Source organism: Lactuca virosa, chromosome 5 (assembly GCF_052849685.1).
Source record: "Lactuca virosa cultivar CGN04683 chromosome 5, Lactuca_virosa_CGN04683_v6, whole genome shotgun sequence".
Classification (NCBI taxonomy): Eukaryota; Viridiplantae; Streptophyta; class Magnoliopsida; order Asterales; family Asteraceae; genus Lactuca; species Lactuca virosa.
In genome coordinates, this window is record NC_136430.1 from 136,812,920 (window position 1) to 136,885,008 (window position 72,089).

General features: G+C 36.9%; 3 protein-coding genes across 9 annotated transcripts; 2 read left to right on the top strand and 1 right to left on the bottom strand.

Annotated features, from left to right (window-relative positions):
- The first annotated feature begins 31,951 nt into the window (after positions 1-31,951).
- Positions 31,952-39,012, top strand: LOC145117034 (O-fucosyltransferase family protein). Of its 5 annotated transcripts, none has more exons than XR_013712466.1 (12): positions 31,952-32,271; positions 32,371-32,449; positions 32,550-32,623; positions 32,771-32,859; positions 32,952-33,129; positions 33,245-33,373; positions 34,447-34,589; positions 35,708-35,921; positions 35,989-36,173; positions 36,289-36,384; positions 36,758-36,956; positions 38,932-39,012. XR_013712466.1 is itself a non-coding variant. In XM_079053339.1 (11 exons), exons 1-11 carry the CDS (start codon positions 32,044-32,046, stop codon positions 36,882-36,884), a joined length of 1,542 nt encoding a protein of 513 aa, XP_078909465.1. In that variant the 5' UTR covers positions 31,952-32,043; the 3' UTR covers positions 36,885-37,074. The 5 variants fall into 5 exon arrangements, 2 of the variants coding, with proteins under 2 accessions (XP_078909465.1, XP_078909466.1); XR_013712465.1 differs by lacking the exon at positions 38,932-39,012 and adding an exon at positions 37,118-37,236; XR_013712464.1 differs by lacking the exon at positions 38,932-39,012 and adding an exon at positions 37,100-37,230.
- A 2,184-nt stretch (positions 39,013-41,196) lies between these two features.
- Positions 41,197-44,122, top strand: LOC145114984 ((E)-beta-farnesene synthase-like). Its single transcript, XM_079051116.1, has 7 exons — positions 41,197-41,349; positions 41,437-41,728; positions 42,064-42,445; positions 42,632-42,850; positions 43,202-43,340; positions 43,463-43,711; positions 43,818-44,122. Exons 1-7 carry the CDS (start codon positions 41,218-41,220, stop codon positions 44,109-44,111), a joined length of 1,707 nt encoding a protein of 568 aa, XP_078907242.1. The 5' UTR covers positions 41,197-41,217; the 3' UTR covers positions 44,112-44,122.
- Positions 44,123-44,969: 847 nt separating this feature from the next.
- On the bottom strand, positions 44,970-54,035 carry LOC145116037 (DUF3754 family protein, putative (DUF3754)). 3 transcript variants are annotated; one of them, XM_079052402.1, is made up of 14 exons: positions 53,696-54,034; positions 52,820-53,020; positions 52,551-52,730; positions 50,133-50,268; positions 49,275-49,621; positions 48,482-48,611; positions 48,154-48,276; positions 48,035-48,079; positions 47,280-47,359; positions 46,687-46,783; positions 46,511-46,600; positions 46,203-46,256; positions 45,782-45,847; positions 44,970-45,426 (listed from the first exon to the last, which is right to left on the bottom strand). In XM_079052402.1, the coding sequence occupies exons 1-14, from the start codon at positions 53,965-53,967 to the stop codon at positions 45,274-45,276; spliced, it is 1,974 nt and encodes a 657-aa protein (XP_078908528.1). In that variant the 5' UTR covers positions 53,968-54,034; the 3' UTR covers positions 44,970-45,273. The 3 variants fall into 3 exon arrangements, with proteins under 3 accessions (XP_078908528.1, XP_078908529.1, XP_078908530.1); XM_079052403.1 differs by lacking the exon at positions 46,203-46,256 and having other exon boundaries at positions 53,696-54,035; XM_079052404.1 differs by lacking the exons at positions 52,820-53,020; positions 53,696-54,034 and having other exon boundaries at positions 50,133-50,308; positions 52,551-52,722.
- Between the last annotated feature and the right edge of the window lie 18,054 nt (positions 54,036-72,089).

The window sequence follows — 72,089 nt, forward strand, 5'->3', positions numbered from 1 at the left end:
CATTAGATAAGCATTTCTAGTTAATACCCCACTCTTTATCAAATACACAAAAAAATTTCTCTTACTCTCTCTCTCTCTCTCTCTAACTCTTGGAGTGGGTAAAAGACCATTTTAACCCTCCATGGTCTCCATTACTTATATTCACCAAACCCTAAAGTCAATAGAAGTCAAACTCAAGTCAACAGTTCTAGTTTGACCTGACTCGTCGAGTGCACTCATGTGACTCGTCGAGTCCAGTCATTACCCAGAGGTCTTCGCGAGGGTCCAGCTCGTCGAGTTAACCCCTAACTCGCCGAGCAACAGCATAGCCAGCTCATCGGGACAAACCATAACCGACTCGTCGAGTCATCTCCCTGACTCGTCGAGTCGGCTCCTCGACTCGGCGAGTCCGTTCAGACTCATTTCCCATTCAGATGATTTTAAGGCAGAAACCCTTACCAAACTCTAGATCTACACTCACAAGACTCATTTATAACGTAAAGTCACAGGCTTTAGGTCCATGCATGGCACTTAGGGCTAGAAATGCCAAAACACACCTTAAAAAGGGTTTTTCACTCAATAGCCTTATTAGGGCTGATTAAAGCAGAAGCTTTTGGACTCTAGGGACCTCACATGGTCCAAATCTGAAGTTCAAACCTCAATATGAACTCACAACACTCTAGATCCTCATATTAGATAGAAAAAGCCCTAAACTCCCAAAATCATGAGATCTACTTTAACAAATGTGAAAGATGCAAGCTTTATACCCTTCCTAGAAGATCTGAGATGAAATAGCCACAGATCTAGCAGTTCCTTCTCGAGTCTTGGCTTGGAGTCCCTCTCTTCACTTCAAAAGATGCACCAAATGCTCAAATTTAGCTAAAAACTCTCTCTCTAAGCACACAGGCCAAATAGGGTTTACTCTCAGGGAAGTATAGCCGCAAATGAGGCTATAAGTGCCTTTAAATAGGCTCCAAACCCGGGGATTTAGGGTTTCCCTACACAGCGTCTACTCGGCAAGTCGGCTCCTGGACTCGTCGAGTAGGTCATTAATCCCATGTGGCTCATCGCGACTCTACTCGACGAGTTGTAGTACCGACTCGTCGAGTAGCTCAATAGTCCTCAAAATAATTAAATAAATAAACAATATACCTGGAAGTCCGGATGTTACAATTCTCCCCCACTAGAATCAGACTTCTCCCTCGAAGTCATGATCTGGAAATAACTCTGGATACTGCTCTCGCATCTCGGACTCCGGTTCCCAAGTCAACTCGGACCCTCTCCGATGTTGCCATTGGACCTGAACCAGGGGTACCTCTTTGTTCCTCAGAACCTTCACTTTTCTATACATGATCGCAATCGGCCTCTCAATGTAATTCAGGCTTGCATCCACCTGAATGTCCTCTAATGGCACCACTGCCGTCTCATCAGCTACACACTTCCTCAGCTGAGACACGTGGAAGGTGTTATGAATCTGACTCAACACCGCAGGTAGCTCCAAACGGTACGCTACCTTACCCACTCTGGCGGTCACCCTGAAAGGACCTATGTATCGGGGCCCCAACTTTCCCCTCTTCCTGAATCGGATCACCCCTTTCCATGGGGATACCCTCAGGAGGACAAAATCTCCAACCTGAAACTCAAGCTCGGATCGTCGCCTGTCTGCGTAGCTCTTCTGGCGACTCTGGGCCGTCAGTAACCTCTGTCTGACCAGCTAAATTTGTTCAGTCGTCTTAAGCACTATCTCAGTGCTACCCATCACTCGCTGCCCCACCTCTCCCCAACATATAGGAGTCTGACACCTCCTCCCATAAAGAAACTCAAAAGGAGGCATATCGGTACTGGAATGGTGGCTGTTGTTGTAAGAAAACTCAGCTAAGGGCAGATATGTCTCCCAAATTCCACCGACGTCCATAACACATGCTCGGAGCATGTCCTCGAGCGTCTGAATCGTCCGCTCACTCTGCCCATCTGTCTGTGGGTGGTAGGCCGTACTTGTCACAACTAGGAAATTCTATATCCTTGTAACTATAACAATGATAGCCATTGCAACCAAAATTTTGAAAGCATGCTTGATGTTTATTCAATGACAACATAACTCCATCAAAAACTCTATACAAACACTTCAATTTGTCAACGAAAGATTGGAAACACTAAGAATCCCAGCATAAGTCCGTTTTGGACAAGGATTTCCTTATTGGGCCTAATGGACCAATAAGTTTCAATTTGACTATTTTAGGCTTAGAACCCTTAAGTGGGCACTAATTGGACCCACTTTCATGAAACCTAACATGTTGAGCCATAATGGATCCAAAATGAATTGAATTATCCTTAATGGGCCTTGTTGGGCCATAACAAAACAAATTAACCCTAATGGACCATAAAACCCATTCTTTTATACTAATTGGGCCGTGAACTATCCAAAGGAGCCCAATGGGTCGAAAACCTTCTCTATGAACCTCATAGTTTCGAACCAAGGCCAGAAGTGGGCCAAGTTAATCCATATCTTCTTTCATTAGGCCCATTTCGGCCCAAGATAAAAAAAGAGAGAAATGAGATTAAGGGGGGTGGCACCTCAAAATTATATGTAGGATAACAATGCACCATTCTCACATCCCCATGCATCTATCACTTCACTCTCTCTCTTCTTCCCTCTTCTTTTCTACCCTCGGCCGAACACATACACCCTCACCACCTTTAACTTTCATTTCAAACTCTCTCAAACCTTTCAAGAACATCTTCTTACCTCCCACAAAATCTCGAAAATTAATGTGGCTCCAAGAAGATCTTTCACTTATATCACCATCATTGGTAAGTTATTGTTATACATAAGTCTTGGTTTCCATTCTTAAGCTAATAACAACTCCTTATATGACTTCATTTGGTGATCATACTTCCTAGAAAACCTCTAAGTTCGAAAGTTCTCTTCAAGGAAGTGTCTAAGGCCAAAAACCACACCATCTTCTTCCATTCTTCTTCAAAACCGAAACCACAAACCCAAGGTGAGTTCATACCCCCTTGTTTTTGGTTTTTACTTGTTTTTGGGGGGAGAATACAAGTGTTATGTGTTGATCTATGTGTGTTTGCATGTTATATGTGATTTTCTTTGGTTTGTGTTGTGAAAATGTGATATTATTTGTTATATCTCGAGATCTATGGATAAAGTGTTAAGGATACATAAACAAAAACATAATAAACAACATACTTCAAAGATCTAAGAGTCTTTATGTTCAAGAAGTGAAAAACAAGGCCAAAGATTTCCATAAGTGTCATTTTTGCAAAATAACAAGGATTTGGTTAAAAGATGACATTTTCGGTTTTTACAAGGATAATATGGTATATATTTATATAAAATATGATTTCTATGGAAATAATGTTTCTCAAGGGACCAAAAACATAAATTTTTGCTTATTGGGCTTATATTTGGGCCCCAACGGTTTTTGGGCCCAAATTTGCGAAAAGGATGAAACTTAGGGCTGAAATTGTAAATTTATCAAAGTATAAATCAAAAACGTGAATAAATTAAATTCAGTGTTAAAATGACCCTTTTTGCTAAATTGGACTAATAATGCAGAGTTTTTAGATTTTGGGCCAAAATTGTAAAACTTACGGCAAATGGGCCAAAAATGTAAATTTTTTGCAAATAAGGGCTGAAAATGTCAAAAGTTATATTTTGGGCTGAAATTATAATTTAAGACTTTATATAGGCCGAAAATGCCAAGTTAAATAATCTAATGGACTAAAATGTCATTTTTCATCAAAAATGATTAAAAGTGTCATTTTGCACCATTAAGGGCTGAAAATGTAAATTTTGTATGAAAAAGGGACTGAAATGGTCAAATAAACATTTTGGGCCAAATATGTAAATTCCCAAACAATTGAGTCAAAGATATAAATTTTTACAACATGAAGGTTTAAAATTGGTATTTTTATAAAAACTAAGAATATCGTTATAAACCAACATTGAGCATTTTAACATCGAAAGTAAACACTAAGTGTAAACGAAATCCCATACTACAACTTATAACGACAAACAGATAAACGATTCAATGGTTGGGCCCAATATTTCCTATTCGTGCTTATTGGGCCTTCGTGACCCAATTATACGATTATTGGGCCCAATATAATCAAAACATGTTTATTGGGCCTTGGTGACCCAATTACATGCCCAATGGGCCTTCATCAGCTTAAACATGCTATTGAGCCTTAGTGGCCCATTTGCATCGCTAACATGGCCCTAAACTTTTATCATATGCTTAATGGGCTATAACGTGTCCGTAGCATACTCGATAGTCTATAATAACATACATGATTAGTGGGCCACCGTTGTCCTCTTTCGTGTCCGTTAGGCTTACTTCATATTCACGTAAACATAAATCGGGTTGTAAAATAATGTTATTCAATTTCATTGGGATTTAGTGAGAAATAACGGGTGGCACCAATAAGTGTCGGCCGTAGCCTGTAGTTATAATCAGAGTCTCCTGGAGGGAGAGCGAGAGTTTGTGTATAGATCTATACGGGGGTGACTCCCCCACACCTGAGTTGTTCGCTACAGTTAGACTCGGCCAGTCTAGGGTGACAAAATCTTGATCAAAACCGGTGTTAGGAAAAATGCCAAGACAGGCGAATTAGTCACTATTATGCATGGTTATAACGACTCACATAGAGATCCATTACTATCTAAGTACTCATGGGAAATCACATTCATACATCGTGACGATACAAAGTGATTTATACAATAATACAAAACTATCATACTATTTAAATTGGAAAACATCGGGTTTTCCGGGGAACGACATTAATCACTTCTACATACAACAACTACAATACAAGGAACAATTATGAAAGGCATTCACTTTTACATGTTTTGAAATCACATACATATACACTTATGGGATCATCACATCTTTTTTTGTAAACAGTTTTGTTACAGAAAATATCGGATTTTCTGGGTTTTACAAACAATACAAACTATTTTTTATATATATCAAACATGCTTATGAACTCAACAACATTATATATGTTGATCATTTTCAAAATAACTTGTATTCTCAGGTAACCGTTAGAATGAAGAATCATCAGGCGTGTTCTGAAATTTCTTTTGTGATGTTTAAGTTATGTTTCATGTATATTCATTGTGATGATATTTCAATTTAAGTCACACGAGCCCTCAGACGTTTCCGTCGTCTGGTTCGGGGGTGTGACAGTACTGAAGTGCAATCGCGTACCCAACTCCTCATGAAACTTCTTCCAGAACCTGGAAGTAAAGCACACATCCCGATCTGACACTATCAATGTCGGCACTCCATGCCGAGCTACCACCTATTATATATATATATATATATATATATATATATATATATATATATATATATATATATATATATATATATATATATATATATATATATATATATATATATCGGCCAGTCTCTCTGCAGAAGAACTCTCACTAATAGCAAGGAAGTGAGCACTCTTCGTCAACCGGTCCACAATCACCCAAATCGCGTCCACACCTCGCACGGTCCTCGGCAATTTGGTGATAAAATCCATGGAAATTTGTTCCCACTTCCACTAGGGAACCTCTAGTGGCTGCAACTTGCCATGAGGACGGTGGTGCTCGGCCTTAACCCGACGACAGGTCAAGCACCTCTCGACTACCCAAACCACATCCCCCTTCATACAGGGCCACCAATAATCTCTCTTCAGGTCCAAGTACATCTTAGTGGCTCATGGATGGATCGATAATCTCGATCTATACGCCCCCTCCATCAGAGTACGGCGAGCTCCGCCAGTATAGGGCACCCAAATCCGCCCTCGGAAAGTCATAAGCCCTCGACTATCTGTCACAAACTCGGACACCTGCCCAATAACCCGCTCCCTCTTGCGGTTCTCCGGTCTCATGGCCTCCACCTGGGCCTCTCGAATGGTATCTAAGACTGGAGTCATCACTATCATCCTCATGCACACATCTCGGATCGGAGCACTCTCTTCTCTACAGCTCAGGGCGTCAGCTACCACAGTAGCCTTGCCCGGATGGTACAAGATCTCGTAGTCATAGTCTTTCACCACATCCAACCACCTCCTCTGTCTCATCTTTAGGTTGGGCTGATCCATGAGATACTTCAGGCTCTTGTGGTCCGTGTATATGGTACACCGAACACCATAAAGATATTGGCGCCAAATCTTGAGGGCGAACACTACCGCCCCTAACTCCAAATCATGGGTGGGATACCTTGTCTCGTGAGGCTTCAGCTGCCTCGACGTATATGCTATCACGTGACCCATCTGCATCAACACTGCACCCATCCCTGAGATAGACACATCGCAATAGACCACAAAGTCCTCCATTCCCTCCGTAAGGGCTAACACCGGAGCTTCGCACAATCTCTGGCGAAGAGTCTCAAATGATGCCTGCTGCTTAGGCCCCCAAACAAAAGTAACGCCCTTCCGGGTCAACTAGGTGAGAGGAACGACAATCTTGGAGAAATCTCTGATAAATCTCTGATAGTAGCCGACCAATCCCAGAAAACTCCTGATCTCGGATGGGGATCTCGGTACCTCCCATCGCATAATCGCCTCAATATTGGCCGGATCGACCAATATCCCATTCTGATTGACGAGATGTCCCAGGAACTGGACCTCTCGTAACCAGAAATCACACTTGGAGAATTTGGCATACAACCTCTCCGACCTCAAAACCCCAAGAACCTCCCGTAGATGCTCCTCATGCTACTATCTGGATCTCAAATATACTAAGATATCGTCGATGAACATGGTCACCGACCGGTCCAACATAGGCCTGCACACCCGGTTCATGAGATCCATGAATGTCGTCGGTGCGTTGGTGAGCCCGAAAGGCATCACCACGAACTCATAATGCCCATAACGAGTTCTAAAGGTCGTCTTCTGAATATCCTCCTCGCATACTCTCATCTGGTGATATCCGAATCTTAAATCAATCTTGGAAAACCAAGATTCCCCCTATAGCTGATCGAATAAATCATCAATCCTCGGAAGTGGATAACGGTTCTTGACCGTCAACTTGTTCAACTCCCGGTAATCAATGCACATCTGGTGTGAACCATCCTTTTTCTTGAAAAAAAGGATCGGCGCTCCCCACGGCGAGCTACTCGGTCGAATAAATCCCTTCCCCAGCAGCTCCTGAAGCTGTGAGGATAAATCTTGCATCTCTGGCGGCGCAAGGCGATAAGGTGCCTTGGCAATAGGCGCCGCTCCCAGAACCAAATCAATCCGGAACTCCACTTGCCTCTCGGGAGGCACACCCGGTAACTCCTCGGGAAATACATCAGGAAATTCGCACATTATCGGAACCTCGAAGATAGAACTCGGTCTCTCTGACACAGTCTGCGAATCCATCACATACGCCAGGAATCCCATACAACCCTGCTGTAAACTATACCTTGCCCTGGCATCAGAGCATAAAGCTGACCCAGATATGGTACCCTCGTCATTCACTGTAAGCACTCCCCTACTAGGGTCTCGTATAGTCACCAACTGACGCTCGCAGTCGATCACTGCTCCAAAGCGGCTCAACCAATCCATACCCACGATGACATAGACATCACCCATCACGATCGGTACTAGGTCAATTGGAAACTCGACACCAAAAATCTCCAGTACACATCCTCGGAATACATCGGTAGCAAAAACCGCATGCTCATTTGCTATAGAAATCCTCAGAGGTCGACTCAACGCCTCACACCGGATACCGATGTGACGACTAAAAGCTAAACACACAAAGGATCGACTCGCACCTGAGTCAAATAACACTAATGCAGGTACAGAACTCACAAGAAATGTACCTATATATAGCACAGAATAAGCACAATAAATCTCAGAATAAATAAATAAGGAAATATGTACCAGCCACGATATCAGGTGCTGCGCGGACCTCCTCCGCTGTCAGCTGGAAAGCTCTCCCACAGCAGCGCGCAATGCAGCAGGAGCGGAACCCTGGGCTGATCCCTGAACAACCTGAGGGCACTCGGCCTTCTGATGGCCGGTCTGATTGCAGTGGAAACAGACTGCAAATCCCTTGGGGCAATCCTTCGCCATATGCCCCTCCTTGCCACATTTGTAGCAAATCCCCGCCCGGCAAGATCCCTCATGACTCTTGCCGCACTTGCCACAAGCGAGGCCCTTCTGGCCTCCTGATCTCGAATCAGCGGGCTTAGCCCACTTGGCTGTCGGCTGCAACTGCGTCGGCCGCTGGTCTCTCCCCTGAGACTCCGCGTCCTCCTTCGCCTGAGTCTCCAGCTCGATCTCCCTCCTCCTGGCATTTGCCTGAAGCTCAGCAAATATCCAATAAGAAGAGTTCGCCACGAACTCCCGAATATCCCTCCTCAGAATGCTCAAGTCTCGGCTCATGCGTGCCTGCTCAGTCGCCACATGCTCAGGGCAAAACAACGCCCTCTCGTGAAACATTTGCGTAATCACAGTCACCGACTCTGTCTTCCGTCTAAGAGACAGAAACTCCTGGGCCAACCGTTCCCTCTCCACCGGGGGAACATACTTATCTCGGAACATCACAACAAACCTCTCCCAATTCACCGCAACATGCTCTGTAGGAGTAAAACTGGCCGTCACAAACTTCCACTAGTCCTTCGCTCCCAAGCGAAGCTGATTTAGCGCAAACCGTACTCTCAAATGCTCTAGGCATGAACAAGTATAGAAACACCCCTCGATATCGGAGATTCATCTCATCGCAACAATCAGATCCTGAGTCCCATCAAACTCCGGTGGCTTTGTGTTGCTGAACTCCCGGTATAGCAACGAGTCACCTCCCTACGGTCTGGCAGCAGCGACAGCTGCGGTGGCTGCAGCAGCAGCCGCCTCAGAAACTGCAACATATTTCTCATCAAACGTCTGTTGGGTTTTGAGCATTCTAACACTTCCTAAGTGTACATGCAACCCTAATAAACCTTGGATCTATGTTTGTCTAAAATACATGCAAAATTTGTTTTCCAAGGTTTATAACTTATCTAGCATGACATGGGGAACTTTTAAACATAAAAGAACTAGATGAATTACATACCTTTGTTTGTGAATTGATTCCTTAGGAGTTTGAGAGCCAAGCACCAATAATGTGAATGCCTCAAATGGAAATCACAAATCACCACAAACTTGGAAAACTTATGAGAGAGTATATATATGCTCTAGAAATCGGCCACCTTTCTTCACACACACTAGGGTGTCATTTCATGCATCACAAGCTTGTTTATATAGTGCACATGATTAGGGTAAACCCTAATAACCCATGTCTTTTCCTTTCCAAGGATCCATGGGTTAAGAGCTCCTTGGATCGTCCATGGACTCCCATATAAGCTTAGCCCATTACCATAATGAGTGTTAGCCCACACTATATAAATATAATAGCCCATGTTTAATTAGTCACCATTTGATCACTAAATTAATTCATAATTAATTTAAGACGAATACTAATTAAATAATACAATTTCATATTAATATATTATAACTTATAATATATTAATAAGCAGCAAATATACTCTTCTCATAATGTTATCCATATAAATAGTTCGGGTGAAGTGCAACCCAAATGGACCATGCCGGGTCGGGTCAAGTATATACCAAATAAGTTATGGACTTAGACACCTTATCCAACAGTCTCCCACTTGGATAAGTCCAATAACTATATTTGCCTATATGACTTCAGGAACCAACCGGCAATCGTAGCTCTCGAAAACTCTGTTGAACTATGAAGCGCCATTTTAGATAAGTGATCACATAATCCTCTGCTCTCATGATATCAGCCAGACAAATACATGGAACAATGTCTTACTTATTGTCCAGCAGTTTGTTTCCCAATTTCCGATTTGTTTGACAAAGAACTTAATCGAACACATCAATTTAGTTCTAAACGGGCTCGGTACATAGGTCAAAACAAAATCATCGAGGGGCCCAGATATCGCTTCTATTTCTAGAAGGAACAGATAAACTTCGACTCATATGCTTATTCTACTACTTATTGAATTGCACACAAAGGCACGTTTTATAACATCAAGTTACTAATGCGTTTACGTGCAATCAATGCACAACCAACTCATAGGCAACAACTCATATCTCTAGGTTTGAAGACTTATATGATATTACCGTCTCACGATCACTCGAGATAAATTCCATGAAGTGATGCAAGTGAGCGTGGGTTGAATCCAATACTCATAACTTATGAGCACTCATGAGTGTTGTAGCCATGTCCAACATCTTAGACCTCTACAACTAACTCATGACAGTCTTGATTCATATCTACTTCCAACATATGACCGACTGTGGATGGTTTGAATAACTTAAACATTCGGAAAGAATAACCTAGTTATTATGGAAGTCAAAACATACAAAGTGAAACACAATAATAATCGAATCCAATATGGTCTCAGAACCCTTTTGAATATAAATAAAACCACCTTTTATTTATCACCATATTGATTACATATTATTCATTGTATAATGTTTCAAATAATCAACTTAATACTTGAATAAAAACAACAGTTGTCCCATGCTCCTAGCATGTACACTTTGTTTTTCTAAACAATAGTTATGCCATACTCCAAGTATGCACACTATGTTTGTCTATGATCTTTACTTTGTGAAATAGATCAATTGAACATGATTCCAATGATGCTCATTTCACAATCCCAAATCCTTATTGTAAATGTGAGAATTCCTAATTCCTACCATTTACCAAAAATCTGTTAGATTTTAAACTTATATGCACTGATCCTCTCGTAATGATTATGCACAAGGTCACCAAAACCTTGTCATCAGTCATTACAGAGGATTCCAAAGGAGATCAATTTCATGGAAACGAAGTCTCATATTCAAAGTACATTGCTTTGAACATCCTTCTTGCATAAAAGTTTCTAACTTTCTCATAGATTCTTAATATCCAACTCCCAATATGGAAAATTTCCATATTCCCATTTTGATTATCATATCTGAACAAGAGCTACCTCTTTTCAGAATATATCCATATGGTCCTTCCAAAATTTAACACTATACTTCCAACTGTCCCTTAGCAACCAATCTTTGGTGAACCTTAGATTGTCCTCGACAATTGCTTAATCATTTTAGTTATATCCGGTTCTATTCCTTTTTCCCTCTTAATGCTCTAAGCATTTTGAAAAATTTAGAACGGATAAATATTATAGCACATGTGACCGATCCTATATCCGAAGCATATGGGACACGATTCATGATGTCTCACATAAAGACCTGATACTAGATCAGTCTTTTGCTACAATATTTTTTATTTACCATGTTTTCAAAAATCGACTATGAAGAGGGATGCCGTAATCATAATCGAATTTGAGAACGCAATATATATAGAATCTCCTTATGTTGAACCATTCCAACATAAAATTCATATATATATCCTTGACTAAAGATGATTGAAATCTCAATCTAAACTTTTTAAGATTGAAATGAAGTATAATCTCCTCTCCCTTAATTATAGCAAAACAACCTTTTCCAAGTGAAACTCTTGTTTTCTATAATTAACAATACTCATCATAATTGATTATGCTCCCACTAGCATAATAATTATTTAGCACAACAATTATGCTCCCACTAGCTTTGACATGTGCTCAGAAATCGACTTCTAGAAATCAATACTTTATTGACTTTCATCACCAAAGTTCTGACTTCTAATACGAGATGCTTCGACAAAACTTTATGTAAGCTTCCCAGACTCTTACATCTTTCTTTAGATAGCTCACATGTGTGTCTAAACAATTATGAAGAGGGATGCCGTAATCATAATGTTTAGACCTGTTTGCCATTTCTCACAAGTCCATGTTAGTGTGCCGGTTAACCACACACGCTCCACTAATGGCTTTGAGAATGCAAACAACACAATTGCTATCTACTTAAAATCTACTTAGTGAAAGCGTTTCCTCACCATCATTTTCATGAATCGGAAAGAAACCTTATGACACTTAGATTTTATGATGTATGTGTTCCTATCCATGTGAATTTCTCAAAACCTTAATCACAAGACAAGGTTAGTGACAAACTCAAAATCATATGGAGTGAACTTGTTCAATCTTGATTTCTTGCCTCTTGGTCGCCCAAGGGCCCACCATTTCTTCCAAGTTGTTATGCATACAATTGAGAACTCACAGAACTCACAAACATAGTCAACTTTACCGGAATAGGCACAGAAACAAGTGTCAACACGATAGGTTACAAACCTCAAGCCGTGTGCTAGTGATAAACTATAGGTTTTATCCTTGATTAGCTCTTGAAACTTTCAAGACCTTTAAGACTCCCACTGTCCTCTTGACATATAAGTTTCTCTTTGTCAAGAACCATTCCTTGACAACCAAACAAATATTCAAGAGTCAGTGCGGATCCTTATCAAGATAAACACTTCACACAATTGGTGTCAATTGGTCTTTGTTTTATCCAAAACATCACAACTTACCAATTTCAAATGTGCAAGAGTAGAAAACATTTTACTCTTACATTTGACAAGTGTTATAAACCTTCTTTAAGATGTGTCACTCAAGTTACAATCTTGGAGTATGACTCTAAGACTTGTTTTTGGAACGAAGTATGATTCATCTTCTTGATTTTAACCATTCCAACAATTCATGAATCCTCTTCTTAGCCATAAAATTCACTAAGATGTCCTTAGAGGATGAATTGTGACATGGTTTCTTAATCATTAAGATGATCATAAAACAAGATACTAAAGTACTCTCCCATCTTTTCAGATTTGAGAAACTTTTATCTTTCTGCCCAATTTGATTATTCCCATTCGTCCTGTCATACATTGAAACTTTTCCAATGTTTCAGAATTGTACTTCAACTTGTAGGTACAACCATATTTACTAAACTTTAGTAAATCATGACGACTAGTCTTATCGATCTTTGTGGTGGACTTTGACCTGCACACACCCAGTGTACCCGATCCTTTAGTCTTTCACCTGTCTCACATATACATGTGGTCAGGGAATTAGTCTTAACTTTCCAAAAATGAAAATTCTCATTCATCATGCAATACAACCTGCATGATTCCAAGTTTCAGTCCAATTGAAACCTTGGGTGATGAGAATCTTTCCTTATTTGATAAATTTAGACACTACCACTAATGAAAGAATCAAATACACATTTCCATTATTGCTAGAACCATACAAACATCAATTTTTCATAAAATGCCATTGCAGGAAATATAATAAAATAAAACAAAATTTTATTTATTTATAAATGCGGAAAAACTTTTTCCTTACAATGCAACTTTAAATGAAAACTATGCTATTACATATCTTTTAGCAATCTATCATAACTCTTATGTAGCAGCTCAAGAATCCGATCTTCGAACCATCCATATTCGCTATCAGATTCAGCATACTCCTTTTATTAACTGTCCTTCCCTTTTCTTGATCCTGCCAGACACCAAAATGTAACCGAGTCACATTTTGTATTAAGAATCATCAATAAGGAACTTAACAGAGTTAGATAGTGGACTTACCTGAAGCAGAGTCAAACCTTTTGTTTCTACTTGCTTTCAGATCTTTTAGGTATTCAGGGCAGCTTCGCTTCCAATGACCCTTCTCATGACAATAAAAACATATAGACTCTTTGGGAATGGTACACGAGATTATCACAGACTTAGCCTTTCCCTTTGCCTTTTGGTCAACAGGGTCGACCAAGGCCGATCCCTTTCCATTGGGAAGAAAAGGCTTTTCTGGACTTCCAATGTTACCAATGTCCATGTCCATGGAAGTTTGAGAAATAGACCTTCCACCCATATTTGCTTGACCATTGCGCCACATCATTTCTGACTCAGCAGCAACAAGCAAATAAGATAGATCTATTAGGGTCATGTCGTGATTTATCACATAGTAGTTCTGAATGAACTCACTATATGACTCTGGAAGTGACTGAAGAACCCAGTCAATATCCAACTTCCTTGGGACAACGACACCCAACATTCTCAACCTGTCAAAGTGTGACTTCATTCCTAAAACATGAGTGCACACATGTCTTCCATCTTTATGTTTCACTACTAGTAGGGCTTGAGTGACCTTGAATTTTTCAAGTCTTCGAGCTTGTGGGTCAGGGAGAATAAATGGAGGAGGTGGAGGTAGAAAAGTATGATTTCCATGAGATTTGGGAAGATCACAGTTGTCTAAACCAGACATCTACAATGGGAGATATTCAAGTTAGTTGATTTTAAGTCCTTAATATAACACCCAATATGAAATATTAAGGCTAGGACCCAACACAATATTTTATAACTTAGAAGAGGGATGTCGTAATCCAAGGTATAAAATATTTGAAGGTAGGTGAATGACGATTCACCAATTTCCACCATGAAAAACGAAAGAAATTATTAAGTTTTAATTGGATTTGAAACTCCTAGATCTTTTGAGATTCATTGAACTTTCAATGGCATGTTTCAATCTCGATTGTGCCCTTCAGGTTTTGTGACTGGGATGCCGAGGATCACAAAACAAGGTGTGAATAACCATGCAAACTCACTTGGTACCCTTAATATTATCACGTAATCGATGTGCCGGTTAACCACACACGCTCCACCGATCTATGATAAACATTAAGTCACCCTTCGTGATCCTTACTAGTCCAAGTTAGTGTGTCGGTTAACCACACACGCTCCACCAACGACTTGGTAAGGTACAAAGTGTGAATTTCATGGGTTAGCACCAAATTCACATTTTCCTAAAGTAACTAAAATTGGGAATTATAAAAATATTTAGTTACTTTATAATCATTATACTTTTAATGAGAATTAAAGTCATTGTCCTACCCGTTCGGCTAACGACCCTCCACCGATCAAGGAAGCGGTGGGTGAGAATGGACACCCATTAAGTTGCCATTTTATAGGCAACAACCTTATACCCCCCCCCCCTTATAGACCGGCTTCGTGAATGAGGCCTACTAACGGTAAAACAACTTGATCTTATACATATATATAATAATTAACCATTAATGTTATAAATAGTATAAGGGTTGAATTTTAACTTTTAAAACTCTAAGGGTTGGAATTAAAGTATATTAAAGTGTGTGTAACTTTACAAATTTCAAAACTTGAGGGCAAGTTTTGAAACTTTTCAAAACTTTTCATTTCATAACTTATGAGTTAATGGTTCATAAAAATGAAGACTCTTCATTTTTATGTAACTTATGTGTTTAAATGTGTGTTTAAAAGAAAGTGACCTTTGGATATCCATAACTTGAGGACAAATTATGGACTCCATTAAAACACATAAATGATCAAGAATTAATGATAAACAATTCAGCAAATAATTCCTATCATTTTTCTAAACTCATAAGAACATGAACATGATCATCAAGATTTCAAGAATTATATGAGCACATAAAATCATGGAATTTTGATATAAGTCATTGTAAATGGATTAGCATAAACATTACACCATCTAAAACAGGTTTTAAAACACCAAAACAGTTTAGGGTAATGTATCTAGTCCATTTCCAGCAACAAAAGTCGAAAATCTGCTGTCAGTTCATTCTACTCATCGAGTGCACGAACCTACTCGACGAGTAGGATGAATTTTCACTTGGACTCGTCGAGTCCCCCCATGGACTCGGCGAGTCCACTGTTCAGACAGCAAACAATTTCGATTTTTAACACAATTTTGCATCAAGTATCAACAAACAAGCCTAGGCTCTGATACCACTGTTGGATTTTGAGCATTCTAACACTTCCTAAGTGTACATGCAACCCTAATAAACCTTGGATCTATGTTTGTCTAAAATACATGCAAAATTTGTTTTCCAAGGTTTATAACATATCTAGCATGGCATTGGGAACTTTTAAACATAAAAGAACTAGATGAATTACATACCTTTGTTTGTGAATTGATTCCTTAGGAGTTTGAGAGCCAAGCACCAATAATGTGAATGCCTCAAATGGAAATCACAAATCACCACAAACTTGGAAAACTTATGAGAGAGTATATCTATGCTCTAGAAATCGGCCACCTTTCTTCACACACACTAGGGTGTCATTTCATGCATCACAAGCTTGTTTATATAGTGCACATGATTAGGGTAAACCCTAATAACTCATGTCTTTTCCTTTCCAAGGATCCATGGGTTAAGAGCTCCATGGATCGTCCATGGACTCCCATATAAGCTTAGCCCATTACCATAATGAGTGTTAGCCCACACTATATAAATATAATAGCCCATGTTTAATTAGTCACCATTTGATAACTAAATTAATTCATAATTAATTTAAGACGAATACTAATTAAATAATACAATTTCATATTAATATATTATAACTTATAATATATTAATAAGCCGCAAATATACTCTTCTCATAATGTTATCCATATAAATAGTTCGGGTGAAGTGCAACCCAAATGGACCATGTCGGGTCGGGTCAAGTATATACCAAATAAGTTATGGACTTAGACACCTTATCCAACAACGTCTCGATCAAAGTGTTCTTAATAGACCCAAACATCTCCGGAGTAGCCTCCCGTATGGCTACGGCCACCTCGTCGTGAATCATCCTACGAATCTCATCATCGCTGACTCCACTGCTCTCTGGGGTGTGGCGTGTACCTGCCATGATGTCTCTGAAATACAACACAAAAACATTAGATACTCACCCGAGCATACTCACACTCGACTACTCATCCCTACTTACTCCTTAGCATCCTAAAGATTCTTACTTGGATTTCACACAGACGGGTGCTTTTGGTAGTACGGGCCCAATACTACCTTCCACACCCCACCTGTAGTCACCCTAAGTCCTTCTCCTAGGATTCTAATTCACAAATACTCTATATCTCAAGAATCACAAGCTAGTCTCTCAGTAGACCCCTCTCTTAAGCTCATCTAAGTATCTCTTCCCAGATCATCTCCCGACTCAGAACTCAGCACATACTCAAGCAAATAACAAATACCACTGATCAAAATATCTTCTAGGCTAAGGCATCAAAAATTAGGAAACTCTAGCCCTAGAATATGAAATACCTAGCCTATCCTCTTGCATGCAATCTTATCAAAATATCTCACAAATATCTTACAACACAAAAGTAAGGGTATTTTGGGAAATCACCGATCGGGCTCTGGCTGATTGTACACACCTCTTCAACTTGTTTTCTCTTAAAACTCTTTCTTGTTTTGGAAAAAAAATTCTTTTCTTTTGAAAATTCTTCTCAAATCCTAAGTTTGAGTCCAAACACACCCGGAGGTGCATCCGAATCCCTCAAACCAAGGCTCTGATACCAACTTGTAACACCGTAAAGTTTCAAACCAAAATTTTCTTTTTAAAGCATGTAAAACTCATATATTATATTTCATAAAACCATAAGTATCTCAAATGTCAACATAAATCCCCAACAAAAGTCAAAATCCCATAATCCTCCACAAAATCATGAACAGGTGTGTACAATCACGCCGGCGCCTTCCCGTGATCCTGAGAAGTACCTGAAACACATAACACATAACATGGTAAGCACAAAGATTAGTGAGTTCCCCAAAATACCACACACGGCTCATTAGCTACTCTAGGCCATAACTCAATAAGACTGTCCGGTCGATGTGCCTCAGTGGGACCCTCCGGTCCTAACTCAGTAAACTCATAATAACAATATTCAACATAAATCACAAAGACATAATGCTGAACATTACAATACACAAATAAGCACATAAGACAACTCAATCACATAAAGATACCACTCTTGGTAAGTATAGTGAGAAGACTCACCTCGTAAGCTAGCAAGTAAAATTCACGTACTCGGAAATCCCGAACTAGCCTCCGCCTAACACATTAGATAAGCATTTCTAGTCAATAGCCCACTCTTTCTCAAATACACCAAAAGTTTTCTCTTACTCTCTCTCTCTTTCTCTAACTCTTGGAGTGGGTAAAATACCATTTTACCCCTCAATGGTCTCCATTACTTATATTGACCAAACCCTAAAGTCAACAAAAGTCAAACTCAAGTCAACAGTCCCAGTTTGACCTGACTCATCGAGTGCACTCATATGACTCGTCGAGTCCAGTCGTTACCCAGAGGTCTCCGTGAGGGTCCAGCTCGTCGAGTTAACCCCTAACTCGCCGAGCAACAGCATAACCAGCTCATCGGGACGAACCCTAACCGACTCGTCGAGTCGGCTCCTCGAATCGGTGAGTCCGTTCAGACTCATTTCCCATTCGGACGATTTTAAGGCAGAAAACCTTCCTAAACTCTAGATCTACACTCATAAGACTCATTTATCACGTAAAGTCACATGCATTACGTCCATGCATGACACTTAGGGCTAGAAATGCTAAAACACGCCTTAAAAAGGGTTTTTCACTCAATGGCCTTATTAGGGCTGAATAAAGCAGAAGCTTTTGGACACTAGGGACCTCACATGGTCCAAATCTGAAGTTCAAACCTCAATATGAACTCACAACACTCTAGATCCTCATATTAGATAGAAAAAGCCTTAAACTCCCAAAATCATGAGATCTACTTTAAAAAATGTGAAAGGTGCAAGCTTTATACCTTTCCTAGAAGCTCTGAGATGAAATAGCCACAGATCTAGCAGTTCCTTCTCGATTCTTGCCTTGGAGTCCCTCTCTTCACTTCAAAAGATGCACCAAATGCTCAAAGTTAGCTCAAAACTCTCTCTCTAAGCACATAAGCCAAATAGGGTTTACTCTCAGGGAAGTATAGTCGCAAATGAGGCTATAAGTGCATTTAAATAGGCTCTAAACCCTAGGATTTAGGGTTTCCCTACACAGCGTCTACTCGGCGAGTCGGCTCCTAGACTCGTCGAGTAGGTCATTAATCCCATGTGGCTCATCGCGACTCTACTCGACGAGTTGTAGCACCGACTCGTCGAGTAGCTCAATAGTCCTCAAAATAATTAAATAAATAAACAATATACCTAGAAGTCCGGATGTTACACACCTCCCTGTGGCCTAGCAGCGGCGACAGTTGCAGTGGCGGTAGCAACAACAGCCTCAGTGATAGCAGCGTATCGCTCATCAAACGTCTCAATCAGGGTGGTCTTAATAGACCCAAACATCTCGGGAATCTCTGCTCGGATAGCTGCGGCCACCTCCTCGTGAATCATCCTCCGAATCTCATTATCACTAGTCCCACTACCTCCAGGGTTGTGGCGTGTACCCACCATGATGCCTCTGAAACACAACACAAAAATCATCAGAGACTCGCTCGAGCATACTCACACTCGATTACTCATCCCTACTTGTTCCTTAGTTTCCTAAGGATTCTTACATGGGTTGAATACAGATCTGGTGTTTTCAGTAGTACGGGCCCAATACTACCTTCCACACCCGGCCTGTAGTCACCCCAAGTCCTCCTCCTAGGATTCTAATTCTCAAGTACTCTATCGCTCTCGAATATCAGACTACTCTCTTAGCAGACTCCTCACCACTCATCTAGATATCTCCTCTAGACTATATCTCGTCTCAGAATTCTCTCTCTAAGTGATCCTGCTCATTACTCTCATTTGGCACATACTCATAGCAATGACTCCTAAGCTAAGGCATCACAAATCAGGCAACACTAGCCCTAATACCTAGCTCATTCTCTAGCATGCATCACTATCATTTCATAAATATCTCATAACACACTAAGTAAGGGTATTTTGGGAAATCACCGTTCAAGCTCTGGCTGATTGTACACACTGCTCCATCTCGATTTCTCTTTAAACCCTTTCTCTTTTTAGAAAAAATTCATTTCTTTTGAAAATCTTTCTCAAATCCTCAGTTTGAGTCCAGACATGCCCAAAGGTGCATCCGAATCCCTCAAACCAAGGCTCTAATACCAACTTGTAACAACGTAAATTTTCAAACCAAAATTTTTCAAATTTAAAACACATTTTTCTCAATTGAAAACATTTCAAAGTGTCATAATATCAAATCATCAAAACACGTATCCCAAAAACTATATATATATATATATATATATATATATATATATCAAATCCAGGATCCTCTCAAAACATGACTCAAATCCCTGATGTGTGTATAATCAAGCCGACGCCTTCCCATGATCCTGAGAAGTACCTGAAACACATAACACATAACACGGTAAGCACAAAGCTTAGTGAGTTCCCCAAAATACCACTCATATCTCATCAGCCTGTCATGGCTATACTATAATAAGACCCTCTGGTTAAATGTGTCTCAGTGTGACCCACGGGTCCCACAACTCAGTTGGACCCTCCGGTCCCTCAGCTCAGCAACTCAATATAATACACAACATACATATCACAAAAACAAATAGCAGGATATCTCAATACACAGTATATGCACATAAGATCCTCTGGTCACACATAGGTTACTACTCAAGGTAAGTATAGTGAGAAGACTCACCTCGTAAGAACTCGGATAATATCGAACTCGAATCACCGGTCTAGCCTCTGCCTAACACAACGATAATTATCCCTAATTAATAAAGGCTCTCACTGAAGCTAAACTAACCATTCTACAAACTTATAGAAGGGCAAAAGACCATTTTACCCATCTATGGGCTTAATAGTCCACAAATTGACCAAACCCTAAAACTCAACCAAAAATCAACGACAGGGAGTACGCTGCGCGTACCAACTCTCTACGCTGGGCATACTTGGCTGCCATGCAAGCATCGGGGATGCTCGACCCCTACGCTGCGCGTACTGGGATTACGCCCAACGTACATCCCAGTTTCACCCCTCTCACTCATTTGGTCTTAATCAGTTAAGACATTGGCTCATATCACATATCTGGACTCCCTAATAGCTCTTACTCCATAAAGTCAGTGACTTTAAGCCTTTGCATGGCTGGAATGGTCACAAACACACAAAACACTCACTCTCTTTTCTCAACAAGCTCATAGATCTTGCATGGCTTGATACTAACGACCAAGATTGGATTTTTATGGCATTACACCACAAAATACACTCAAAGGGGGTGGATCATAGTCTCTGGAGTACAATATCACATAAAGTCTCCACCTTTTGGGACAAAACCCTAAAATACCCTAATATGATGCAAAAACCAAAAGAGTGAAAAAGCTTTGAGCTTTATACCTCAAAATGAAGCTCCACACTCAGATAAGCTCAGATCCAAGGCCTGAAATCTCACTCCTTCTTCTTCAAGACTCCTTCTTCACTCCAAAGGAACTCAAGAATACTCTCAAGGCTCTCAAATGCACTCACAAGCTCTAAGAACGAAAACTAGGGTTTAGGAGGGTTGGTGTCTGGGAATGGTGGCCAGGAATGAGGCCATCATATCCTTTAAATAGGGGACTCACCCTAAATTAGGGTTTTCACTTTGGGCCTAATACGCCCAGCTTACCCTCTGGTACGCTGTACTAGGTGGCTTCTGCGTCAAATGCACGCATATGAGTATGCTGAGCGTACACTCGCGTACGTCCCGCGTAATCATTCACCACCTTTTCTCATAAAGAGATTAAAATGGCCAATTACTCAAATGATCAAGGGTTACGAGGTATACCTAGACTCGGGATGTTACAATTTTCCAAAGATCAAGATTCTCATACATCACACAATTCAAATCACATGATTCCAAGTGTCTGTCCAATCGAAACTTGGGCGATGACAATCCTTCCTTATTTGGTAAATTATGACACTACCACAAATGATATAACCAAGAATCAAATCCATTTTCAACATTGTTAATATATATATATATATATATATATATATATATATATATATATATATAAACACGAATTTCACAAATGCTATTGCAAGGAAACATAAAATAAGACAAAATCAAAATTTATTTCATTTCATAAAATGCGGAAAAAATTGTCCTTACAATGCAAATTCAAATGAAAACTATGCTTCTAATATTCCTAAGAAATCTATCATAACTCCTAAGCAGCAACTCATAAATCTGATCATCGAACCATGCGATCGAAATCCATTTATTCGTGACCAGACTCAACTCACTCTTCCTTTAAGCTTTCTTTCTTTTCTTCAGTCCTACAAAACATCAAAATGCAATCTTATCACATAATGTATTAAGAATCTATAAATAGGAACTTAATAGAGTTAGATAGTGGATTTACCTGAAGTAGAGCCATACAGTTTGACTTTACTATCCTTGCGATCTTTCAGGTAGATACGACAGCTTCGCATCCAATGCCCCTTCTCTTGTCAATAGAAACATATGGACTCTTTGGGAATGACACATGGAACAATCTCAGATTTGGCCTTTCTCTTATGATCAAACTTTTCGACCATGGCCAATTTCCCTCACTTAGGAGAAGAAATCTTTTCTGGATCATTATCGTCATTGCCTATGTCCAAGGAAGTTTGGGAGGTAGATCTTCCAATCAAATTTGCTTTACCAGTGTGCCAAATCATTTCTGATTCAGCAGCAATTAGCAAATATATCAGATCAATAAGGGTCATGTTGTGATCTGTCACGTAGTAGTCTTTATCAAACTGACTATATGACTCGGGAAGTGACTGAAGAACCAAGTCAACAGCTAGCTTCCTTGGGAAAACGACACCCAACATCCCTGGTTTATCAATATGTAACTTCATCTCCAAGACGTGAGCACATACAAACTTTCCATCTTCGTGTTTACTTGCCAATAGGGCTTAAGTGATCTTGAACTTTTCAATCGACGAACACGTGGGTCAGGGAGAACTATTGGAGGTGGTGGAAGAAGTGAAACATGATTTCTAGTTCCTCGATCGAAACGTGGAACATCATCTTCATGAGGAAAGCTTTTTCCAAAAGATTCGGGAAGACCATAATTGTCAGAATTAGACATCTACAAGGGAGAAATTCAACTTAGTTGATATAATCCTTAATATAACACCCAAATGAAATATCAATGCTAGGACCCAACACAATAATTCACAATTCGGAAGAGGGATGTCGTAATCCAATTGTAAACTATTTGTCGGTAGGTAAATGACGATTCACCAATTCCACCACGAAAACAAAATTTTAAACGGATTAGGTTTTAAATGAAACTCCTAGATCTTTTGAGATTCATTGAACTTTTCAATGACATGTTTAATCTCAATTATGCCATTTAATTTTGTGACTAGGATACTGAGGATCACAAACAAGGTGTGAATAACCATGCAAATTAGTTTTGTACTCTCGATGTTATTTACCACCAAATCAATGTGCCAGTTAACCACACACGCTCCATTGATCAATGATAATCACGAGAAACCCATTGTCATCCTTCATTAGTCCCATATTAGTGTGCCGGTTAACCACACATGCTCCACTAACGACCAATAAGGTGCAATGTGCAATTTCATGGGTTAGCATCAAATTCACATTTTTCCTAAGTAACTAAGGTTGGAAATTTATAAAAGGTTTAGTTACTTTGTACTTTTCATTATACTTTTAATGAGGATGTCCTATCATACCCGTTCGGCTAACGACCCTCCACTAGTCAATGGTGTGGTGGGTAAGAGTAGATACCCAATGACGGTCAATTTACAGGCCGCTTCCTTAAACACCCCTTAGAGACCAGCTTCGTGAATGAGGCCTACTAACGGTAAGACTAACTTTTTACTTATACATATATAATATATTAGACTTTTAATTTTATATAGTATAATGGTGTACTTTACACATTTAAAACACTAGGTGGTTTAATCTATTAATAAATTAGACTTTTAATTTAATTAAATTTAAACCATATTATTATTGATTTATTAATTCTCTCTTTTAATTAAACACTTAATTAATTTAATAAAATCCATAAGGGGGGTAAATTAAACTATTCAAAATACCAAAGTTCTAAATTTATGATTTCAAAATTAAAACTATTTAATCAAATTTTAAATTATAAAACCATGAGGAGCACTTTTGAAACTTTTCAAAATACTTGGGTTTAACCATTTAAATTTCCAAAAATTAAAACTTTTAATTTCAAATTTAAACTATAAAAACAAAGGGTGTAATTTAAAACTTTTCCAAAATTACTAGGTTAAATATTTGAATCAAAATAATCTTATATTATCCATATTTAACAAAATCCTCTAATTTTGATAAGGATATCACATACCAATCATAAAAATCGAATTTACGCATTAAAAACGAGTTATGGTAATTATTCAAATCAAAATCTAACCAAAAAAAATCGAAAAATCCGGCACCAGACGAGTCAACTCGTCGAGTTCTCTATGAAACTCGTCGAGTTCATGCAACTCGCCGAGTCCATACATTGACTCGTCGAGTTCAGCAGTCAGACAACACAAATTTTCGATTTCTTGTTCTTTTTGACAGTCTACTCTTGCACCAATTCAATTGAAAAACATTCTAGGCTCTGATACCATTGATGGGTTATGAGCACAACATCAATCCTATGGTGTACATGCAACCCTAATGCTTTGGATCTAAGTTTTTCTCTATTGAAAATGCAAATACAAACTCCAAAGCAATAACCCTATGGACTAGCATACAATTTTCAAAAATCATACATAAACTAGTGTTAGAACATTACCTTACTTGTTATGTAGCAATAATAAGAACTCCTTCACTATTGAAAGCTTAGTGCCTCAAATGTTGCACCTCTAATGGAGTCACAAAACACCACTAGAAACAAGGAAGAACAAGAGAGAGAGAGAGAGAGAGAGAGAGAGGAGGCTTCAAAATCGGCTAGGGTTCATTTATCAAGCATAGGGCCAATTTCAAGAGCCTTCGGGTTCTTTATATAGTTGAGCTATTTAGGGTTTTCAAGTGGAAACCCTAATTTCCCTTGCTTAGGCCCTAAGTAACACATGGACCCCCATATGGTAAGCCTTGGATGAAAACTCTATGGGCTCCCCATAGATTTTCGTCCATCCTATACCAATAGGATCCATTAGCCCAAACTATAACTATTACTGATTTACATAATCAGTCCCCGTTCTTTTAATCAGTCTCTTTTGATCACCAAATTAATTCCAAATTAATTTCTGATCACTACTAATTAAATAATATGATTTCTCAATTAATATATTATTCTTATAATTTATAAATAAATCATTTATTAACCTCTTTCTCCATAATTCATCCTATCAGTTCCTATGGTGAAGGCAATCCAAAAGGACCATGCTCATAATCAAATCAAGTACATACCAAAAATAGTTATGGGCTTAGACACCTAATCCAAACTTTACGCCGTCTGGAATCGTCTCTCCTTTCGAATTTGAGGGTATCTGGTCTTTATATAGTAGTCTTGGCAGAAAATAAGGGTTCTGGCAGTAAGCACGGCCCGTGCTTAGGGGGGCACGCCTGTGCCAGGTCATCACAACTTTTAAATCCAAAACAAATCAGAAAAACGCAAAATCAGTAGAAGCACGGCCCGTGCTTGGGCTTCACAGGCTAAAATAGCCAAAATAAAGGCAGCAAGAGGTAGGCACGGCCCGTGCTTCAGGGCCGGAATTTTAAAATGCCCCAGAAAAATTCAAAAATCCTCCGGTTATGTTTCGGAAGTGAAGAACGACCCGTTTTTGGTGAGAAATAGCTCGTATTTGGTCTTTTTTTAGCGTTTTGGCTCCAAATAAGCTCCAGATGTGCTCCAAATGTGCTCCAAAGACTTTCAAACTCCCACACCACTTCAAATTACCTGAAAATAAACACCAAAACATGAGCAATACAAGAATTATTACGAAATACATGAGTTGAACATTATTTAAACTAATGCAGATGAAAAAGCATAAAAAATGATTCAAAATGCTAATAAAAACTACCCTAAAAGATGCATAAAATGGCATCTATCAGTGTGTTTGAACTAAAACTGAGGATTTATAAAATATTTTAAAAGAAAATGATTTTCTAAAAAGGTTTTCTAAGAAAAAGGGGTGTGATGCATGCAATCAGTCGAGCTCAAGTAAGTATTTCCCAAAATACCCATACATGTGTTACGCTTATTGTTTTGGTATGAGTATATGAGAATTGCATGCTAGATTAGGGATAATGATCTGCTCATGATTACATGATAGAATGCTAGAAGAGATGTTTGTATATGGTTGTTAATTGGGCTTTTGGAACTGCATGCTAGTATGAATTTCAGATGTTGGATAGAATGACCTGCTTTGTGATACCTTGTAGCTTAGGAGGAATTGGATGTTATATCAGATTTGGATTCTACATTAGTGGAATTGATTGCTAAGTGTATGCTTTAAAAATTGTATACGATTAGGACCATATAGCCATAGAAGGACTGATTTGGCCTTATATCCTATTCATTGTCTGGTTGTTGGCTAAGGGTAGAATCATTCATTCGACTGTCTACGTGATCCCGTTTTGTGTATAATTTGCATGCATAAGGCAATCGACAGTGTTGGTAGAAGTTCCTAGCATTGCAGAAGCAAGTTAGTTGGAGGATGTCTTTTTATGTTTTGTGGCTTATAGAGTGTTATTGCCCAAATGCTGCTTGCTTTGTTCTTTGTGGGACCCATATTGATATGAGCTAACTATTAAATGAATATGTTAAGTTACATGCTACAAGGGTTAAATAATTCTAGAATGATTGATTTGGCCCTATTACGCAGCTCTCGTTTGATTCTAACCGTTGTAGGGTTGTACCTTTTATTTGAAAGATTATTTAAGTTTTGTTGCATATAATTGTATTCATGAAGTAGTTAGCTGATATTAGTAGGGGTTCTTCAGTAGTTGATGGCAGGATGAGGTGGGAATCCTAGGAGAGCCTAGGAAGTGCCTTAGAGGAATTGGTGCGTTGTTTAGCGGTGTGTATTTCTTGAGAGCAGGTATATGTGATTGGATCGGACGGTAGTAGACACGAGTAGTCACTTAGAGGAACCATAATGATTCTTGAGGAAAGTACGGATAGGTGTGGAAGGTAGTATTGGGCCTGTACTACTGAAAGAACATGATCCATTATCGAATCAAGGAGGATTTCAGTGATTCTAAGGACCAAATGGAGGGTAGATTATATGGTTTGGCACCATTATTCACTACATCGTGTTTCCGTTCTTATCAGTTTATCGATTATGGGTGTTCAGACTGAGGATGGGTATGGTGAATTGTTAGGGCCTTAGTGGCCATGTCAGTTTAGGTATGAATGGTGCAGACCCAGATGAGTTAGTTGATTTTGAGGTCTTGAGGGCCTTGCTCGAGGTAGTGCTAGTTGAGTCGCGAGACTCAAGAATGAAGCGATGGTGATGATCGGATCGAGGATTGCAGCCGGAGGCTGAGTGATTGGCTGACAGATTGGGATGTCACTATCTTCGACGGGGATTATGTACATCTAGCTTTCCGCATTCGGAGGAAAGAGAGAGTAGACATGTGATTTTTAGAGTTAGAAAACAATACGTCCATAGATTGGTTTTGATAATTTACAACCCCTCGTATATTGCCTAAATAAGCACCAAACCGGATTTTAAATGGGTAGATGGGGACAACTCCCTCAGCTTTTTGTTGAGGTTGACCCCACTCTCCTCTTCCTCGTAGATTTCTTCGCCATCGTGGCAGTGGTTGCTCCTCGGGTTACTCCTATGGTACTTCTTCATCCTCCGAGGGTATGCCATATCAAAACTATCAAAGCCAATTGTGACTTGTGGTAAAGTCATCTATTGGATCAGTTATCTAATCTAGAGCTATGCGGCTGAAATCAACATTAGAATATTTTATCTACACGTTGAATTTCGGGACGGAATTCCTTTCAACGGGGGATAATGTGACAATTGGTAAAAATTGGTCAGAGTTCGGCGGTCAAACCACCGCGGACCGCTATGTGTTAAGGACCAATTGTGTGTAATTTTATTTTTATAATGTATATTAAAGATATTATATTCATAATTAGTTTTAGAACATCTTAAACTGCTCAAATCATCTATCGTTGAAGATCGAATCGAGAATCGCCGAAAATTAAATTTATTTGGTGATGTTAAAAATAAATTTTTACATTAAGTTTATTTGAGAGTTATGAATAAGAAATTTATATAAATTACGTTCTCCTGATTCCGTGGATATAAAGAATGTCCAAAACGGAGAACGTATGAGAAAGTTACGTCTCTTTAAAATTATAAAGATCAGTATTTATCTGATTTTCCTAAAACGAACTATGCACTGCTTCGTCGGGAATAGCTACGAATCTCTTAAACTGTTTTTATACATGTTTTTGAATTCAAATTATGGTATATTATTTTATCATATTTTTAATCTCGACCAAAATCAGGGTGATAAAATTTGTCGAATCAGATCCAAATTAATCGTGAAACTTTAAACGTTAATTCACAAAGTTCGTTATATCGGAATTGAATTCCATTTGAGTTTTTGGAATCACAACGATCGAGACTTTAAGCAAGCACTTTTCGAAAAATTTCATGAAACGATATGAGAATTGAGAAACGAGATTTACGATTTGATTACTAAAGTTTGAAGATATAATGCACATGTTATATTACTCAAAATATCCCCCAATGAGTCATTAAGTCAATTTGACTTTTGGAGGTACAAGAAAAAGCTTCAAATTGAAGCTACATTCTCATTCTCTAGTACTCCCGATCATCTCTCTATCCTCTCAAAACTTTCTTTCTTCGTTTTTTTCTTTCTTTTCTTGTTCTTCTCCGATGGACTGCCAAGAAGCACACCAGAGGTGTGTTGGTCCTCCGATCATAGGAAAGAAGGTTGCAGCCCCTCCTCCTTATTTTTTTCCCGTAGACTTTGAACAATCAAACACCTCCACTCCCTGGTGCTGCTACTACTCTTCCTCCTATTGATTTGAAGTTACCAACGACGAGAAAGAAACCCACAAAGGGGCTCGCTAGAGAGAACTGCCGCCTCCAATCTAACCTCCCCTCTCCACCCTTTCCGTCGAAGCTCAACCTTAAAACACCCCACACCGATCGGCGACTGTAGTTGCGTCCCCCACTCCTTCGAGTTTCACTGCCGACAGAAGAGGAGCAGTTGAGAGCTGCGTCCCGGGGCTTATTTTAGTTCAAAAAGATGTCAAGATTCGGTTTCTCACATGAAGCTTCATACGAATGAACCAACTGCAGACAAATCGAACTTACGCTTCAAGGGTGAGTTTCTACGGCCCCTTTTACGGTTTTTCATATTTGGGGGAGAATATATGAATGCTTATCAAGTTTGATGATTTTCAAGTGTTTATACACAAAATGGCAATCTATTTTTCCAATATTATAAAATTTGTGAAATAACCACAAAAATAGTAATAATCATTTATAAGGTTAATAAATTATGTAGAATACTATTTATGACATATTTGATCTTATTATCAAAAATGGTTATATAAACATAAGAAAAATCATAAACAAAAGTAGAATGTTATAATGACACAAGCTAAGATTAAAAGTCACGGAAACGATAATTTTATATGTATAAGTTAAAGTATGTCATGGAGGCATGAAAAGATATAAAAATGACCAAAAATATTATTTGCGCTTAAAATAACGGTACATTATCATATTTGGTGGAAAAGTTAAATTTATGAAATTGTATAATTAATAGTTAAGGTTATCGAAAATTAACTCTTAATATATATAAGTTATGCAAAAATGAATATAAAAATTGATTAATATATTTTTATATTAATTATAAAAGTATAACTCATTTTACTAAATTATGGATTTTTTTCGAAATAAATAACATGATCGACTTCAAGACTTAAGAGTCGTTATTTGCGAAATATTGTATTGTATTGGTCATGTTAATTATAATTATCATGGACATTGTTGGTTTCACATTTGTTGAAACCTGTAAATAGTTATAAAAATAGCCGTTAGGCTGCTAGAATTTCGTCATGACAGACAATAAAATGTATGAATATATTAAGTCTTACGAATCTCAAATACTAAGAGAATTACATCAATAAATATTCCTAAACATTGAAGACCTATAAGTGTTCAAAGAACTTATAACGAAAAGTTTAGGATTAGGATGTCTAGACACATTGTTAGGATCCATCACACCCACGGGACGTTCTATATGAGCTACGTTTGTTTTTAAAAGCTTTATGAGTTAGGATAATTTCCTAAGCTGCATGGGCTATGTTTGTAACCATACTAAGACTGTGTGTCTTAATCCCCACTCCTCTGCATTATAACCGTTAATTCGTATGGAGCGTGGAACGTTAGGTATAGATTGACGACACTGGTCTATACGGGCTGACATCCCGCCCACATGTTGTTAGCTACAACCATCGCCTGACGAGACAAGTTTGGCGTTGACGTTTCGACACTATTTACTCAACGACATTGATAAAGCGTTGATGTGGAACATTATTTACTCCACTGCGTTGATAAAGCGTTGATGTGGAACTTTTAGCACGCCCTTTTAGTGCTAGTGCAGAGGTGTCGCGTCGCAGTTCGGTTTTGAGCTCATTATAGACGCAATTCGGTTTGTCCTGTTACCGTATAGAATTGATATCAAAATTATATAGGGTTTTTGTTCACTTACACTAGTTGAAAGAGACTGTACGTAGTAGAATAGTTGTGACTCAAAACGATAAGTGTCAATACCATAAATTAAGTCATATAACACTTAATTAATATCATGACACAACTGATTTAGGTTTAATAACTTACAGTTAATAAGTTATTTATAAAAACCATTTGTTTTTATACGAAAACACAATATTTATGTGGGAGGAGTTTGCCCTACTAGTTAAGTATCGGTTTCCAAATTAAGTAAGGTAACACCTGATTAATACTACGACACGAATCTACAAAGTTTATAAATCTGAAACTTATGAGTTTTACATATAAACTATACAAATGCTTGTACAAGGTTTCAAGAGTAAATTTGGCTATTTTATGTTTTCACAAAGTGTGATATGATTTTGTTTTATACAAATTGGTATTCAATATCCTTATATAAAAAACATTTTGGTCATGGGAACCGTAAAAATTTGTTATAAGTTTGATTTACTTATATATTTAATAGATGGTGTATTTTTGAATTTGAGCAAATGATATTTCTAAATGAGTCTAAATCTACTTTTATAACTCTGTTATTTTATATTTTTGATAGAAAAATACGTATTTATAAAAGATGGTCAACTAGATAAATTTTATAAAACATTTTTGAGTATAAAAATATTGTCTCCAAACCTGTAGAACTCACCAACAATTTTGTTGACATATTTTAATGCATGTATTCTCAGGTTATTTAGCAGATCGGAAGTGTTCGCTCAGAAGACTCTCTGTTATTTTTATTATACCTTTGTAAACGCCGGATTGTTAGGCGTGTGTCACGATTTAGCAATAACCATGTTAAATTCTATTTCGGTAATAATAGAAGATTATACTTGTATTGTTCAATGTATGTTCAATAACTATGATTACTGATTTACGTCGCGCACCTCGGGCGTTTCCGCCGATGGCCGGGGGTGTGACAATTTTGGTTTTGGATGGTATCATTTGATTTGGTGTACCGGGGGTTGTTGAGGAAAAAAGACAAGGAAGAGGGTTTCCGGTGGTGGTGCAGATTTTCCAGTGGTAGTGGTGTGTATTGTTCGAGAGAGAGAGAGAGAGAGAGAGAGAGAGAGAGAGAGAGAGAGAGAGAGATTCTCTTGTAAATGATTAAAATAATTTTTAATAGTTAATAATAATAATAACTATAAAAAATAAGCGAAAAGAAATTAAAATGGCATTATAGTCAGGGGCGGACCTAGGGGATCCATGGTGGCACCGACAACCCTTGACTTTTCCGGCCGCAGTGGAAATTTTTTTTTAAAATTTTTATTTTTTGTTCTACCATGCAATCCCTGAATTTCCCGTGCAACCCCTACCATGAAATCTTGCGTCCGTCCTTGATTATAGTCATTTTATCTTCCGAAAGGGATAAAGTGTGCAAATTTAAACTAACGAAGGATGAAACGCGGTATAAAAAACGGCCGGAGTTAATTTTTTAAAACAGGGACTAAACATGATTTTTATACATTACCACGGACGATAAGTGTAATTTACTAAAAAATATATCCCAAAATTATATCACCGACCTGTGGGAACACGCCCTTTTGCTAAAACAAATGCCTTGGAGCGTCGCAGAGCATAAACTTGGAGTTGGACGAGAGAATGGAGATCTGATTCAGTGAGCAGGCACTGCAAATGGTTACCAGTCGAGGAGGGAGTTCATCGTCGTCTTCTTTCGGGATATCTTCATCCTGTTGTAAAATCTTTCCAGTGAAACCATCATCTCCATCGTCATTCACAATTCTTCGCTTGTTCGTACTCTTGATCGTGTTCATTTTCATATTCAATTTCTATAGTAGAAGCATTTTAGAGGATGAAGAAAATCTAAATCTGCGATTGCCAGACTTTGTATCTCAACAACAGGTATCATTTTCGTTTTCTGCACTGCTCAATATCAAAATTTCATAGCTGAGATTGAAATATACACTAAAAAATTGTTCGTATGTTTTTTTGTGTAAGCAGCTGTCTAGTGAAAAACTTTGGGAAACCCCTTTTAGTGATGGTTTACATCCGTGTGTACATCCTACATCTAGATATCAAGGTATCATTGTTCATTGGTTTTCATTTGATTACTAGCGATGTTGCTTCCTTACCTGAGATTAATTACTTATAATCAGACCTTTTTATTTTTACATTTTCAGCTATTCAAGGAGGAGATAATAATCATTATATCACCGTAAGAAGCAATGGCGGACTGAATCAAATGCGTACTGGTGTGAGTATTTGATATCTCTTTTTTGAGTTTTTCCACTACAATTGATTTAAAACTCAGCATGAAATCCTTCATTTGCTGAATGTTTAATGATTATCCTCTACCTATAAATAACATGAACAAAACATACTACTTTTTTTTTTTTAACAGATTGCTGATATGGTAGCAGTGTCACGGATGATGAATGCAACCCTAGTTATCCCTGAACTTGATAAACGCTCATTCTGGCAAGACAAAAGGTAACCTTAAGTTGTACAATATTTCTCCCTACCTCCTTCCTTCTCTTTCTCTCTCTCTCACACACACACATTCCTAATTTGTTGTTGTGCAGTGTATTTTCAGATATCTTTGATGAGGACCATTTCATTGATAGCTTAAAAGGGGATGTGAGAATCATAAAGAAGCTTCCTACTGAGTTGGTTTCTGTTCCTCGAGCAAGGAAGCACTTCACATCTTGGGGTGGTTTAGGTTACTATGAGGAGATGACCAAATTATGGATGGATTATCAGGTATGTAGTTTTCATTGCTTTCTACAGTTCATTCAGACAAAAAAAGAAACAGACTTTGTGAATGTATACAACACTTTATTCAGTTTTTATAGCATTAATAGTTTACTTTTTGCAGGTGATTCATGTTGCAAAATCAGATTCTAGACTTGCAAACAATGATCTACCTATTGATATTCAGAGATTGCGTTGTCGTGCTCTTTATCATGCTCTTCGATTTTATCCCTCTATCGAAACCCTTGGAAAGGTATGGTAGATCTACCTCAGTAAATGATTATCATGCATATTTTTGGCACAAAATTATATTTGTAATTTTGGTAACAGTTTGTGTGATGAAAATTTAAAAAAAAAACTAAACTAGGAGTTTGGATGATACAATGTGTAGTTGTGTACAATTTCTTATATATCAAGTTTGAAAACTTGCATATGCTGGTTAATTTGAAAAAGTTATCTGTGGGGATCTATTTTATAGGATTAAATGCGAGAAATAGCAATGTACATTATATAATTATTGTTATTATAGCATCCTATTTTCATTTCTTCTTATTAAAGCATCCTACTTTAGAAAATCTACCCAATTATAAATAGATTTTCACTGCCATAATTGGATAGACTTTGCAAAGTTAAATGCCTTAACAATGAAAAAAAAAATATAAGTTTAATGCTATAATTTTGTAGACTTTTCAAAGGGCAATGCCTCAATAAAAAAAAATTTGGAAGTATTGTGCTATAGTAGAGTGACAGGATGCTATAGTACACACATAAATGAAAGTGCATTTGTTGTTTCTTGCATTTAGCCCTATTTAAATTTTAAGCATACCCTTCATAGACCCACTTCTATAAACATATTTTCCAGCAATCTTATCCAAATACAAAGCAATTGTCACTATTTTTTTTAAACTATAATGTCCCTATAAGAAAAAAATTGAAAGTATAATGCTATAAATTGGGTAGAGTCTTCAAAATACAATGCCTTTATAAGGAAAAAGTAAATCTTCAGAAAAGTCCCCATATTGTGGGCTCATTAATGATAAAGCCATGGTTTTTCATTTTTTGAACAGAAAAGGACAAAAATGGCAATTTTTTACAAACAGAGAGAATACATTGGTTTTCATTTTTTGAACAACCCATGAAAAAAAAAACCGCAATTATTTTATATTAAACGAACAAGAAACCGGCAATCATGTTATATAGGGAGTCATTTCCTAAGAAAAAGAATGAAAATGAAAGTAGGATGCTATAAATATAATACAGAAATAAATGAAAATACATTGCTATTTTATATTAGGCCCTGAGCAAACATGATGCTGACAAACGCAGAAGCTAATTGAACGGCTGAGATCGCATGGGGGAGGGGGAAGATATATTTCTCTGCATCTCAGATATGAGAAGGATATGCTGGCTTTTTCTGGTTGTACATATGGCCTTTCTGATGCTGAATCTCAAGAGCTCAGCTTATTGAGGTCAAACATTTATTCTTTTTTTGTTATTATTATTATTATTATTGTTAGCATTTCATATGGGTATATATAAAGATTTGTGCAACGTTTTCGTGTTTTGGAAAGCTAATGTTACCAAATTAAAGTGTTTTTAATGAATTTATGTATGACTACAAGGGAATTTGTTAACTACTATATCCAAAACATATGCTTACTTGAATACTTGGAAGAGTTTAGGGCTAAATGCAAAAAGATAGCAATGTACTTTCATTTATCGGTTAATCTCATAAAAGACCTTATATTTTGTGTTATTTCTTGATTAAACTTTAACTTTATTTTTTTTCCATGAAAATGACGTTGCATTTTTTTCATTTTTTCAGTTCTGGCCGTTTTAGTTACTTTTCTCCGAAAAAAGGTTAATCTGAAAAAAGACCTTATATTTTGTGTTTTTTCCAGATTAAACCTCAAATTTATTTTTTGCCTGAAAAAGACCTTGTATTTTTTCATTTCTTCCGATCTGGCCCTTTTAGTCATTTTTTTCCAAAAAAATTGTAAAATGTGAGGGTTTTTTCGAGAAAAACTAAAAAAGTTGAGGGTTTATTTGGAAGCATTTAGAAGGTTAAGGGTTTTTTTCGCAAAAAAAAAAAAAAAAAGCCAAAGTTGCGGGCTTTTTCAGAAAAAATACAAGGTCTTTTTCAGGCAAAAAATAAATTTGAGGTTTAATCCGGAAAAAAGCACAAAATATAAGGTCCTTTTTGAGATTAACCCCTGAAAAAATGTATAAAATGTGAGGGTTTTTTTGGAACCAGTTTGAAGGTTGAGGGTTTTTTTCCGAAGAAAAAAAAAGAAAAAGTTTTGAGGGTTTTCTCAGAAAAATGAAGGTCTTTTTCAGGAAAATTATAAAGTTGAGGTTTAATCCAGAAAAAACACAAAACATAATGTTTTTTTACGAGATTAACCCTTCATTTACTTGTATATTATCAGCATCCTACTTACATTGATTTCTATTACACCATCATACTTTTCCGTTTTTTTCTTGTGAAGATGCTTTGAAAAATCTACCCAATTATATATCATTTTATTTGTGGTATTATTGGTATGAAATGAAAGTAGATTGTTATTTGTGGTATTATGATTGTCAGGGAGAACACAAATCACTGGAAAGTAAAGAAAATAAATTCAACAGAGCAAAGAATTGCAGGATTATGTCCATTAACTCCCAAAGAGGTTGGGATTTTTCTCAAGGCTCTTGGTTATCCTCCTTCAACAGCTGTATATATTGCTGCTGGAGAAATTTACGGTGGTAAAACTCATCTTTCAGACCTCACTTCTCGTTTCCCAAACCTCTTATTCAAGGTTTGCTCTTCATAATTTAACTTTTTACTCTTAAATAGCAATTGATAAGAAAAACTGAATGTGACAGGAAATGATAGCAAGTGAAGAAGAGCTGAAAATATACGCGAATCATGCATCACAAACAGCAGCACTTGATTATATGATTTCTCTTGAAAGCGATGTCTTTATTCCAACACATTCCGGAAACATGGCAAGAGCTGTTGAAGGCCATCGCAGATTCCTAGGCCACCGTAAGACCATTACTCCTCACAGGTATAACTAATGCAAAAAATAGCAACCTACTTTACTTTTTTTTTTCTTATAATTTATAACATTATCATAAATATAATTAAATCAATGATTGGGATTTTGATTTTGATATTACCAGGAAAGGTCTAGTGGAAATATTTGATAAGTTGGAAAGCGGACAACTTAAGGAAGGACTATCACTGCAACATCGTGTTCAGCACTTGCATCAGATAAGGTCATGTCATGTCATGTATTTTCATCTCTTAATTTATTTTTTCTTAATAATTTATTTTGCAAGAAATAGCAATGTTTTTTTATTTGGTTATTATAGCATCATGCTTTCATTTCTTTTTGTTATAACAATTGTCACTACTATAATTGGGTAGATTTTTCAAAGAATAAGAAGCTGTTTGATACGCATCTTATTACATACCACAATTAGAAGCCTTTGATTTGGTCTGATAGCCTCTTACTGGGTTTGGTAAAAAGTTGGGTTTGACTTGATCATGCCTTGACTCAGTTAGATCTGACTCAATTAGCCACTAAATTGCTTGTGTTTGCATAAAGACGTAAATGCCCTCATAATTGACAAGTGTAAAAACTTTCAGGCAAGGTGGTCCAAGGAAAAGAGAGAGTGCACCCGATGGGATTAAAGGAAGAGCAAGGTACAAAGCCGAAGAATCATTTTACCAAAATCCATATCCCGAATGCATATGCGCTTTACTACAAAAGTAACATAAAAAATGCATTTCATTTCCACATTCTACATCTGTAAAACCAGCCAGTCCCACAACCATCATGAGACAGGTAAATCACACCATATTAAACCTTAAGTATGGATTCTAACATTCTTACTGTTAGGGCTAGCATGTAGGGATTGTTGTAAGGATTTGTATATCATGCAATAATATTTTCATTAACTTTTTTTTTTTTTTTTTTTTTTTTTAAAGATATTCGTTATGTTCTAGGTACACGAGGCATAATATGGATTTATGATGTGTTGGGTATTATTATATAGGGACTGAAGTTGATTTTTATGCCAGCATAAAAAGTTTAATGTAACCAAAATGAGTGTCTTACTATTTTAAATGTCTATTTAATCACATTACAATTTTTTTACCGTGTCTTACAGTCTTACCTTATGCTTTTTTTATATTTATTTATGTTTGATGGCACATCTAGCTGGCATGTTTTCTATTTTCATTTTATTAGCTCAAGTGTTTTATTATTATTATTATTATTATTATTATTACTACTACGCTGCCACATTAGTATTAGAACTAAGATGCTCCGAACCAGTTGAACAGTAGAATTCGAAGACAACACAAAACAATAAACAATGATTTACGTGGCTCACTTGATAATAAAGCTACAACCACGGTCAAGCTAGAGATTCTTTTATTAATTTGAATGCTAATACAATGGCGATTGCTATCACATTCACAATAACTCTTGTTGCACACAATTCAAGTTACAATAGATGAGAAATTTATAGGGGAGTTGACCTAAAAAGTCCTAGGGTTCGGTGCTTATGGGCCCTTTGATAAAAGATTCGGCTACAAGGTCAACTTGTTCTCCAAGATGAGAGTTTTGTAAATTCGACGTGCTCTGAAATGTAATAACAAGCATTTCGGTAAAACTTATCTTTGCTGAGAATTGTTCCGCAAACTGAGTTTTGGGCCCTTCTGCCTTCCGCGTTCTTCTATCTCCTGAAATCACATATCTTCGAAAAGTTTTAGCATCCACATAGTAAACTCTTATGAATCCTTTCGATGTTTTCCGCATTACAAAATTGTCGTAACTTTTTAGACTTTTCATTTAGACTTCTCATCTCAACAATCTCCCCTCTTAGAGGCTAAGTTATAAAGCAACTTCTTCTGCCATCTAGGATGTAACCTAACCCTCTCTAGCTTGTGTCTTCTACCCTAATTCATAATCATTGTTATAGTACTAGATTAGTCACTCTCTCACTGATTCCAGTTAAATATATTGATTTGTCTACTTACGGGAGAGGTGTCTAGGATAGACACGTTGATCTGGTTGTTGGATTTTAGAAAAGTCTTATGCTGAAATGGTCTTGCCTCCTGACTATCTTGACTGGATGATTCTTATTTGATAGCCATGAATGTATATTTTTGGATTAGTGAAGGATCTAAATATTAGATGTTATGCTCAAATAGTCAGTAACCAGTATAGTATATTATAGGTTGTTACACGCTGGTTGAGCCGTCTGCAAACCAATCTACTTAGTTGTTTCGAGGCTGTTCAAGTGAGTTTTCTCACTATACTACATATTACAATATGTATCTTCTGTATGTTAGGATGTAGTGACCTGTAGTGTGTAGTGTGCTAATAGACAAATATAGTAGTTTAGCTAGTTGTTTGTTGTGTTGGACTGATTGTTTGTCGGTCTGTTATATATATATATATATATATATATATATATATATATATATATATATATATATATATATATATATATATATATATATGTGTGTGTGTGTGTGTGTGTGTGTGTGTGTGTGTGTGTGTGTGTGTGTTGACATATCATGTTGTAAGTTGAGGGAGGACCGACTTTATGTTGAAGGCCAAGATACTCGGGTAGACCAATTTTATGTCGAAGGTCAAATAGGCGGACTAACTTTATGCTGAAGGCCAAGGGGCCGGACCAGTTTTGTGCTGAAGGCAATTATTTGCATGCATTGTGTGTATATTGTTGTATGTGGTATTTTGGGGAACTCACTAAAAAGTGACTTACAATTGTTGATAAAATGTTTTTCAGGTAGTTCTTCTGATCGTGGGAAGGCTCCAACGTGACTGTACTCGCATCAAAGAAACAATTACGTTTTTAGACTTCCACTAAACTCTCTTTTATGTTTAATAAAATGTAAGACTATGATATTTTAATGAAAATGATATTTTGAAGTTATTTAGATATGTTTTAAAAATGAAAATTTTTAATTGAAAAATCGGGATGTTACAAAATGCTTATACATTAATATTGCATCACCATGAATGAAAAATGTAAAGCGACAAAGAAAGAATTAAGATTATCAAAACTAGTAGAAGACCCGAATCCTTTCTATTTCATTCATAAAAAATAATGAATTATTCTAAATTCCATTTCCAAATGACATGTTATAAAAAAGTAAATTAAAAAAAATGGATTTGGGATATCCAAAATATCCGAAAATTTATAATATGATTATCCGAATCCGAATCCAAAAAATCAGATATTCGAATTTCGGGTATTTTAGATCGGATATTCACATCTACCGTGCAATGCATGCAGTTATTGATAGACTGAATAATCATGGTATATACTTTCGTGTACTAGCTTCTAGCTAAAGCGTTACGTATGTCTGGTGGAGATCATATTCATTCCAGTACCGTAGTAGGTAAACTTGAGGGGGGAAGAGAAATCACTTTGGGCTTTGTTGATTTACTGTGTGATGATTTTTATTGAAAAACATAGAAGTCGCGGTATTTATTTCACCCAAGATTGGGTCTCTCTACCAGGTGTTCTGCCTGTAGCTTCGGGCGGTATTCACGTTTGACATATGTCTGCTCTGACCGAGATCTTTGGAGATGATTCCGTACTACAATTCGGTGGAGGAACTTTAGGGCACCCTTGGGGAAATGCACCCGGTGCCGTAGCTAATCGAGTAGCTCTAGAAGCATGTGTACAAGCTCGTAATGAGGGACGCGATCACAAGGGACCCATCGCGGTCATCCATATTGATTGTTTTCAAGCTTTTTGCATCGACATCTGTCATATCCACCTTATTCTCACAAAAATCTGACTTCTCATTCCAAATTGTGGTCTGTCCATTTCCTTAAAATCAATATCGGCTAGGCATAAGTGTACCTTATGATAAGTTCTTTTTCCTATTTTTAAAAAACTCTAATCACCTCGAAATGTTTCTCATAGAATTCATATATTTTGACAAGGTTGTGTTTGGGGGTAGGGTGGTAGGATTGTTTGTTGGTTGGTGTCCCGGTAACACGAAAGGGGTGGGATGGGAATATTGACCCTAAAGTCCTTATGTTTTTATCAAGTTTTGTGTTTGGGTGAATTCCAAGAAGGACTGAGGTGGTGGGATTGTTCGTTGGCATTACGATAACAAGTAAGGGGTGATGTGAGGTAGTGGACCTATTTAAAAATAACAGCAATATAAAGATAAATAACTACTTTCTTACAAAAAATCAAATGAAATGTATTACAATCATTTTATTTAGAACACGGACCAAAAATCATATAAAAACTCTAAGTATAAAACTGTAAGACATGATATTTTGGGACCAAACCACAAATTTTCGTTAAAATGGGGACCAAAAATATAATATAACTTACTTTCAAATCCTCTAATAAATGAAGGTTTTTTTTTGCTATTTGTCAAATTCTCAAGAGTTTTGCCACATGTAATTTTGTGGGAGTTTTAGAATTATTATTTTCCACTTGTCATTTTTTTGGAATTTCCATTTCTTTAAAATAATATTCCGTAAATTTCTAACGAGTTTTATAAAGAAAGATAATCATTCTATTAATTTGATAATAAAGTCTCATATATGCTCTAAAGAATACTTTGTTTTTTTATAAATGTTCCAAAAGATTATATTATGTTATGTAAAAGTGTTATTTTATAAAATATTTAATATTTAAATATTGATATTAAATTTTTATTTTTAATAAACTCGGGTCTCACATCTAGTTGTAGTAATAATAGTAAATGATAATGTTTTTTAATTATATAATAATGGAAGTCATGGGACCAAGGCTGCCCTGATGTGTAAAATTATTGTTTTTATGTCAATTAAATATAATTTCTTATTTTAATTAGCAAGATTCAACCAAAGAAACATAAAACATTTGACTTCAACGGTGGAAGAAACCGGAAAGCTGCCGCAGCAGCCATTGATTGGGCAAGGGATGAAGTTGACCGTCTGATATATCTCTTGCCATGGCCTATATAGATATCCCAATCCAGCCTTCCTTCCTATCATTCAAATTTTGTGCTATCACTTGCTTCGGCTCTTAATCTTTACTTTATCAGCTTACATCAACAATATGTCTTCTCCGGTTCTTTGTTCTTACTCTTCTTCAGCCACCGATCTTAATATCAGTAAAGAAGACGTTATACGCAGCACAGTGAACTTCCATCGTAGCATTTGGGGAGATCGGTTTCTTACTTACAATGAGGTCTGTATATTACTAGAATTTAAATCTCTCATCCCAAAAATAATCACTCTATTCGTTTTTTTGTTAATGTTTCATGTTTGCATGCAGAGAGAGGATCAAGCTTGGGAGGAGCAACAAGCTAAAGAACTCAGAGAGGAAGTGAGAAAACAACTAGTAGTCAATACTGCTTCAAACGGACAAATGCAACATGTGAAGCTGATACAACTCATTGATGTGGTACAACGACTCGGTGTAGCATATCATTTCGAGGAGGAAATCGAGGAAACCTTAAACCATATTTTTGTTACATATGGAGATCATTGGATTGATGATAGCAACCTCCAAAGCACCTCCCTTTGGTTCAGACTCCTACGTCAACAAGGCTTTAATGTTTCAAGTGGTAATTAATTATTACTTAATCTAGTTCTCTCTCTCTCTCTCTCTCTCTCTCTCTCTCTCTCTCTCTCTCTCTCTCTCTCTCTCTCTCTCTCTCTCTCTCTCTCTCTCTCTCTCTCTCTCTCTCTCTCTCTCTCTCTCAATAAAAAGTTGGTGTACAAAAATCCGTGGAATATATATTGCAAAAACCTAATCTAGAAAAATCCAAAAACTTTGAACACCAATGAACATCTCACTTTTCTAGTGAACTAATACTAGCTATCTGGAATCAATTATCAATGCAGCTGCAAGAAAACGTACAATACTTAATCACGTACCCTTTTATATATAACGTTGCAGGAATATTCAAGAAGTATATGGACAGCAAGGGAAATTTCATGGAATCTGTAAGAAAAGATGTTCAAGGCATGCTTTCTTTGTATGAAGCTGCATACATGAGGGTGGAAGGCGAAGAAATTTTAGATGAAGCCGTCAGTTTTACGACTTTTCAACTTGAAAACATTGCTAATGATAATCTGTGTAAGGACGCGTCTCTTAAGATTCAGATAGAAGAAGCACTAGAACAACCTCTTCGCAAAAGGTTACCAAGGCTAGAGGCCTTGCGTTACATACCCATCTACCAGAAAGAAGCTTCCCATAATGAGGCCTTACTAAAGTTTTCTATGTTGGATTTCAATTTACTTCAATCCATGCACAAAAAGGAGCTCAGCCAGATCAGCAAGTACGTATGCTAACAACTTCTATAATTTTTTAATGTAAATTAAGATTGATCACCTTGATACTAATGGCTACGTATAACGCACACAAATCATATTGATTAGCTGGAAGGGTCCTTAATCAATCTCCTTAATTTGTTAATCGATTCATTTAATTCTTCTCATGAGCTCACTTTTATGTGTCTAAATAGATGGTGGAAGAATTTGGATTTACAAAACAAGCTACCTTATGTTCGGGACAGATTGGTAGAAGGCTACTTTTGGATATTGGCCGTCTATTTTGAGCCTCAATATTCTGATGCTAGGATCTTTCTAATGAAAACATGCAATCTTGTTATCATATTGGATGACACGTATGATAACTATGGTACCTACGAAGAGCTTGAGATATTTACCCAAGCTGTTCAAAGGTATGTGATATGCATTTATTTATAGTTAACGAAACATGCAATAGATTCCCATGATATTGTAAAACGACATATATATATATATATATATATATATATATATATATATATATATATATATATTGATCATTTTGTCGTATATATAGATGGTCGGCAAGCTGCATATATATATATATATATATATATATATATATATATATATATATATATATATATATTTATAGTTAACGAAACATGCAATAGATTCCCATGATATTGTAAAACGACATATATATATATATATATATATATATATATATATATATATATATATATATATATATATATATATTGATCATTTTGTCGTATATATAGATGGTCGGCAAGCTGCATTGATACACTTCCTGAGTACATGAAAATCATATATCAAGAACTTTTGGATGTTTACAAAGAAACTGAGGAAGTACTAGAACCGAAAGGGAAAGCATATCATAGTTACTATACTAAAGAGATGGTATGTAATTAATATGAATATCAATTATTTTTTATTAAATAATTCTTCTCCTAGTATACAAATTCAAATCATTATGAAAATAATAATCTAATTATCCATCATTTCACTCATTTGGCAACCAGGTGAAAGAGTACACTCGAAATCTCCTAATCGAAGCCAAATGGGCAAAAGAGGGCTACATTCCTACCGTAGAAGAACACATGTCAGTTACAATGGTAACATGTGCTTACGGCATGATAATAGCAAAATGTTATGTGCATGGCAATGATTTGGTCACCGAGGATACATTCAAATGGGTGTCCACCTATCCTCCTCTTGTGAAAGCTTCATGTTTGATTTTAAGGCTCATGGATGATATTGCTACCCACGAGGTGTGTTAATTAAACTTGCATAATGAAAAATAAACTAATTATATATGGATACGTATACATATATACAATATAAGGTTATTTGAAGCAATTTTTTTCAATGCTACAGGAGGAACAAGAAAGGAACCATGTAGCTTCTAGCATTGAATGTTACATGAAGCAATATGGTATCTCGGAGGAACAAACACGTGAAATATTTTCAATACAAGTCGAAGATTCATGGAAAGTTATAAATCAAGAGTCCTTAAGGCCAACTGATATACCGAGACCTCTGCTCATGCCTCCAATCAACCTAGCACGAGTTTGTGATGTTTTGTATAAACGTGGTGACGATTACAATCATGCCGGAAAGGAAATGATCCATATTATTGAATCGCTTCTGGCAAATTCTATGAGTGTTTAGGTTTAAGTTCTTAATGGTCTATTAGCTAGCTATTGTTATTCCAACTTGCATTTGAAATAAATATGTTGGCGATATTTAAAAAGTTTAGTGTAACCAAAATGAGTGCAACTTTTTTTTTAATTTGTGGTTAACGTTGAAAAAACCAAGAAACTATTTTAAATGTTTATTTAATCAATTTACAATTTTTTCCTGCGGTTCAAAGAAAAAGAAGTTTATAAAATTAATCCTAACTAAATGAAGTTTTGAGGATACAATTTGTATACCAAAATTTGATCGTAAACTTTATTAAGAGCATCTCCGATTGACATAGTTTTTGTTAAGTATTGTACCTACTTGATGAGCTTTTGCAAAACATTTTAGCATTGGGGAGGAGTGTTTTTAGATATTAATTTTTCATTAGTTTTTTATTATTTAATCAATTTAATTAAATATACTAAATATATTTGAATAATTTTATCATAAAAAAAAATAAAATTCAATTTTCAAAATGATGCAAATACCAAAGATTAAAAACATTGTTGAAACATACTATTTTATCGTTTTGTTATTTATTAAAAAAATTAATATCAGCTAAATTCATTTTCAAAAAATATTACGTAGAGTTGCAAATAGACAAATTATATAGTAGGAGTTTATATAACATATGAGAAAGTAAATATAAATAAGTTAATTTATAAAATAAATAAATAAATAAATATTTTTCAACCATTGGAGAAGATTTATTACAAAAGTTTTTTGATAGATAAAGGTTACTAGAAAACTAACGTGGCAAAAGTAACAGGTCTTTAAAATGTTAACTATTGGAGATGGCCTTAGTTTTGATTAAGCCTTAGTTTTGATTAAGTGTATAGGATCATATTTGAGATTTATGAAGATTAAATAATTGCATGAAAAGATAAGAAAAGTATTATAACCATAACAAGATCATATTTCTAAACTGTACATATACCTTTGGGAAAAAAAATACAAACACTTTAAATAACATCTCTAACAAACATTATGACATAATTGTACAAAACTATTGATAATCCCGCATGCTTGACCTTGTGATACTCACAAGGAGATGAAAAGTATGTGTACATCAAGGGACATTGTGATTTACCTTTCCCATGTTGGCTGTGGGCCCATATACTTTATCTGTATAACCTAATTATGAACAAACTTAACTAACAAAACTGTTCCAACGTTGTTTGAGGATTATGTAGGCCTCGGAACAAGGAATTGGTAGTAATCCTACTCTTCCACCAACTTCTTTTTCTATAAGAAGATCCAATCTCATTAATGTATTTACAGCTTTATCAATCGGCATTTCAACCTATATAAAAAATACACATATTTTATGACAAGATTTTCTTTCATTTTTGCTCGTAAAATCTAGTGCTAAATGCAAGATATAACTACATTTGTGTATTATAAAACCCTACTATTATTTCTTTTTATTACAGCATTGTATTTTGAAAAATATACCAAACTATAGCGTTGTACTTTCATTTTTTTTCAACTTTGAAAACCCAACTGTATCAATGAATTGCTATAAGTTAATGAAGTTTGATGCTTCCTTTGAAATATTTTAAATCGACCATTCTGTTTTTTTTTTTTTTTTTTTTTTTTTTTATCAACATTTATACCAATTTTACAAATAAAAAAAGTAATGTATTTTGTCTCATTACCTTCTTTCTGAACACATCGTACATAAATCTTTCACACTGATCTCGAGCACTATCTGCAAAAGTGGCCTACAAAAAATATATATAATAACATTACAATCTCAAAACATCTAAACTAGAGTTTACTAACACTATAAAGGACAAATGCAAGAAATAGCAACACACTAATACATTTCTTTTTATTACAGCATTGTACTTTCAATTATTATTATTTTTTTTTATCAAGACATTGTACTTGAAAAATCTACCTAGTTATGGCATTGTACTTTTAATATTTTTTTTCCTTATTAAGGACATTGTGTGCAAAAGACATAAATGCCCTCCTCATCCCCACAACCAAAAAAAGCCCTAGAAAATGCAATATGTGATTAAAAAAAAAAAAAAAACATTGAATTGTCACTTAAATAGAATATAATAATCTAACCTGGGTACTCCCAGATTTGAGTAAAATGGCATATGCCAAAATGGCTTCCTTGTACTGCACATAAAGTTTAATTGGAATGAAGGGTATACTAGTCATTTGGCCAACATACTTATACTTTCAGTACCCAAAATAGCAATATACTTACGTTTCACTACCAATATAAGCAGTGTACTTATCAATAAAGGAATGTAAGTATGTTGCTATTATGAAAAGAAAATAAGTATGTTGCTATGTTGATATTTCAGGTAATTTATCTGTTTTTTTTAAAACAAGTAATGTGTGAGAATTACTGAATTAGAATTCCTCACTTGTTGCTGTTCAGAAGCATCCAGAAGAAAGTGAACAGATCCAAAACCACTGGCTAGAGTCTTTTCATAAAGTGTCCTGTTGACCAAAAGCTAGAAAAAGAAAATTGAAAAATGAGATTGAGAAATTCAAGATTCTTGTTATTATTATTATTATTAAGGAAGAAATAGTGAGATACTTGATATCGATCCCATGTCTGTTTGTATCCCAGAATTATACGTGACAAATATATTACAAGAGCACTTGCTGCAATCACATCTAGAAGTATTGCTGATCTGCATTAATTGAATTACTCAATTTTTTTTTAAACATAAATCATGTTTTAATACGCATGTATAAATACAACTATATCGGCTTTTTATTTAAATACGTAAAATGCAAACAAAAAAAATTATGTTATGGTTACAAAAATAAAATAAAAACATTGAAAATATTATTATAAAATTTATATTTTATAAATGAGATGTCATTAAATATTTAATAGGAATAATTAATTAGTAAAGAAATAAAAATATTAAAAAAATTAAATCATAGTTAAAGGGGTAAAATGAAATATCATTAAAGTAGAAGGGGTTAGATATACAACTTATGAAAATATATTGACCACTCAATATGTTGAAAGTAGAATGGTGAAGGTGAAATAAATGAAAATAGGATGCTACAATACACATATAAATGAAAGTATGTTGCTATTTCTTGCATCCTTCAGAGTCTTTTTAACAAGAGACTTACATAATATAAATAAATAAATAAAAATAAGAGCATACTTACGGGGATGACTTTATGTCCTCAAATTTGTAGTTTATGAAGTAAGCTAATAGCCCCAAGATTGATGCAGCATCCAAACGTACCTTTACAACAAGCAAACAAAGCAATTCAATCATTTAAAAAAGTATCTAAATATACTTTATAAGGACAACTAAATTTCTAGAATTGTTGTTTAAAAGATCAAATATCAATAAATACAAGTTAAGAAATTTGGATCCTCAAATGGGTGTGTAAAAAGATTTGAAATTTTCAAGATTTAGGATATAATTTTATTAATAAAAGCCTAAAACCAAGGAAAGTAACTCAAAGCTTCGAAGAAAAGAAAAGGGTGTTCATAAATTTGCATAAAATTACCAAATATTAACATTTAAGCAACAAAATCACCAAACCAGATCAATTAGCCTACTTTATAAAAAAACAAAAAAAAAGGGTTTATGCAGAAAAGTCCCATTATTTTGAGAAAAAATTTGATAAAGTCCTAATTTTTTTTAACACAAAAGTCCTGATTATTTAATTTTACACGATAATCTGTCATTTCCTGATAAAATAAAAATAAAGACTTTTTCGTTAATTTGGACAAAATATTAAATAATCGGGACTTTTCTGATCAAAAATAAAAATTTAGGACTTTATCAAAAAATTTCCCAAAATAGTGGGACTTTTCTGCATAAAACCCTAAAAAAATGATTGGAAAAGAATGCAAACATAAAGACACACACAGATATAGAAAAAAAATATCATATTCAAATTATATTTACCGTGTCCAAGATGCGAAAAGACAGCTTCTTGTGAGGGAAAATAACCTACAAATGGAAAAAAAAATGTTATATTTTTGAAATTAATTGAAAATTTTCAAAACAAAGGTTTAAAAATTAACTGGCAAATCGGGTATAGGGATCTTTTCATAGATCTTCAACTGTAACACTGGAGTTTGATCTATGCTTTCCTTTTCCTCAATTTCTTTTGTATAAAGCAAAATCAATTCCTGGAATGCAGGTTCCTATCACCACAAAAGCTTCAAATTATTCTTTAAGGTTATATTTTAAAGAAAGATAATAAAAAAAAAACGTTAAAAATACATAAATCCAAACTCTAAACCTCACATACAACATTATGATGTGGATAATAAGGTTAATAGAGCAATAGTGTTTATAGAGTTTATAACAAAGTGGAAAGAAAAAGTGTGATTTGTCATTGTGAAATACCTGAAGGACTGTTCTTGACAAAAAAATTGAAAAAGCAGTCTTCAACATTTTCCATGGATTATTTTCACAGAATTTTCTTGAAGCAGGCTCCCATATGTCACTTAGTGATATCCTTGACAAGAAAATTGGTCTGCATATACAATTTTTATATTACTTTCTTTCTTAACATAAAATTGATGTAGGAATGGAATGAGCTTTTTATATTATTCGTAGAATAAATACAAATGTTATTTTAACTCAATTCTATAACATTATTCTAGTTATTAATTAACAAACTTTTATTTACAAAAATAAAAAAATAAAAACTAGTTAAAACCTAAATAACTTATAATACAAATAATACTCTTTAGTTGTTATAAAGAAAAAGTAGTAATTTATTTAGGGTTAATCTCATAAAAGACCTTATATTTTGTGTTTTTTCCAGATTAAACCTTAACTTTATATTTTTCTTGAAAAAGACCTTGTATTTTTTCCGAAAAAAAAAACCCTCAACTTTGTCTTTTTTCCAAAAAAAACCCTCAACCTTCTAACTGCTTCCAAATAAACCCTCAACTTTTTTAGTTTTTCTCGGAAAAAAAACCTCACATTTTACAAATTGTTTTGGAAAAAAAAAATGACTAAAAGGGCCGGATCGGAAAAAATGAAAAAATACAAGGTCTTTTTCAGGAAAAAATTAAATTTGAGGTATAATCTGGAAAAAAACACAAAATATAAGGTCTTTTATGAGATTAAGCCTATTTCTTAAACATCATTTATCCAAATTAACAAACAGTTATTAAGTAAAAAAACCAACCTCAAATACGATTCAGATGCAGTAATATGAGAGTCAAGGTTGAATATCTTTTCAGGCAAGGAGGGAATAAGTCCTGTCCACGTCAGCAATTTCCTCAAGAGCCTGCCACGGGGCCCAGCTGATGACAAGATTCCTTCATAACGAGCTACAGCCCTTTGAGCAGCAAGCCAAATGGGAAGCTCTTTATCTGACATTTCCTCAACCCCTTTCCCTTTTATTATATCATCATCACCCATTTGTTCATCAAATATGTATGATTTTCTAAAAACAGACACTTCCTTCAACCAAACTTTCACCCTTTTAATCCAAACCTCTAAATCTTGTCCCTTGATGCTATCTTCAAATGCCTACAACAAAAAAAATCAAATTACATTTACAATGATGTATTTTTTATGTAGATATTTTAAACAGAAAAGCTTATAATTGTACAGTGATATGAAAGTACAATGCTATAATTATGTTTTTTTTTTAAATAAGAAAAAAGTTGAAAATACAATGCTATAAGTCGGTAGTTTTTCAAAAGTATAATGTCGTAATAAGAAAAGAGTTGAAAGTAAATGCCATAATTAGGAAGATATTTCAAAACACAATGCCTTAACAAGAAACGAATGAAAATAGGATGCTAATTTACAACATTGTACTTTAAGAATTCTATCCAATTATAGCAATGACATCCAAATACAAAGCATATATTAGGTAGACCTTTCAAAAGATTATATCCTAATAAGAAAAAAAATAAAAAAGTATGATGTATATTTTTCAAAGTATAGTGCCTTAATAAGAAAAATATAATAAAAGTAGATTGGTATTTCTTGCATTTAGGCGAAATTTCAAATATCCCAAAGAATAAGGCATTACCTGAGCAAACCACATGCCAATTTTCCCTAATGGTTTAGAGATACCAAAGAAAAGTGCTTGAAGAAGCTTGGATTGCAAGTAATCCAGTTTTTCACCTATTAAAAGACCATTCTGCCTCTCTGTTGCATATCCTCTCCTGTATGATGAAAGGTCAGTACATATGGGTGAACATAGACCTGCAATACATTGTCCACAAAAATAAACCTGAAACCAAGTTAGATGTAATAACAAAGGACTACTGAAATGAGAAAAAAAAAAATTTGAACTTGTTAGAAATTGGACAAAAGATGATGAATTTTAGTTTTCAGGAAAGATATAAAGCTTCAATAGAACAATAGAAGTGCAGATACATACAAATTCTATATCTATATCTATATCCAAAATTAAATGGCAAAAGAAAATGCATTAAATGTTGACCATGTTAAAGGGTGTTTATGTGTTGAGCACTTCAATACAAAAGATCATGGAGAATGAGACTGATGGATACTGATTAGCTTTGGCCTAGTTAGCCCATGGGCCCATAGGGTTTCTCTCCATTTAGGGGTTTCCTACCTCTATATCTTGTATTTTCTCATTGTAAAATACATGAATAGAATATTTTAGCCTCAATCTATTCCTTGTTTACATGGTATCAGAGCAAGGTTTAGGACTTGCGATTTTTTGTTATTTCCATTGTGTCTCATCCTCCTTAATCAATGGTATTGGAGTGTTCAATGTAATGTAGTCTATAGGAAATGCATTATCTTGATGGATCATGTATTGATGATTTAAGATGATCAATTCTTTGATATCATGTAGTCCACTTTCCTTCAACTTTATTCGACCCAATGCTTGGGCATATCAGTAAATCACAAATAAGTTTGCAGGTTAAGTCTTAGGCATAATATGAAGTAATACAATAGAAATATTGAGTATTGTATTTGTGTTATTGAACTGATACAAGAGTACACATATTTATAAACATGAGACTAAAACCCCTCAAACATGAAGTAGGGAGGGTTGTCGTATTCTAACACTCCACCTCAAGCTGGAGCGTATGTATGATAGAGAATGGGTCTTATAAATTTATATAGGGGCAAAGATGGAGGGACTTATTTGGAATAATTCTTATTTACTGTTTTACACCCCCATTCTAGAAACACCTTAGCTAGGTATAAATAAGAGTCATAGTAGTGGGTTTTGGTTAGAAAGAATCGGCTAGCAATAGCTTGGGCAGGAAGGTTAACTTCTCTGATTTGTTTCATTGTATATGCATTTCCATTTTACTGAAATTGAAGCTTCTTTTTGCTTTTCAAATCCCTCTTTCAATTCCTTGTTTATTGTTCCTATCAATATACCATAAGGTCCAAGGAGCTTGTTACATATGTATTCAACTCATGGACCTCTAAAGATTCTTTGTGAACACATCAGCCAGTTAGTTGATCATTAGAGACAACGAATTTAGTCAACAAAATGACAATCAATTCAATTTCAATGTGTTTTGTCAACAATGTGTGTAGGGCAGCTTGATTGTGACATAGGAGTGTTATGGCTCTGATACAACGTGAAGTAATACAATAGAAATATTGAGTATTGTATTTCTGTTCATAAATAACACATAAAAACCTTAATGGCCTTTACAAAGTAGGGTTGCCGTATAAATTCAAACGCATAAGTATATAAGAATCAAATAACCAAATCCATATTAGGAATGTTCCAAATCTTAGGAGAGCAAAAAAAAAAAGAAAATGGTATATCATTGATATTTATACGTACATTTCCCATAAACAGGATAAGAATGACAAAATGACAGTTTTTGGATTGGGAAGTTGCATGCATACTAGGTAGTTATAATCATTTACAAACCTTTCGGAAATCACTTACACAAGTGTGCACTCCACACCACGTAATAGTCTAAATCCCTTTGGCACTCGTATAAATTCCAATAACACTAAATTGTCAAGTGACACTAAAATCACCAACCAGAATGCATGCCAAAATCTATACAACTTGTTATGTCATGTTGTGTCTTGTGTAACAATGGGGCCTAAAGTTCATCTTGCTTGATAGTTGATAGTAACTCACCTTATACTCACTACAAGCTCCATCTAGAAATCATAAAGGGGCTACTTGATGCACATGAAAAGAATGAATAATGAAACAAGTATGCAAAATAAGCTACAATGTAGAAACAATTACGTACAAGGAATCAAGGTTTAACAAGTAACTTAAATAAATGCTCTATGTTTATTATGAAAATTTTAGGGAACGTATAGTTCAAGAGGATTAATATTAGGACAATAAATATTTTCTTGTATCATTTTGTTTTACAACTATCATTTAGGAGAGTGAAATAATTATCATGTAAATGGTTCAGTAACAGTTTAATATGATGTCAACATAGAACCATAGCATACAGATAAAATCATGAATATTGACCTGAAAATGATTGCTTTAGACTCTGATGCTTTCTTCCAATCAACATAAACTGGGAGAGTGAGTAGATAATCAGTATTTAATGCTGATGTCAGCATCAAATCAGCAGCCGATAATTCTTCAAATTCAGCATTGTATAGTAGTTGAATGAAAGCACGTTGGAAGCGTGTGTCAACTGGAACTCTACATCCAAACATCAAATAAATCAATTTAACTAAATCACACGTTGCTATTTCTTCTACTTTTTAATAGCTCAAATGACATTCACAAACCTGGAAATGTCTTGACAAGTTTCTATATTTTTGGTTGAATATCCTAAAATGTTTGACAGGTCAATGGTCAAATCCTTTCCTTCAGAAGTAGCATCTTCATGATTGGTTAATTTATGATTAGCAGAATGAGTAAGATCATAATCAGTTCGCATTTCCTCTAAAATGCTTTTATGTTCTGCATGTAAGATAGAGTCTAGACACCTGAAATTGAAAATAACCAGTTAATGATATCATAGGGAGAAACTAAAATCTAAATGCTATATTTTTGGAATATTAACAAGTATCAGATTCCTCTGAATAATTCATGCCAGTTGCATGTAAAAAAATTGAAACATTGCTGCATAAATTGGTAGGAAAAAAAACAAAACATTGTTATACAAAATTGGTGAAAAATGTGAAAGTGTTGATTAAATAAACATTTAACCACTGCTATGTCATGTGAAAAAGTAGTTGCATGCTAGAAATAGAATGTTTCATATTCTGGTCAACCACTTTGTTGCATAAATTGGGAAAAACAAAAAGTGATACATTGTTGCATAAACAAGCATTTAACCCCTTTATTCATCACTCTTTGGAGCATAGATAGAACAAACTAAAACTATTTATGATAATTTATCAATTTTAAATTGCAAAAGGCCTAAAATTAGGGATAAGAAATATCGGTTTTTGTTTCCTTCCCACTTTTCTATTCAGTCTACTCTCCCTGTTCTTCCCACTACGTTTTCTGATACATCATACTATCAGTGTTGTGATTCTTAAAATGTACCAAGTATATTGTCGCAACAATTATGTAAAATTTCATTTCGAAATTGATAATCATAACAATCGCAGCAGCAAAAGCTAAAATCAGACTACAAAGTTTCAGAACCAACTTACGAGGACATTAAAAGGAATTCATCTTTCTCTTTCCGTGAATCAAACATCGTAACAATTGCGTCTAAGAGCTCCGATTTCGAAATCGCGATGTACTTCTGTCTCGGCACATGAACTCCACCACCACCATATCCATTTTTCGTGGAATTAACCTTTTCTCCTCCATTTGAAAGACAACAGAAAGTAGAAGAAACAGAGGGAATATACTTGTAGGGTTTTATTGATAATGACAAGGGGTTAAAGGGGGTAGTGGGCAGTTGCCACGAGAGATACATCCTCCTCCTGCTACTGCAGGTGGAAAGGAAAACCGTTGGACAGAAACAGAAGTAGAGATAAGAAGGTGGAGGTGTTCTTGTTATGGAATAATTACAAAACAGATCCCTTTACTATTACATATTTACATAAGTATGGATTGACCTTTAATCACTTAGGTGTTTGTTTATTCCTTCAATAAGAATTTTTTGTTTTTGTCTATGTCAACATTTTTTAAAGTCTACGGGTCTTCTTCTTCGAACAGATACGGACTCATATCTTTTCAAGTCACTTGATAAAATAAAAAAAAACAAAGTTTTATTAATATTCTTAAAAATTTTAAATATATCCAACTAACAGTTAACTATGATTAAACCAATTTAATATTGAAAAATTTATCTAAAATCTAAAATATTATATAATATTACTAAACTACTATTCTCAAATTAAAAAATAAGATTAAATCAATTTAATCTTTAAAAGCCTCAAACCTTCGGCCTCATTTTTTTAAAGCTTTCGACTACATATATTCAAAATTAAAAACATGTAAATAAATAGATAAACATCATAAAACTAAATTATTTCATATAAATATTAACAAAAAATAAGTCTAGAAAAAACAAAATTCTTGTGATGTCAATGTCAAGTTCTCACAAGTTTGCCTTCAACCTCACACCAACCAACTATGGCTACTGGAAGAATATGATTCTTCCTTTTCTTCTTGCACACAAGTTGTTCGATTATGTGGATGGCACAATTCCATGCCCACCCAAACAAATCCCACCTGTTGTTGCCACTGCTGCTGATCCCAAACTAGAACCACGAGACAATCCAAATTACTCGATTTGAATCGGCATTCCCTCATGTAAAAGGTGACACTTCTTATGATCTATGGTCCTCTCTAGAACGTGCCTTTGCACCACATTCATCTTCTAGAGAATACACTTTGAAAACTCAACTCTTGCGGATTGAGATGAAAGGAGATGAAACTCCTGATGCCTACCTTAACCGCGCACAAGATTATGCTGATGCCCTAGCCGCCATTGGTGAACCGTCAAGGATAAAGACCATGCCATGCTTGTTGTTTCTGGTCTTCGCGATGAATACAATGGTCTCAAGTCCACCATCACCGCCCGCCAATGTCCCACTGCCTTCACTGAACTTCACGCATTGTTAAGTGATCATGACTTTATGATTGCAAAATCCTGACGGTCTTCCACTCAAGCCTTTCATGTCACTCAAGAACCCACCAAACACACCAATGATTTGATGGCTTCTCTCGCTGATCAACTAGGACCGATAGCTTCTGCTCTTGGTCTCCAACTTCAACTAATCTCGCCCTCTAGCACACTACCAGCCACCTCTCAAGCTTTATATGGTTCTCGACAACCCCCCACCTACGACCCTGGAAACAACAGAGGGCGACGTGGCTCTTACCGTGGCACCAACAACAGCAACAGTAACAACAATCATGGTGATAGTACTCGCTCCTTCAGTTGGGCCTCCAACCATAATACTGTTTTTGGCACATGCAACTGTTGTGGTATTGGTCACTTACCATCTCAGTGCCCCAACCGTGATCCCTCCACAATCCGCAAAAGGCCTACAACCAACTTTGTTGACAGCTTCGCCTCCATACCATCCACATCAACCACTTGGTATCCCGACACCGGTGCCAACAACCATGTAACGTCGGATCTAGCAAGCATGGATGACAACCGCGCATATCATGGCCATGACAACCTCCATGTCGGTAATGGTAAGGGACTCACTATTCTTCATATTGGTTCATCTCGCTTTCACTTACCATATAAAATGTTTCATCTCTAAAAAATTCTTCACGTACCCAACATCACAAAACATCTACTTTCTGTTCAACAATTTTTCATTGACAATAATGTTTTCTTTGAATTTCACTCTATATTTTTTGTTGTTGAGGACGAGCTTACACGCACTATAATTCTCATGGGCCCCAGTGAGCAAGGTCTCTATTCCCTTTGTCTGCCACAACTTCGATCCACTCATCACCAAGTTTTCTCTGCAACTCGTGCATCTTCCACAACTTGGAATAGACGACTCGGGCATCCACACCAACGTCTTTTTCAATTTATGATTTCTAGTTTTTCGCTTCCTGTTACAAATAAAACTTTACCAAAGTTTCTGTTCTTCATGTCAACTAGGAAAATCATCAAAACTATCTTTATTTGTTTCTTCTTTTCGAAGCAATAATATATTAGATCTTGTTTATTGTGATGTTTGGGGTCCCGCTCCTGTCCTTTCATCAGATGGCCATCGTTACTTTTTTTGTGTGTTGATCATCATACTAGATATATGTGGCTCTTTTCAATGTCTCAAAAATCTGATGTTTACAATCTTTTCAAAACTTTTGTCACCATAGTTGAACGACAGTTTTCCACAAAATTAAAGAAAGTTCAAACTGATTGGGGTGGTGAATTTCGCAACACCTCCTCTTTCCTTGCATCACTTAGCATTGTTCATCAACGATCATGCCCCCATGCTACTGCTCAAAATGGTTTTGTTGAGCGACGACACCGACATGTCGTCGAGACATGTCTTACCTTAATTGCACAATCTAGCACTCCTCAACGCTTTTGGCATTTTGCCTTTGAAACAACCGTTTACCTCATCAATAGGATGCCTTCTCGCACATCCCACAACGAGTCTCCATTCCAACATGTTTTTAAACGCCCACCTGATTACTCGTTCCTTCGAGTGTTCGATTGTTTGTGCTTTCCTTACCTACGACCCTATAATCCTCATAAAATGGATTTTCGCTCTACTCCTTGTCTCTTTCTTGGATACAGCCCATTTCATCATGGCTACAGATGCCTTGACTTATCTTCTGATCGGATTTATATAGCTCGTCATGTCCGCTTCGATGAATCTTCTTTTCCTCTTGCCAAGAATCATATTCAACCTTACCCACCCGACACTCAACCCTCGAGTTCACCCCATCCATCCATGATTCCTATCTCCCAACCTACATCAGCACCTACACCTACACCTAAAAATGGCACTCGGTTGAAAGGGCACTTGCAAAGCCATGGAAGACGAGTAATCTGCATTACAAAAAATGGCACTTGGTCACTGGTACCTCCGGTACCCAATACTAACATTATTGATTGCAAGTGGGTTTACAGGTTAAAGCGAGACAAGGTGATGTCACTCGCTACAAAGCAAGATTTATTGCAAAAGGTTTTCGTCAACAACCGGGCATAGATTATCACGAGACTTTTAGCCCCGTAGTTAAATATACAACCATTAGAGTGGTACTCTCTCTTGCCATTACCCAAAAATGGTCCCTTCGACAGCTTGATGTTCATAACGCCTTTCTGCATGGCACACTCACTGAAACTGTGTACATGAAGCAACCACCAGGCTTCATTGACCCAAAGCATTCGAACCATGTATGTCTACTTCACAAATCGATATATGGTCTTAAGCAGGCTCCTCGAACTTGGTTTCAACGACTTACACAAGCTCTTCATCTTCTCGGATTCAAAGGCTCCAAAACCGATCCTTCTTTGTTCATTTACTCCCACACCAGCATCACTATTTACATGTTAATTTATGTTGATGATATCATCATCACGGGTAAAAACAATGATGTCATCAACAAAATTATTACACAACTCAGTGTCACATTTGCCATTAAAGATCTCGACAATCTCTCATATTTTTTAGACACTGAAATTGTTCCCCAGGGTTCTGACATCATCCTCTCTCAACGGAAATACATTATGGAACTACTACAAAAGGTTGGCCTGTCAAAGTCAAAACCAACTCCATCTCCGATGACTACCTCCATTCCTTTGGCAACTAATGACAATCCTCTCTACTCTGATCATGTACGGTATCACCAGGTCGTCGGAGCCCTTCAATATGTTACATTGTCCAGGCCCGATATCACATTTGCAGTAAACAAGGTGTATCAGTTCATGCATGCTCCAACTGACACTCATTGGTCTGCGGTCAAGCGCATTCTTCGCTATCTTCATGGCACTGTTGCTTATGGCATGTTAATTCGCCAAACCTCCAACACCCAATTATAGGCTTTTACTGACTCTTACTGGCAGGGAACCGACAATTTGACTGCTTTTTTGGATGCTGACTGGGCTGGTGACCCAAATGATCGTCGGTCCATGGGGGGATTTGCTATATATCTTGGTTCCAACCTAATCTCTTAGACCGCACGAAAACAACGTACTGTTTCCCGATCTTCCATAGAATCTGAATATAAAGCCCTAGCTGACACGGTTGTCGAGCTCACCTGGCTTCAAGCTCTTCTTCGTGAACTTAGTGTTGAAAGTCCCTCAACCCCCGTCTTGTGGTGTGACAATCTTGGCGCAGCCTACCTTTCTGCTAATCCAGTCTTTCATGCTCGTATTGTAACAACCAAAAGTTTCAAACATTTTTTTTTTCATTTTTAAATCACCAAAATATAGTTCATAGCATTAAATCTTGTCAAATTCTCATTGTCAAATACAATTATTAGGAAGCATAGTGAAACATCCCAAAAATACAGTCCAAAAATTTCGTTTTTAATTATTCATAAAACCATAAATACCATCCATCATCTCATTAAAACATAAGTAGTGTATCATAAAATCATCATATCAATATGTTGTATCAAAACCATGTGTCAAAATATCAGAGTCTAAAACATCCCAGGCTGAACGAATGGTGTGTGCACTGCAATTATCCCGAGCTCTTCCCTTTGCTACCGGAAGTACCTGAAACCAAAATTGAAAACTGTAAGCACGAAGCTTAGTGAGTCTCCCCAAACTAACATATACCACACATAATCACATAATCGCATATCACATACATTGGGCCCCGCCCTGCTACATTAGGCTCTACCTGGAATCGGGCCCCGTCCGGCATCAGACCGCATCTGGCATCGGGTCCCACCGGACATCGAGCAAAGCTCGGCATACATGTGAGCATAACTACCAAAACACATAACATAGGCATAACTACTTAGCTACAACATATACACATTCCTCATGCCCCGCCCGGCATCAGACCGAAATCCGGAAACATGCAAACATTCCTCGGGAACCGCCCCGGTATCGGACCGTAATCCAGAAACATACAAATACATAAACATGCAAGAATCACAAAGACATCAAGCATACTAACATTCTTTGGGTACCGTCCCGGCATTGGATCGAAATCCGGAAAAACATATAAATCTACATCGGGCCCCGCCCGACATCAGACCTTAATTCGGAACATACTATCATACATAAACGGGCCGACCTTGGTGCCTTAGACCCGTTCCTACTGGAGGAAAACTCACCTCGTAAGCTAGCTATGAAGTCTCTCGTGAGGAATCTCTGACGGTTGCTCTAACGACTCCCCGACTATCATTATCACAATAATCACTTAGTCAAAAACTGGGAATCCTTCTAAGGGCAAAATGACCATTTTACCCCTGGTTAAAGTCAACATTATGGGTTGACCCAACTCGCCGAGTTGCTCCATCAACTCGCCGAGTCCTAGAACCATGAAATCGCGATCTAACTTGTCGAGTCACCCCCTGACTCGCTGAGTTCCATGGCTACTCATAGTCGCGATTTGGCGAATCAACTCGCCGAGTCCCTTCACAGACTCGTCGAGTTCTACCTTAAGTTGAAACGGGACAACACGACCCAACTCGTCGAGTTCCTCTATTGACTCGACGAGTTCCTTTGTCTGTGTGGGCCATCTTAACAGATTAAGCCTCTATTCTCCATATCCAAAGTCCATACTTCATCTACACACTGGAAATGCCCTTTTAAGGGTAAAGTTTCCAACTTTACCCGCTAATAATCCTTTTTAGTGAGTTTAGCTAAAACCCTAGTTCCTTAGGACATAGATCTTTGTCCAAAAGCCTTATTACTCCAGCCCAAAGCATGAAAACCAAGATCTAAGTCCTAGACACCAAATGAACACGTAAAGTCTCAGACTTTACTTCCATGCATGGCCTTTTGGGGGTTAAAAGGCCATAATAACGTCTATAAGCTTGCATGGGGCTTCCATGGTCATAAAGTTTGCACCTTTATGCCATGAAACCCCTTCTAGATCCCAAATCTGAAAGGTAAGCCACTTGGGACGTCCATGTCCCAAATATCAAGATTCTTGAACTAAAACCCTCATAAAATGGAACTAACGAGATCTAATGAACTAATAGCCAAGTTAGAGACTTGATTACCAGAAAGTGATGAGGATGGAAGGAAGTCTTTGGATCTACTATCTTCTCCTTGAACCTTCTAGCTCCTTCTTCTTCTTCAAGCTTCAAGAACACACAAAGATTACTCAAGAATGGCTCACACACTCACAAAATGCTCTAGGGTTTCGTGGATTAGGGTTTGGGACTTGGAGGTTGGAAATGAGGCCATAAGGTGGGGATTAAGATGCTTAAATAGGGTGCAAAACCCCGAAATTAGGGTTTCACTCTGGCATACCTACTCGCCGAGTTGAGGGCTCTCAACTCGTCGAGTAGATTATTTAAAACCCCGTGTCCAATCTCGTTTCTACTCGACGAGTCTGGGGCTCCCAACTCGTCGAGTAGCTCTACAAAAGTAAATAAGTTATAATTAAATGCGTACCATGAAACAAGCGTTACAATTCTCCCCCACTTGACTTAGACTTCTTCCTCGAAGTCTGCTGCATCTGGAAACAACTCCGGGTAGTGCTCCTTCATCTCCTCCTCGGGATCCTAAGTCCACTCTGAACCCCTACGGTGCTGTCACTGCACCTTCACCAGCTCAGCCCTCTTGTTCCTCACCCTTCGTCTTCATATCGAGAATAGATGCTGGTCTCTCGATGTAATTCATGCTGTCATCAACCTGAATGTCCTCTATAGGCACAACCGCTGAGTCATCCACTAAGCACTTCTGTAGCTGGGAAACGTGGAAGGTGTTGTGGATCTGGCTGAGCTCCACTGGATGATCCAATCGGTACGCCACCTTGCCCACCCGGGCTATAACCCTGAAAGGGCCGATATACCTAGGGCCCAACTTGCCCCGCTTTCGGAACCGGATGACACCTTTCCAAGGTGACACCTTCAAGAGGACCATATCGCCCACCTGAAACTCCAAGTCTGAATGCCGCTTGTCGGCGTATCTCTTCTGCCGACTCTGAGCAGTCTGGAGCCTGCTCCGGACCTGCTGGATCCGCTCTGTAGTCTTGAGTACTACCTCAGTACTCCCCATAACTCTCTGATCGACCTCTCCCCAATATATTGGGGTCCTACGCTTCCTCCCGTAGAGCATCTCGAAGGGAGGTCGGTCTATGTTGGCGTGGTAGCTGTTGTTATACGAAAATTCCGCTAACGGAAGATACGTATCCCAACTGCCACCGAAATCCAAAACATATGCATGTAGCATGTCCTCGAGAGTCTGAATCGTCCTCTCGCTCTGTCCGTCCGTCTGGGGGTGGAAAGCGGTGCTGAAGTGGAGACGAGTACCCATCTCGTCGTGAAACCGCTTCCAGTTAGTTTTTGGTCGTAAATTTTGGGATGTTACATAATTAGTTGGAGTGTGATACCAGTTAGTTTGACCCATCATTAGGATTAGATTGGATTTATTGTATCTCCGTACCCCGATTATCGAGAGTGAAGTTCATTTTTTATCTGGTCCATAAATCAAAAAACCGTTGTTGAATAATAATAACTAGTGTAGGATCCCATGCGCTGCATGGGTTAGATGTGTGTTTATTTTTTTGCTGAATGTGTATGTTTCGATGAATCTAAAGGATAAAATGGATGGTAATATTGGAGAAGGCATACAAAAGATGTTAGTAACAGACATAATATTGAAAAGATGGGTTTTCGTTTTAGCTTTCTTTTTTTATGATTTCGTTCATCTCCTCATATGTTTTGATGAGCTTCTTGTTCAGGACGATGGACATTCACAGGCAGCGTAGGGTGCCTATATTAAAAAACAAACAATCAGTACCAATTGCTAAAAAAAGAAAAAAAAAATACAAACAACTATGTAGTCAAAAGTGCTAGTCTTGGGATCTGCCCGGTCTTGGCAAACAATTTCTTTTAAAAGTGAATAATTTTTTTTGTTTAACTAACTATTCAATATATATTCAGTGCATGTAAAAGAAAATTAAATATGTTTACATGTAACATATTTACTTGTAGTTGTATATCTTAATTTGATTAAAAATGGTCATGTGGGCAGAGAAAACATTATAGAAGAAATGGTCCCTTTGACAAAAAATTATTACATAAAAGGTCCTTATAGCAGGAAACTGTTTGAAAGATGGTCCCCGTGATAGGAAAAACTTGACAAAAATGATCCCTTTATGAAATTGTTGCAAAAATGGTCCTATTGGAATGGAAACTATTATAGTGAAGATCAGAAAGAAAATGAAAACTAAAGTATGGTAAAATTGCTTACACATCAATTAAAGCAGGCATCAAAACAGTTTCGCCATAATCGATCATTAGGTTGTCGTTTGTCCACATTCAGAAACCATTGACACATCACTTAATCTGTTTTTCTCAGACTGATAGATATAGTGATAATCAAGTTAGAATTTTCAATTTTGTCACTTGCAACCAATATGTTTTCTGTAATTATCGGTTCTACTCCTATATGTTAGTTTTAGTTTCTAGCTACAGTTATAAAATCATCTTTTGTTCACCAATCTGTTGTGAATAAAAGACATAATGGCAAAATGGTCATTTCAATAAAATTTACAGCAAGGCAATTAAATATAAAGATACACCAAGCTTTCCATCCCAATCTTGGAGGGATTATTTCAGAGGGTAGTTGGATTTTTCTGCTTTCACAAAACCAATACAATTGAAAGCTAATGCACAACAAAAGATATGCATACCTTCTTAATATTTGTAATTGCAAAAAGGTCAAAGTCATTGCTAGAAGTAACAATCCCCTGATCCTTCGCCTTTTAAACACTCCCAAATTCCAATCACCTAAAAAACTTTAAATAAAAATATATATTAAATTCATTCAACTTTTTTCATAAAAAAGAAGTATCCGACTTACATTTCACTTGTATACCTCACAATAGCTGACATAGTAACTTCCATTAAACTTCATATGCCGCCTTAGTTGTATTCTGATAAAGTTCACCTAATTAATTGTTACAAAATTATAAACATATAATGCAAATAAACAAAAAAACCACTTACTTTTACTTTTTTTTTTGTTTGTTTATTATAGCATGTTAGTGTGTTATCCCTTTTGTAGAAAACAAATACACATCAGACTATGAACTTGCTGTCCTCACCAGGAGCTTGACTAGTGCTCCATCCATCATAATTCCATTTTGGCAGCTTCTTGGGATCAGCTACAGGTTTAGGAAGTGTCTAACAGAAGAAAATCAAAGTAAAATCGCTTAGATGATGATAAAAAATACGGATTGAATGAAGAAAACACAAAGAAATCGACGTTTCAAACTACTTACTGTATCTTTGCTTCGAATATCCATACCCAATCCACCGATCATGTAAGAGATTTCAAGAAATTTAGGATGTGTTTGGATATAACAATTTTTTTTCTTATGATGTTGAATCCAAAATTAAACAAAAACTTCAAGATTATCATAGTAAGAATTGTGGAAATTACTTGTCACACCCAAAATTTTACACCAAATTTAAACTTTTCAAGCATAATAAAACCAAATAGTAATTGTTTACAAAAGTGTTTTCAATTCATTATTCAATCAGAGTGTCCCAAAAGCCAGATCATAAGGATGAGGAGCGGTACGGTCACGCCTTCGCCTTGCCATGAACTCCTGAAGTACCTGAAACAATAAACTGAAAATTGTAAGCCTGAGGGCTTAGTGAGCTACCCCCAAAATACCAATACCACACTGATAATACCATATCTATAATAATCAAACAATCATCATGCATACTGGGCCATCGGCCTGACTGGACCGCCCTACAGGGCCTTCAGTTCAACTAAATCTATACCGAGCCTTCGACATGACTGGACCGCCACGTGGGCCTACAGTCTCCCAGGACCGCTCATAGGGTGTGTTGGCCTTCAGCACAAAGCAGGACCGCCTCAACCCAAGCAACAAACAAATAACCATGTGCGCATAACTAACATCTACTGGCATATACAAACAACGAACATATCTATCGCACTGATTACCAACATATCAATTTCTCATAACTAGAGCACTGACCTAACAGGTCACTAACATATCAATCCCTACGGATCATAAAAGCATAACATACTGTCTTTCCTGATTCCGATCTAACAGATCATATCCACATGTAGCATACCATAACGATAACAACTAAAAGGGCCGGCCTTGGTGCCTTAGACCCTATCGATATAGTGAGGATAACTCACCTTGCAGATGCCGACTCGGTAGATAAACTTCAACCCTCGGATAACTTGACACAGGCTCCACCACCTATTACTATAGTACAATATACTCATAAGTCCTTAACCTTATAAGATATTCCATAATCCACTAGTCAACCCCTGGTCAAAGTCAAAGTCCTCAGTCAAGGTCAACAGTCCATGTTGACCTTAACTCGCCGAGTACCCTCGGCTACTCGCCGAGTTCCTTGAAGCACTTTCCAACTCGCCGAGTCATCGAGGTGACTCGTCGAGTTCCTCCGATTCTCGATCAAACTTTAAGGCCACCCATCGAGTTTCCTTCTTGCAACTCGACGGATACACACGCATAAATATCCTGGAGAAAACTCATCTGACTCGTCGAGTTGTTCATACAACTCGCCGAGTCTATGGCAATCTTCATCGGACTCGCCGAGTTGCTCATACAACTCGCCGAGTCTATGGCAATCTTCATACGACTCCCCGAGTCAACCTTGCGACTCGCCGAGTTCCTTCAGCCCTTAAGCCATACAGACTCATTTAAGCCATGCAATGGCTCCAAATTACAGATCCAAGCTTCTAGAGCATGCTTTTCACGTAAAGTTGCAAACTTTACGTGTATGCATGGCTAAAAAGGCTCTTAATGGCAATTCTAAGCTCTTAATGGGGTTTCATGCACAAGGAGGGTCTCAATCACCCCCAAACCCGCAACTTTATGACTCTAGGACTTAGGAAGGGTCCAGATCTGTAGTTACAACTTCAGATCTAGCCCATAGCTCCCCATATCAACTCAAAATCCATAAAACCCTAAAACTCATCCAAAAGAAAAGAGATCTAGAAGGAAAGGGAAGTAAAGATTGCAACTTGATACCTCCAGAAGATGCTAGCTGAGGTAAGTTCTGCTTCCCACACCTTCCTTGCTTTAACTCCTTTGCTCTTCAAGCTTTTCCCTCCTAGCCAACCTTCTTTCCAAGGCTTAAATCACACCAAGAAGAGTACCACACGAATTAGGGTTTTCACTGAGCTCTCAAACACTGTAAAGAGGCCAAAGGAGGCTGAGGCTCCTTTAAATAAGGTGCAAAACCCCAGGATTTAGGGTTTCCTCTGCCAGCTCCTACTCGTCGAGTCCCTTCATGGACTCAGCGAGTAGGTCACTAAACACGCGTATCAAACCTGTTGCTACTCGACGAGTAGGGCAACCAACTCGTCAAGTAGGCCTTGAAACCAATTAAATTCTTATTTAAACAATACCTGGGAATCGGGGCGTTACATTACTAATTTGTGTGCTTTTTGATGGTTGACCAGAAAGTCAACCTTTCAGAGTCAAGATAGTTTATAAGATCAGGCATGAAAAAATAAAAAAACCCATAACCCAAGGTACCAAGGAGGCAGTATGATTCGTGGGAGATTATACTATGATGTTTTGATCCATTCCATAATGGAAAAATAAAAACAACCCCGACTTTGCCTCTTATAACTCAAAACTATACTTTAACATGGAAATATAATGATGAGGCATAAATGACCTTTAATTATGACATAGCTATAGCATAACAATCATCACACAGAGACTTGTCTGAGACCACATCAGGGGCAATTTCGGCATTTAAAAAAGTTGGAGATAAGATGTGGAAGATTTTCCAGTCAATACCAAGAACCGGGTGTTGCAGTTGGAATTTGTTTTGGCAACATGGTAGATGAAGTATCCATAAAGAGAGAAGCTTTCTGATTATAGGCCAGATTTTACCTGAGGCATTCCCAATCACCAAAGCATACATGTCTAATTTTACCTCCATCTTGTATGTGCTCCCTTCTACCCTTTCCTTCCGGTCCACATTCCCAAGCCCATATGAATTAAAATACTTTGATGGGTCCACAATTATTACAGGAACTATTTATTATAAAGATGGGTCGGGGTGTTTGAAAGACTCCTTTCATACTTAACATTATCATAAAGTCAAAAACATGTTACATGCATATTCATAATTATAATTTACATCAGTTGTCTTATTACAAAAGCCTGGATACAAACCGACTAACAAGGTTTTTCAAAGTTTCATAAAATACATAACTACCCAGGAATTTATAACATATATATACATATACATATATGTATAATAAGTACAAATGTAGTAACATCAACTACTCTAAGTTTTCCAACAAAACTTGATTACTCTGGATGCTTATCACCTGAAATAGTTAAACACAGAGAGGGATAAGCGGGGAATGCTTAGTGAGTTCAATAACAATTACAATATAATGCTATGCCATATATATATATATATATATATATATATATATATATATATATATATATATGACAGAAGCAAAGAGGGACAAGAACAACAAAGACATATGTGTATCATATGACAGACTTTCTATATCAACAAATGATTTGATTCAAAGATTTACAATCAATGAGATACAACAATTTCAACATGATATACATCATAAAACTCCAGCCCAAGTGGCATAGAAAATAAACAATTTCTGATTATCATTTTGCTAGAATATACAAGCTTTCAGCCCTACCTAGCTCTATGCCAATACCAAAAGTGATACGAGACATTCTCTACATGGCCAAAGGCACAAAGCCAATACCAGAAGTGATACGAGACATGCTCTACATGGCCAAAGGCATAAATCCAATACCAGAATAATACGAGACATGCTCTACATGGCCAAAGGCTCAAAGCCAATACCAGAAGTGATACGCGACATGCTCTACATGATCAACGGTATAAAACCAATACCAGAATAACATAGGAAAGCATATTGCACATATAACACATAACATACAATTGTTCCTATATTGAACTCACCGTGAAATAATCGAATGTTGCGATGAAATTACCTCTTAAATGCGTTTTGTCGGTAGAATCGAACTCGACACTGTCAGCATTTAACGATCGTCGACTTGGGAAAATGGCTCAAAATCAGCAATATGGAAGAGAGGGTTGAGTTTTCGTGTAAACGGAAACAATAGGGTTGGTCCTCTATTTATAGGTCAAAAATTCGACTCTCACGTCGTGAGCCATATAAGTTTACGTCGTGAGTTTGATCATGTTCAGCTCGTAGGCTTGCCGCGTGTCTTCTAGGCTTGAGAGGTGTCGATCAACTACTTCACGTTGTGAGTTATACTGGCTCATGTCATGCGCTTGGTCAGACCTCGAAGTTTGTGTTTCGAACTTCAGAAATTCATATCTTTCGCATACGAGCTCCAGTTTTGACGTTCTTTATATCCACATGTAGGTGAGACCGTGCTCTACAACTTTCTCTTAAGCTCCATCGACTAATTTGTGACAACCCGAAACTTTTTCTGTTTCTGTTACGCGATTTCCGTTAATAAAATTTGGATTTTTATTAACTTTCCGTCGAACTTTTTCTTTTAAAATATCATCGGATTCTACATAATTAAATTTATATATGCGAGTCGGAAACCAAAACCACGCGAAACTCAATTTTCTCGAAAAACAACATGTTCACGGCCTGACTGGAGTTCACGGCCGTAAACCTGTTTACGGCCGTAAACTCGTTTGCGGCCAGCGTCGGGTGGACCCCACCCACCGACCACAAAATCCCCTATAAATATGAGACCCCCACCCTCATTTGAACACTTCGATCAGAAAGAGTTAAACATGAGACAGCGGCGATGGGTAGAGCTACTCAGCGATTACGAGTGCGAAATACGCTACCATCCCGACAAGGCCAATGTGGTAGCGGATGCCCTCAGTCGAAAGGAGTATTCGGGTCGTAGGGTTAAGGCACTGACCATAACCATCCATTCCCAATTATCCGCGCAGATCAGAGATGCTCAGTTGGAAGCCTTGAAACCAGAGAACATGTCGGATGAATCCTTGAGAGGAATGGAAAAGAACTTAGAGGTCAAGGGAGACGGAATTTACTATTTCATGAACCGGATCTGGACCCCAAAGTACGGCGGGTACAGGGAGGTTGTCATGAACGAAGCTCACAAGAGTAGATACTCCGTCCACCCAGGTTCAGATAAGATGTATCTGGATCTCAAACAACTCTACTGGTGGCCGAACATGAAAGCAAAAATTGCTACCTTTGTGGGCAAGTGTTTGACTTGCGCCAAGGTGAAGGTAGAATATCAAAAGCCCTCAGGTCTCCTTCAGCAGCCAGAGATACCCGAGTGGAAGTGGGAAAGGATTGCAATGGATTTCATCATTAAGTTACCCAAATCTTCGAGTGGGCACGACGCCATCTGGGTAATTGTCGATCGACTAACTAAATCTGCCCACTTCCTGCCGATCAAAGAAAACTTCAAGATGGAGAGACTTACACGGATATACCTTCGAGAAATAGTTCGCCTCCATGGGGTACCTGTATCCATTATCTCCGATCGAGATAGCAGGTTTACCTCAAGATTTTAGCAATCACTACAGAAGGCTCTCGGAACTCAGCTGGATATGAGCACGACTTATCATCCACAGACAGATGGACAGAGTGAGAGAACCATTCAAACATTAGAATATATGTTGAGAGCCTGCTTCATCGACTTTGGCATGTCGTGGGACACTCATTTGCCCTTGGTCGAATTTTCCTACAACAACAGCTACCATACCAGCATCAAGGCTGCGCCGTTCAAAGCTCTTTATGGCCGTAAGTGCAGATCCCCTCCGTGCTGGGCTGAAGTAGGTGACACGCAGCTAGTCAAGGGTCAAGTTCCCGACAACACTCTCACGGGACCTGAAATCATCCGAAAAACGACCGAAAGGATCGTACAAATCCGAGAACGACTAAAAGCATCACGAGATAGACAAAAGAGCTATGCCGATAAAAGACGAAAACCCTTGGAGTTCCAGGTTGGTGACCGTGTTCTCTTGAAGGTCTCGCCCTGGAAAGGCATGATACGCTTCGAAAAGCGTGGAAAGCTAAATCCAAGATACATTGGACCATTCGAGATCCTCGCTAGGATTGGTCCCGTAGCTTACAAACTCCGTTTACCTCAAGAACTAAGCAACGTGCATCCTGTCTTTCACGTCTCGAACCTAAAGAAGTGTCTGTCCGATGAGACACTTGTGATTCCTCTCGATGATTGAAATCAACGAGAACCTCAACTTCGTGGAAGAACCAGTCGAAATCATGGATCGGGAGGTCAAGCAAACAAAACAAAGTCGCATCCCGATAGTGAAGGTTCGCTGGAATGCCAAGCGGGGACCTGAATTCACTTGGGAGCGTGAGGATTCACTAAAACAGAAGTACCCACATCTATTTCCGAGTCCATGATTTGTATTCTGTGTCTGAATTTCGGGACGAAATTCCCTCTAACGGGGATGATTTGACAACCCGAAACTTTTTCTGTTTCTGTTACGCGATTTCCGTTAATAAAATTTGGATTTTTATTAATTTTCCATCGAACTTTTTCTTTTAGAATATCATCGGATTCTATATAATTAAATTTATATATGCGAGTCGGAAACCAAAACCGCGCGAAACTCAATTTTCTCGAGAAACAACATGTTCACGGCCTGACTGGAGTTCACGGCTGTAAACCTGTTTACGACCGTAAACTCGTTTGCGGCCAGCGTCGGGTGGACCCCACCCACCGACCACAAAATCCCCTATAAATATGAGACCCCCACCCTCATTTGAACACTTTTGGCCGGAAACTCTCTCATTCTCTCTCTAGAACCTCTGGCCGTAAACTCCGAAACACCCTCTTTTCTCTCTAAAAATCATCAAGAAACACTCCTGGAGGTTGTTTAGGAGCATCTAAAGCACGTTTTCATCGAAACCAGCGTCACTGTTCTTGAGTTTACGGTCAATCTTCGTAGACCGTAAACCTGTTTATGACCGTAAACCCGTTTACGACCGTAAACTCACCAGATCTTCAAAGGCCGTAAACTCAGTTTACGACCGTAAATCCTGTTCACGGCCGTAAACTGTCGGTCGGCCGTAAACTCACCTCACGACCGTAAACACCTTTTAAGTGGTGCATTTGTCCGAAAACCCACTTTCCTCGATTCGATCAAGTCCCGGTAACATTCCTTAACCGAAAACAAGTGTTTTTCTAACACTTTATATAACGAAATCGCTAATTTAGATACATATATGTAATTATTGATATTAGGATTCCGTTAAGTGCCAAGTGCAACCACTCGAGGATCTTCGTTTCCAGCCAACGTTTTCACACATCAACGGTGAGTTCATACCCCCTACGCTTTTTCATGATTTTAAACGTTTTCAGGGGGAATACAAGCCAAACACAAATGATTTTGTGAAACCAATACAAATGAACTTTTAACAAGTACAAAACTTATGCAATCGATTCAGTCAAACAATTTTCACATTATTATAGAATATTTAGACATTTTATCCCCTTTTGTACTACGTCGAGCATAAGGGGCATTTCAACATACAATCATGATTGCATAGTTTTCAGAACAACATACGAACCGGATATACAATATACATACAAACTATAATAGGTATAGTTTGGGGTTTTCAATACACTGAGTTATACATTGCTAAACATATAAACTATGACAGATTTAGTTTATTACATACATTACCACAAGAGAACAACATATAATAATTATTTAAATATAATTATTATTATATACATCATGCATACAGAGTTCAATATAGTAAGACCACTACAGAAATACACGTGAAATAGATTATACAAAATGGTGAGACTCTACTTCAAAACTGTACCCTTTAGTGTACTGAACTAAATCCTATCATAGTATAACCAGAGTCTCCTGGAGAGAGAGCGTGAGATTTGTGAATAGATCTATTCGGGACTGACAATCCCTTACCTGAACTGCTAGCTACAGTTAGGCGGGCACGCCTGGGGTGAACAAATGTCATTTAGCTTAACGCCTGGGGAACGTTATAAAGGTCTCTAGGTCATATCAAGTATGGTTATACGACTCACAATAAGTATAAACTAACTTTTGTATACGGGATTTCATTCTTCATTAGTTTTATTTTCATTAATAGAACTATTATACATTACACTGGATGAATCCAGGAATACAATAACTGGTTTTATTTTAAATAATAAAACTACTATACATACTGGTGATAGCCAGGGTTTTCAAGCTGAACATTTCATACACAGAAGTTTTCATACAGAATTCATTATACTATACATATTGATAGTAACCAAGCATACAAACTGATATGTTTTCATACTACCAAGGATACCGTATCAAACTTTCATAAAAGGAACTGGTAACATCATGCTTTTACTAAAGAAAATATTGGATTTTCTTGGAAACATACGAACATTTTATAAGATACATCAACAAGTTTTCACTACAAACATAGCTTATGAACTCACCAGCTTTATGCTGATACTCTTTCAAAATTGCTTGTATTCTCAGGGAATCAGTAGACAGGTACCTCGCTCAGAGTTTTGCAAAGACAGAGCGTTAGAGTCACGTCTTTCTTTTGTTTATACTTTTGATGTATAAAAACAAGAATCAAACAGATGTAAAACTCTTTTTCATACATGTATTCAACGTTTGGTTGTGTTTACTATGATTGCTACGATACAAGTGTTGTGATACTACACATGACGTCATCCACTCCCGAACGTTTCCGCCGTTTCGGTTTGGGGGCGTGACAAATTGATATCAGAGCCCTTGTTTATAGCGAACTAGTATACCAAACCTTACGTGGTATACAACTATAAGCACTAAGGGGACTAAGTGCTCTATACTAAAAGTATACTTTCAAAAATATAAATATTTTTATAAAAAGTATACGAGCATGCATACATAACCGAATTCGGGTCATAAACGGAACAAAACAAAAGTATTTGGATGTTG

Excerpts from the sequence above, each read along its gene's own strand:
- LOC145117034 (XM_079053339.1), top strand. The coding sequence starts at position 32,044 with ATGGTTACCAGTCGAGGAGGGAGTTCATCGTCGTCTTCTTTCGGGATA. Across the intron at positions 32,624-32,770 it reads TGAATCAAATGCGTACTGGT|ATTGCTGATATGGTAGCAGT; the intron begins GTGAGTATTTGA and ends TTTTTTTAACAG. Across the intron at positions 36,385-36,757 it reads CAGCACTTGCATCAGATAAG|GCAAGGTGGTCCAAGGAAAA; the intron begins GTCATGTCATGT and ends AAAAACTTTCAG.
- LOC145114984 (XM_079051116.1), top strand. The coding sequence starts at position 41,218 with ATGTCTTCTCCGGTTCTTTGTTCTTACTCTTCTTCAGCCACCGATCTT. Across the intron at positions 41,350-41,436 it reads GGTTTCTTACTTACAATGAG|AGAGAGGATCAAGCTTGGGA; the intron begins GTCTGTATATTA and ends GTTTGCATGCAG. Across the intron at positions 43,712-43,817 it reads ATGATATTGCTACCCACGAG|GAGGAACAAGAAAGGAACCA; the intron begins GTGTGTTAATTA and ends TCAATGCTACAG.
- LOC145116037 (XM_079052402.1), bottom strand. The coding sequence starts at position 53,967 with ATGTATCTCTCGTGGCAACTGCCCACTACCCCCTTTAACCCCTTGTCA. Across the intron at positions 53,021-53,695 it reads GAATTCCTTTTAATGTCCTC|GTGTCTAGACTCTATCTTAC; the intron begins GTAAGTTGGTTC and ends TTTCAATTTCAG. Across the intron at positions 46,784-47,279 it reads GAGGACATAAAGTCATCCCC|ATCAGCAATACTTCTAGATG; the intron begins GTAAGTATGCTC and ends CAATTAATGCAG.